This window comes from Lycorma delicatula, chromosome 8 (genome assembly GCF_047948215.1).
Source record: "Lycorma delicatula isolate Av1 chromosome 8, ASM4794821v1, whole genome shotgun sequence".
NCBI lineage: Eukaryota > Metazoa > Arthropoda > Insecta > Hemiptera > Fulgoridae > Lycorma > Lycorma delicatula.
In genome coordinates, this window is record NC_134462.1 from 116590089 (window position 1) to 116662177 (window position 72089).

Consider the following 72089-nt stretch of genomic DNA (forward strand, 5'->3'; position numbering starts at 1 on the left):
ACCGAGTCCCGACTATCTGGCGGGAACTTGTAGGCAACTTTCCGACTCTGGCGGGAAGAGGTAGTTAGAGACTACCGCACTCCTCGGAGCCGAGTTTATGTTTAGTTGCGGATCCGGCTCCGGGGGCCGGGAAAAAGGCGGACAAAAAAAAGAATTAAAAAAAAATCAGCTAGAAAAAAAAATTAAATAAAACTATAATTTTTATCAATTTTTGTGTAAGGGGAGAATTTTGGGGCATACGTCTTTTTTTTAAATTGTATGATAAGCATGCACGCATAGAATGAGCTTAATGTAATGTAGGTTATGTTTCCAAAATTTTGAGAAGATCCACCGCAAGAATATCTATCCCACGCCTGAAGTTCAGACCCTGAATCAACCCTAAAAAGTTTACCAAAAAATTGTCCCATATATATGCACAAGTGTCTACAAAATTTCATCAAAATCGGTCTATCCAGTCAAAAGTTATTAAGTTTCAAGCACGTCAGCACACGTACATATATACTTAACGTAGTATGAATATTACCCCCCACTTTTTTTTTTTTAGATCCCTGTGTCATGAGATATCGAGAAGTGCAAAAAACCCATACACCAATTTTTTACTAATTACTTTCCTTCTTGCAGTGTAGCTCCAGACTTGTGATTTTTTTTTTTTTTGGTTGTTTGTGGGCGAAAAACGCTTGGGCGTTATCATCGCCCGGTAGTTATTATTAAAGGGTTAATATAACTCCAAAATAATAAGTTATACAAGGTGTAAACGTAATATTAATCATATAATAAAAATTTACTAAAACAAGCCAAGAAGACAAAATAAAACCCAAAACTAATATCACAGACAAAGTTGATAAAATATTAAAGATAAAATAATAGAATAAAGAAAGTATAAAAATTTACCTAACTCTGATGGGTTGTGCAAAAATCCCCAACCCGGATAGTAAAATTAAACACAGAACTACAAAATAAAATCGAAAATAAAGGTTAAAATGATTAAAAAACTCTCCTTGCAGAAAAACATATATAAGTATATTAAATCCTTTGCAGTAACCCAGTACTATGCAGAAAGAGAAATATTCGCTCCAAAACCCTGCCATCATTACCCAAGACATCACGAATGCTGCTGGGTATATTAAACTGACGACGCAACTCCGCATAACACACGCAGTCCACGAGAATGTGTTGCACAGTCACGCGGCAGTTGCATCGTGTGCACAGGGGTGGGTTTCCCCCTCACATTAGAAATTCGTGTGTGATCCTCGTATGCCCAAATCGTAACCGGCAGAGGACCACTTCCTCACGACGAGAGTTCCTGCAAGAGGACCCCCATGGCAACACCGAGTCTTTAATCCGTCGAAGTTTACTATCGACGGCAGCCGTCCAGCCACTTTGCCACCTTGCTCGCAGTGATTGTTTTATATGATTAATAAAATCAAAGGTAGTAACTCGGGTGGGGAAACGAGACTGAATACACGCATCTTTCGCAGCAGAATCTGCCCTCTCATTACCAAGAATCCCAACGTGGCTAGGGATCCAGCAAAACCCTATCCCCTTGTTTCGTTTTCCTAACTCAGCGATTTTATCATAAATGCCAACGACGACAGGATGTCAGGAATAAAGGTTTTCCAACGCCTGCAGAGCACTATACGAGTCACTGCAAATAAGAATGTTCCTATATTTAGGGCCAACGATACTTAGACCCCTATCCAGAGCGAGTAGTTCCGCGGTGAACACACTCGTAACACTGGGTAGGCCAATCATATGTCTGTTCATTGAAAACAAAAGCACAACCAACGTCACCGTCATGATTCGACCCATCAGTGTATACCACCACGTCTGGGTTCGACTTGGTGAGGAGAAACTGGAACACCTGCTTGTAAACTATAGGTGGCGTTGATAGTTTATCATACGTTGTAAGATCAAACGTAAAATTTACATGGTTTATTCTCCACGGGAGATTCGAGCACGGACATGATGGAAAGAACGAGGGAGTGCCAACATTCATACGCTGCAGCAGACGTCGTATACGGACACCCACAGGCGCAGTACATCGTGGACGGTCCTCATACTTCCTCAAATTAGGATTATTAAAAACTGGGTCAAAAGCTGGGTGATTCGGCTGTCCGCTGAGACGGGCAAAATAAGATAACAAAAGCTGGTCCCGTCTATCCAAAAGTGATGGCTCGCTACTGTCTACAAGTAAGCTTGCGATAGGGCTGGATCTAAACGCACCCGTGGCAAGCCGAAGAAAAGAATTATGCACACCGTCCACCATCTTAAGTACGGTTTGACGAGCTGAAGAATAGGAATAAGAATAAGAATAACACAACCATAATCCAAACAGGAAAGAACAAGGGAGTAGTAAAAACGTAACATACACGACCGATCGGCCCCCCGATCGGTCGTGTTACCGGTCGATGATGCGGGTCGTGTTACTTAGGACCCGCATGATATCCAAAAGTATGGAACACTTTGTCCTCAAAACCCTCATATGTGTGACCCAAGTAAGACGGCTATCAAAGAGCAAACCCAGAAACCTGACGTAAGTAGAGACAGCAATAAGCTCCCTGTTCAGAAAAACCCGCGGATTAGAAGGGTTCCGTAGCCGAGAAAAGACTACACATTTCGTCTTGTCGGGTGAAAATGTGAAACCAGTAGGCCCTGACCAAGCCTCAAAGCGAAATATAGTGTTTTGCATCAGTCGCTCCGCAGTGAGTAGAGTGGCTCGCAACGTAAATAACAAAATCATCAACGAAAAGACAACAAGAGACAGGAAGCCTGTACACAATTGGTAATGCTGTTTATGGGCACAGAAAACAAGGAGGCTTAATACACTACCTTGCGGTACCCCATTTTCTGAGACGACACTGTCTGAAAGTGAATCGTCTACACGAACACGAAACGTCCGGTAATTCAAGAATCCCCGGATAAAAGCAAGCATGTTGCCAGTGATCCCCACCTCCTAAGGGTGTTAAGAATGCCACATCACCAGGCCGTGTCGTACGCCTTTTTTATATCGAAAAAGATAGCAACGAGGTGTTGGCGGTTCAGGAAGGAGTTTTGTATGGCTGTCGCCATCGACACCAAATGGTCAATGGAAGATCTCCCATGTCGGAAACCACACTGTTCCGAAGAAAGAAAGCCATGTTTCTCTAAGTACCACACAAGCCTGCGGTTCACCATCCTATCCACTAATTTACACAACACGCTTGTTAAAGAAATAGGACGGTAGCTTAAGGGATCGGTTTTCTCTTTGCCAGACTTTAGTACTGGTATAATAAATGCCTCCGACCAGTCGGGCGGAAAGACTTGTCCGGAGAATATACCATTGTAAATACTCAAAAGATGTTGTAGTGCTGAGTCAGGAAGGTGCGAAAGCATACAAAGGCGAACGTTGTCCGGTCCAGGTGAAGTGTCACGTGAGTTCCTAAGTGCGTGCAACAATTCTTTAAGTAAGAATGGAGTGTTCAATTCACCAACCGAAACACCAATATTCAACCCCAATACTTCCATCCGTGCTTTGTACCTCAGAAAGTCGTTACTATATGACGAGGTGAGAGACACCGAACGGAAAGATTTCGCTAAAGTATTTGCTACAGCCGAAGATGACTAAGGAGTTCTCCCTCATCGTCGAGACCGAGAATAGATTGCCCTGGCGATCTGAAAATTGTATGGATTTTTCTCCACACAGTAGACGTGGGAGTAGTACGTGAGATGGAATAGCACACTTGGAATCATCATTCCACCACGGAACGGAAGGACGTTTAGGATTACCCGATGTTTGTGGAACATATCTGCTGGCAGTTTCAAGTATTTTGGACGTAAAAGAGGAAAGTTGCTCAAGGATGTCCGCACCTACGTCACACTGCGATTGGACGGCCATACGATATCCATCCCAATTCGCCTTTTCGACAATCCACCTCCGTGGCCTTCTCCAAACCTCGTGGTACACATCGAAACGAAGAACAATTGGTTTATGGTCGCTGCCATGAAAATCATCACAAACAGACCAATCAAAACGAGGGAGTAAAGCCGGCCAGCACATGGAGAGATCGATATTAGACACAGTACCAGATGATAAAGACATGAATGTATGAGACCCATCATTCAGCAAACAAAGGTCCAAGTCCTGTCTCACATCGTGTACTATATTTCCCCGCGTTGTGCAGAAAGTCGAGCCCGATGAAACATGGTGGGCATTGAAGTCTCCTACTATTAATGATGGAGATGGTATTTGTGCGAGGAGGTCTGAGATATCCAGAGCACTGAATTCAGTGTTCGGCGAGAGATATAGATTGCAGATATGGAACTTGAAGGGGACAGAGATCTTCACTGTAACAGCAGGAAGGAGAGTAGTCAGTCGAATCCTTGTAGCTGATACCTCATCCCTCATGAAAATAGCCACTCCACCACTCTCTCTACCGTCCACTACACAGTCGAATCTCTCACAAAAGTATCCCCTGAGTGCGATTGGGTCATGTCGCAGAAGATGAGTCTCCTGGAAACACATGACAATCGGATCATGCAACTGCGCCAGTACCCCAATATCTGCAATGCGGGATCGTACACCCCGAACATTCCACTGAATAATGTTTATAAAATTAAAATAAAGTAAAAAATATAAATATAATAATAATAAATATAATAAATAATAAATATACTCAGGAAACCATATAGAATTCATTACAAATTAAAAAATTTGTTTGATACAGATCAAACAAATTTTTTAATTATAACACATCGTAAGTGTTTCAATAATTGGATAAAATAATTTCCATAATAACAATTCGACAACGGCCGATATCCATTAAATAAAGACATCCGGCAGTACCTAATAACTTATATATTAAATTACATATATTAAACAAATTCACTGAATTTAAATAAAATCAAAATCCATTTTCTTACTTAAGAGGGAGTGTTAAAGGATGTAGAAAGAAATGGTACTAGTAAAGTTAATAAGCTTTATTAAAAATAATATACCTAGAAATTACGAATTTCATATCGAAAAATGAATGCAGATTAGAAGCGTATTCATGCGACGGGCAGTTATGATTCGCTTAAAAAAAGTCACATTACAGAAAAGAAGAGATATATTTTAAATATATGAACTGAACTTTAGAAGACTGCTACACGAAAAAATCAATACTGTATTTCAAAACAATTTTAATGAAATCAAAAAATTCAATCTGATCAAAGCTGTCATCTATGTTCTTGCAAAATAATATTAATAAAATGGACAGACAGGATAAACGGACAGACGAAGGCAGTTTATTTATGGAGTGTATTTTAGTGCAAAATACAAAATGCTATGTTTGATCGTTCAAAAAAATATAATCTATAAAATCGCTTAAGAACTGTTCGTATTTGCAATATAGAAAAAATCTGACAAAGAAGTTGTAATACGAGTTTTCTAGAAGTTTTTCTAAATCTTCCCCATTTATTAATAATTTAACAAAGCTAATGTACTACAAACAGTTCTGAATTACAATTAATGTACTGAATTACAGTTCTGGGATCTATTTTATCCTATTTCCCAGCTGAAATTTTCTAAGAAGCCACCAATTTTACTCCTTAATTTGGGTCCAAAAAATTACAATAGAGCTTTTTTTTATTAGAAGAACTGAGATCCGGGTAAAATTTTACGCTAGCCGTAACTCTAAAACAAAGCGTTTCCAGACCTATGTTTATGTGATTTTTTTCATTATTTTCATCATTGGAAAGAACATGTCTAGAAATTTTCTCTGTTTCTTCGTGGAACATTCTGTATATAAATATAACACTAAAAAATGACATTTTAACAATTTTTCAACATACTATTATTATAATGTAATATTTAAATAAAATATTTTTAAATTATAATTTTAATTCTTTTTTTTTCTTTTGTTTACTTAAGCGCTTACATTATGGTAAGGAATTGTAATTTGGGCTGGTAATTTATAAATACTGAATAGATAGTTACATATATTATTTATAAAGAATTCTCAGAACTAGAAATTCGAACCCATCAATAAATGGAAAAATAAATACTTACAAGAGTAAACTATACGCTTTTGATGATATATATTTATAAATAAATAAATATATGTTAACCGTAAATGGATTACGATTCTATCCGATTTGTTTCCTTTTATTTTTTTAAATCAATATAACGTCAAATAATACGTGATATTTTTTATAAAAAAAAGTGCATAGAACCTAGGAAACTCAAGTCTTCAAAATTACCACGTACATCATTTTCATTTTACACAATTAAAAATATGATTAAGTTGCGTGCTGCGATTACACATGGTACGGTGAAAATCTTTTTAACAAGAGCCAGTTTTTTCTTAAATTTGTAAACTTCTTTTTGAAACACTGAATGAGTGTATGTCAATGATTAAACTCCATTATTATAGAATATACCATATATTTATATGTTATTGTAATTTATAATTATGTAATAGAATTTAATAAAATATATAGAAAGAATATATGATGTTACGCGATTACTCAAAAGAGAAAATAATTATGTAGAATCAAACATCGATCTGACAATGAACCGTCAAGAATAACTCTTGTTTTATATTTACCAACATTTTTTGTTGGTAACCGAATTGTTAAATTGAACTTTAAGAATGAAGGATAATTTTTTTTATTTTTGCTTCGATAACAATGACAATAGTACGGAGGTTTGGAAATGAAATTAAGTACTAAAGTAAGCATTTTTTTCTGTATAAAATATATACTACCGTTATGCCGATGAATTTCCATTAAAACAAACAGACGCTTAAAAGTTTATCTGAACTATAAATATTATCTGATTTGAGGTCATATGGAGATCAGAAAATGCTTTAAAAGCACCCACCCCGGCGGGTCGCTTAAGACAATAGCAAACGTTGCTCAATTCAAGGGGTAGCACAATAGCACAATAGAGCTTTGCACTTTAAACTCTTGTACACCCCCTTTTACTCTATACAGACCTACGTCTACCCTTAACTAATTCTCAAATCAATTTCTGTCGGTAAAGAGTCGAGTCGAGTCGAGAACACAGAGAAAGCATGTTCTGTAACCGAGATGAGGAGGTTCGGGTGGAACGGTAGATCGGGTCGCAGCACTATAAATCGCCCCTTGACCGCTCAAGGGGGGTTAGAAGCATTTTCCCCTTCTGTTTTATTGATTGTTACTTTCGTACTCGCCGGATCCGTTCGCCTTCCATCCCTTTAAGTCTTTACATTTTGGTTTACCGATACGGAGGGACCTATGGTGATTTCACCACAAAACAAACCGGTCGGACATTAAGATATATTATACAGCATCTTTTAATATTCATTTCCTTGTAAAAATTAAGCCAGCTAAATCAGTTTTTTCTCGGTACACAACCCAAAACCAGAACCGATAAACAATATACGTTTCGTCGTACGCAAAATAATAACACCAAACAAAGCAGTAACTTAAAAATCATAGTTGGAAAATTACAAAATTATAAGCGCATAAAGATGAAAAAACAGGTAGGAAAACAAATCAAACTTTAAGATAAATATTAGTATTTGTAAAATAAACCGTTGATTACCATTGTTTTCTGAAAAATAATAGGTGATTTATTTAATAATCATAAATTTCCATTTTTTAGGCGAATCCGGATTTTCCAGGATTTAAACATTAATTATGCCCAGATTCCTGGATAAGATCGATCAAACGTTTCACTTACATCGCCTTAGAAATATGTTTTCGTCATGAAATAGAATTTTCTGAATGCTTTATAAATCGAACAATACTTACTACTGTAATTTGGAAAGCAAGAATTTCCTTCAAAATTATTAAGTTTAATACCTTATATGAAGATATTATAAACGAATAGAAATAATGTGAAATTTGCGCTGTTCCTAAACTAAACCTTTTCGAAATGGATTAGATGACGTATATCATGTAGTCTGTGATTACGATCTTCTTTTCACATGTTTTTTTTTTTAGAACACAATATAAAAAATAAAGTTTTTCTTAAAAATTCCTGGATTTTCCAACATGAAAAAAAAATAAGCGATAAATATGTAAAAAAAGGTGGGTAAAATAAATAATTAATCAGAAAAAATTCCATTCAAAAACCGTTCACATGAAGTACCCGCATTTATCAGCTAAAACAAGATGGTCATTTCGATTATTAAATAATAATAATCAATGATATCTTAAAATTGTCATGAAATCGTTAGATTAAAATCAGTTAAGGAACTCTAACCGTATAATAAGGCGATCTTTAATATTTAAACGAATATTCTTAGTTGTGGTGTACATTTGAGCTGCACAATGTACCATCATTGATGAATGATATGCTCCCCTCCTGAAAAATTATATCCTGATCTCCCTAGGAAGTTTGTACTCCTTTGAACGGGGATTATTTTTTTTTCAGTTCTTAAATGAGTATATCATTCCTCACACCTTTACTGATCAAACATGTTGCTCTCAGTGATATATATATACAATTAAAATTTTTTAAAGTATAAAATCTTGTTAAACCCCTTTGAACATTCAAAACGGAATTAAATTTCTTTCCGGTTAACTAACTTGGAACAATATATATGTATACGGCCTACGCGGATCGACCGTAAGTTATTTATCGTCGGATGTTATTTATAAAATCTCACTGGAAAAATAATAATAAAAAAATAAATTTTATCCCTTTATTTTCATTTAAAAATGTTCGGTATACTTTTTAAATAAAAACCTTCGAAAATATATTTTCAGTGTTATTACTTTTCCAACAGTTGTTTAGCACACCAGTGGGAAATCAGCTTCCATGAATAGCCAAAGTAGTATAATGGATTCTTTTTCAGCATATAAAAAGAGATTAATAACACTCAGCCTACTGTTTTATCTTTTTAAAATGTACTGTATTACTTTCAATTCGTTTTCTCTTTCTTTGAAGGATGAAAGAGAGCAAAGAGAAAAAAAAATTAAAAGATTTCATTTCTTATTTGATATAAATATCTATAGCTATATTATTTCTTTGATTCGTTTAATACAAAACCGACGGTAAATGAATATTTATTATAATTTATTTTCAGAAAGATTTTTATATAAAAAAAAGAAAATGATTAAGCTTTAGCTATGATTAATTTTTATTGAAGATTTTTTTTTTAATTAATATTATTACTTTTTTTAAATAGAAGAAAAAACTGGAGTATTCTAATCGTGAATATTAGATACAGAATTTTATAAAGATAAAACAATTATTGTTTTAGCATCGCTGAATCCTCGATTTTGTTATATAACATAAAAGAATAGTATCTAATATAATCAGCTACAAATGAATTTTTGTTTTTAACTTACAAGTTATTTTTTAAATAGATTTGATCCAAATGTTTGGTCGCAAAGAATTACTTTTAACTTAGAAGAGAACGTTAATTTTACGGTTATTTATATCATTAATTACTATAACTTTAAGTTAAACTAGATGGAGTAAGCTTTCTTTGGTTTTTGAATAATAATTGAGAAATAAGAAACAGATTGACTGAGAAATGTGAGTGTGTGTGTCTTTGTGAGTGGGTGCGTGTGTATGGTTATTTTCTTAATATAATTTTAAATAAAAATTTAGTTCTTGGAAAGGATACATGAAACGTATTAACTTGTGTAAATATTAATAATACAATCGTATTGTATTTTTTAAATAAAAAATTCTACTTCTCAGTAACATTTATAAAACATACTTCATTACATAAATTGAATTACTATTAATCTTTATTTTTCTAAGTAAGGTTTGTGGTTCACTATTTTTTTCTTTGATTTCGAAGAACAGAACACATCTATAGTTTAGATAGTAATGCACACTTTTACTACATAAAGTCTTCAATAAATACGAAACAATTTTTTAGGATCTATTATTTCAAAATCCCTTATAAAAATAATTTATACAATACCAGTTTTGTAAGAAATTATTTTTTACTGAAACTTGATTCATTTTTAAGAATCTCTGCCTATCTTTTGGTATAAGATTAACATCGATAGATTTTAACTTTGTTCTAATATATTCAACCAACTACTTACAGTGAGATGGCGATGGCGTTCCGATAATACTCATATATATTTAATGAAAATATTATGAATGACAAACAGTAGGAACGTGTTCTCTTTTTAGATTTATCCATCATATATCTTACAAATTACATTAAAGATGGAAAGCAATACAGAATTTGTTGACACAAGTCTTTAGAATTCATGAAAATTTCAATCGCTGCTAATGTACGTTATGTGAATGCGTGTTATACTACTTTTCTTTATCCACAGGCACGTATTTTGCGAATATTTCGTTTAAATATGCTTAGGGAAGAACACAAGGCTAACTACAGATGAAGTTCAAAACTAGGAAAAGGGTTTTTGGTTGATATGATACGGTAGACACTATCCATAGGCGTATAACTGAAATGATGGTTATTGAATTGCAGAATTATTTACGTCTGCGATTAAGGCTTACATGTCTATAATTAATAGGTTATTATGTCTAAATGTCTATAAAATGTTTATGTCTTTATGTATTTAATTAGGAAGGCGCCCTAGATTTAATTATAATTAAGAGGAGAGATGATAGATTAAATGATATTTTCTATTATTGCAGTTATCAAACCAGAAAGTTTTTTGACGCCCTTACTGGATTCATTCAATTTTAAGTATGACTTAAGACATTTTACAAAGAATGAGAAATTACATAATAGATACAGATGAGGTAATAGAGAGTCGATAGTCTATCCTTTCATCCTTTCCGATAGGCGTCTCCCTTTTCCGTGATTTACAGGTAGATTTTTAGGGTTATAAATAGTTGAAAATACCAAAGTGTTACAGTTCAGAAATATAAAATTAGTATGAAGAGTTATGAATGTTACTTTATAACATGAATGATTTTATATTGTTTAAGTAGAATGCATTTTACATTAACCCATTAATAAGGGAACCTTCCAGTACTTGGAATTTAGTTTCACTTAAGTACTAATTTTTTTTTTTTAACATAATAAAACATTTTCCCGACGTTAACACACTTTTTTCTGTTCAGAAACCATGAATACATAAAAAAGTCTTACGTGTGCAATTCTTTCTTTTCAAGGAAGTATTTTTGAAGACTAATAATTAATATTATAAAGATTGCATAAAATAATTGAGAAAACTTCATCTCGAAATAGATCATAGTACTTTGAAATTTTTCGATTGTTGAACATTTTCGTAAATTTTAAATAAAATATTTTAATTTAATCAATGTAAGTAAATATAACATTTTTAGGTATTCTCTATCCTATTTTAGGTATATTTAAGTATTAAGGTGCTGATAATTAATGCATCATACTGATAATTCATAAGTTAATGGATTACCTTTTTTGTTAGACATGAAATGAATAAGCTAAACGTAATATTTGATTAAGGAAGTAGAAAGTATAAATTATTATATATATATATTATAATAAGATCGGTATAACGGAAATGAGTAACGGATTCCTATCAATTAAGAAGAAAATAGTGGAAAATATAATAATGGGAGGGATTCAGAAAGGGGTTAAAAGAAACCCTTTTACCAAAGGCAACAGGTCCGTTTAACAATCGTCTTTCGTAATACTGCCCACTGACACACCTAAACAGATGTTCTTCCGTGAGAAGAATTACTGGACCAAGATTAGGAATGCATGGAAACAAAAGGGCTCGGTCGATCGTTCTGACGCTCAACTGGGGGTCTGGTCCAAAGGTAAAAAAGATAAATACTCCGGGGAAAACCAGAGGAAATCAGTAATGCGAATTGAGTCTAAGCGAGACGTTATGATGTGATCCTGCGAAGAAAGCTCTGCGAGATGTCAGTCAGCGAGAGTATTCTGCGAGGAGGTCAATGAAGAAGCGAATCTCTAGGCGTACACGTTCGACGCGATTAAAGTGACGTCACAAGTAATTCCAGTGTTGACAGTAAATGAAAACGAGATATAGCTCGATGAATTACTAATCGACTATAAGTAAAAGACGTAATCTATAAAATTTCATTCATAAATGATTAGGGTAGTTTTATTTGTGAATAGCAAAGGTATTTGCAGTAAAAGAACTTTATACTTGTCTTACCTATTGTACTATCGTTGTTAATACAAGACTAGTGGTTAAAAGTTTTAAGACTACTGTTCATACTACCGTTCATTAATAATAATGAATAATAATGAATAATAATAATAATAATTCAATAATAATGAACGGTATGAACTACCGTTCATACCGTTCATTATTATTATTATTACTTTTCTTTTTTTTGGAAGTTTTAGGGGCATCGACTGCTGTGACCATTAGCCCCTTCCACACCAAAAATAGAAAAAAAATTATTTTCCTTCCTAAAAAACAGAACACAGATGACATGGGCAAGGACTAGTCTTGTCAAAAAAGAACATCTAAAAAAACTATTTATCAGTGGTTTCTAAAACCCCGAAAATAGAACATAAGAATTGTATCAAGGCTCTTGCTATTTTAAAATCTTTTAAGCCATTTTTTTACGAAATTTGGTTAAAACTCTCAAAACAAAAACTTGTCTATGATGAAAATTAAAACGCAAATTAAAAAGTCTATTTAACAAAGTATGACAAGGGTGTAACGGGGCCCTTGCAATTTAACATCACATAAAACACTTTAAAACTTCAAAAAATACATATCAAATTTTAATATCAATAAAAAAAAAAATTAAAAACATTTAGTTATAGAATTGTTGGCTGAGATGTCTGATATTTCTCTTCTTCAATTATAACGCCTTGGTTTCCCTTTAGGCCATCCTTTTTTGTTCCTCTACTCCATTTTTCTGAAGGTCTGGATGTCAACTTTTGCGGTGTCTCAAACATCCGATACAGATGCTACACTTACTCCAGCGGAAATCGCGGAGGAACTCCTGCTGCCGGCATCAAATGATACCGACTCCATTGGCGCAGTCAGAAATAATCACAGTCGAGACAGTCTGTAAGAACGTGTGGGGCGGTCGAATGTCTCGCCCTCTCAGCTAAAGGCCTCCGTGATTTCAGAGGCTCCATTGTAGTCTTTTCTAAATCTTCCTTTTCCAAAATGTAGATTTCTGGTTTCGCAGCTCCCGAAGTTGGAATTAAGGTGCAAGTTCCTTCTGCTTTTCTGTCTCAATCTGCTTCGCCTTTGAACTGGTCGAAGTCTCATTCCTCGGTGGATTAGGAAATATTGTTTTACATCTCCTCTTTCCTCGACGACTTTGGTGTACTGTCCCCTAATTGTACGATTCCTCAATTTCTTATCGATGATTTGTTCTACCAAGCTTTCTAAGATTGGCGCCAATTCCGTTACCATGTCCTTTGGTGTAAAGGAGGTGGCAGGAGCAGCAGCAACTTGTGCATAAGACGCGGTCCTTGGCGTTCTGCTAAGCACAATTTTCCTTGCGTCAATGTACATGAGTTTGTGTTGTTTTAATATCTTCAACAGCTACTTCCTGTTTGTAAATAGGAAAATTCCCAGACCTTACAGAGTAGTATCCTTGATAGTTGACACAGACAGGAGGATCCCTGCACGGTTCATCCGGTGCAATGGTTCACCACACACACACACATATCTGCTTCCTTGTACAACGAGTTGCTGTATTTCCGAATCTCTGACACCCAAAGCAACGCAAAGGTGTTGTGATGAACGGATGCACATCCAACTTGTGAAAACCACCTTCTTCGGACACTATGGTTTATTAAAAGTTAATTCATGTGATGCAGAGGGTTGAACGGCTCGGTTCCGACGCATATTTAAGCGACGGCACGCAACAAAAACTTGTCCATGTAGTTGCTCCACAATCTCCTCTTCTGTGCAGTTTAAAAAATCCCTGCACAAGACAACGCCCTTTGCGGCGTTCAATGTACTATGGGTAGATACCCGAATGTCCATGACTCCGACCTTTGCTTTTAATAAAAGTCACAAAGATTAAGTGTCGTTAACAGTTTTCATAAAACGTCCAACTGCAGTTCACCAGCAGCTTTTGCGATGTCACGAGCTATCACGAAAGGGCTAGGTTTTAAAAAGTCGCCATCTTTCTTCTTTATAACCAAATATTTTGGCACTGAACCAGTATTCTTCGGTCTAAACTTTTCCAGATCTAAAACTTCTTCTTTATCGCTAAATTCTACGCTCTTCCTTTTCTTCGCCAGCGAAGACTAAACCTCTCCAGGACGAGGGTTTTAACGTAGACCCTCTGCCATGGAACATGTGGATGAAAAATTGTTCATAAACCTATAATAAGCGAGTCATGTCACAAAGTGCGGGCGAAGAGACGGTTGGGCGTGCCCCGGATCATGTATACTGCCTAAGTTCCCCCAGTCAGCTGCCTCCCACAAATTTAACTCGGGCCGGTGAGTCAGGTACTGCCTTACCCACGATACCGACATCACAGGGCTCGCACGTAGCAGTAAGGGCCCTCATACCCTTACCCATGGAACAATCCCTGCCAAGGACCGAAGTGAATGACTCACGCTGGACAATACTTCGGCAGCGTAAGCTCACAGCATCCCACCCTCAACCCGGCTCCACAACCGAGAAAATGAATGGGCACTCCCCGTCCGCATTCCGCCGAGCGTTGGCAAACACATCACGGTCATGCCTCCCACCACCACTGAAAGCAGAAAAACTGAGAATCAAAACCGCAAAAAACTCGGATAGCTCGGGACCACCAATCCCATACTCCATCCCTATGGAGTAACAAGACGTTCCCTAGTTCGTGAACAAGACCATTTCCCCGTTAGCCAACATAAATGCAGGTACCGAAGTATCAAACCCACCGGGTTGATCTAGTGGTGAACGCGTCTGCCCAAATCAGCTGAATTGGAAGTCGAGAGTTCCAGCGTTCAAGTCCTAGTAAAGCCAGTTATTTTTACACGGATTTGAATACTAGATCGTGGATACCGGTGTTCTTTGGTGGTTGGGTTTCAATTAACCACACATCTCAGGAGTGGTCGAACTGAGAATGTACAAGACTACACTTCATATACACTCAAACATATCATCCTCATTCATCGTCTGTAGTATTATCTAAACGGTAGTTACCGGAGGCTAAACAGGAAAAGAAAGAAAGGTACCGAAGTACCATGTCGCTGCCCGCCCCGGATGTGTGCGTAGATTTCGTTGCTAGGTCGGGGAGTTGAATTCATCCAAGTATTATTATTCCACACATCTCAGAAATGTTCGAACTGAGACTGTACAAGGCTGCACTTCATTTACACTCATACATATCATCCTCATTCATCCTCTGAAATAATACCTGAACGATAATTCCCGGAGGCTAAACAAGAAAAAAAGAAAGAAGCATTATTACTGTTATTATTATTCGACTTGTTTTACTTATGTTTTTAAACCAGTAAATTGTAATTATTCAAGCATTTTCAATTGGCAATCTCTCAATATCCTGATCAAGCCGCGAACAAGCGAAAAAAAAAAATATATTCGAAAATTAAAAACACTCTACACAAAGATTTTATTTTACAGATCTTATAATCTTTTCTGTAAGAAATATATATTATCATTATTATTATTATTGTTGTTGTTGTAAAAAATAGCTTTATTTTTTAACTGTAATATTTACTGTATAATGAAGATTAAAAACTTACTTCAAAAAAAAAATTATCTAAATTTGAATATAAATTCATAAAATTGTTAGTATTTATTAAACAGTACTGTTTCGGGGATTACTGGCTTGAGAATAGCCAAAAATAAATACAAAATTAAGTTGTTATAAAGTTGTATAATCTAAAAATAAAACTTATGCCTATATGTTATAATATTTATGGATAAAGAAGATGAAAATGGGTATTAAAGTTAAATCCGGCAATAGTAAATAAAAGTGATTAAATTTAATAACAGATATTCACTGTAACATATTGTTCCTAAGGAAGCATTACGGGTAATTAGGAAAATAGAGTGGTAGAGTGAGGTAGCCGGTTATATTCAGCCGAAAGCAGGACCCAGATGCGAGCGGGTCGTTGCAGTGTAAAGGGATATGACACGGTTGAATTATTGCCCAGACCTATATACTAAGTACTCTAGAAGGCTTTGTACTTCCTTTTAGTAAATAACATAATGTACGGACTATTGCACACAGCTACTACTAACGCTATAGCGCATGCGTATTAAATAAAAGTAGATTGCTCTTGGAATTGTAAAAAAAAAAAAATTCATCATCAAAAACTCAATTCAACCAGTTGTTATTAAGCTTAACAATTCCCACTTTCTCCCTTGCTATATCGTCTATACTTAACAATAATATGAACAACACTCATATAATATATAGTAGTAGTAATATGACATTATACCACGCCGTTCATTCATTTTAAGCGCATCTGTTCTATTCCTTCAGTACGGTACAAATCATCCGTAAGTAACCTGCTCCCATAACACAAAAGCGTACCACAGATCCCTCCCTCACTAGCAATATAATATATATATCGGTATAAATGATTTCCACTATATATATATATATATATATATATATATACATCACCTTTTGATTTATGTTTTCATTAAATTTTATACCATGTCTAGGTGGTGGGAGGGGGTTAATTTATTGTTGTAATACATTTCTGAAAATACAAACATATAAACATTTTTCATCAAATTATTTTTTTTTTTAATAATAAATTAATAATTTAACGTATTACAACATATCAACTGACATTTTCATTGCAATATATTTAATTTTTTAAAACAATAGCAAACATACACAGACTCCTTCATATAAAAGTACCTACTTTTTTATATGTACAAGACACTATCGATTAATAAAAAATCATAATATGTAAATATTCAGAAACTTACAGATATTTAAAAAAAAAACACTCTTTATAAGTAAAGTAAATAATACTGATAACATAATAATAAAAATAATAATAAATAACTAAATAAAAACAACACTTAATAATCACCATAATAAAAAGAATACTACTTATGTATCCTTCTTTTTAAGAAATAATAAAAAAAAATATGAATACTGTTTTGGGAAATTCCAGTTTAAAGGTGAAAGGTAGTTTAAAAACAGAGATAACTACTAAAATTCGGCTTCAGATTGCTACCACAATCGAGAATATACGTCTCTTACATTGGGTTTAATAAAATAAAAATTTAACTTTGAAGGTCCAAGAATGAATAAATTTTTAACGAAATATCCGTTTCTTAAAAAAAAATAAAATAAAATAAAGAAATTTAATAATTATTGGTCCTTAAATAAAATTCAAAAATTTTATCATTATTTATAAAATAAATTTCTCAAAATGTTAAAATTACTTTTCATCACAGATAATGGTTTTCATTTTAAATTTCTAATAACCCAATTATTAGAACAGTTTTTCTGCCAACTCCAGCGTTTTGAGCAATGACCAACAAAGGAAATCAGCCAAAATCAATTTCACAATCAAAATACCCAAATAATAATGTATTTTAATCACTTTTTAAAATGGTTTTCCAATTCTTTTTTTAATTTTCGAATTATATAATTTCTTTCTTTGTATAAAATCTATCTATAGAGCAACAATAAGACTAAAAAAAACAATAACTAGATTATGATAAAAATTCTACCAATGATCTCATCCTGGAAAGAATAATCTAAATAAATAATTATATTGAAATAAAAGGAAGAATAAAATCATACTTATAATTTTCTGACTATAAAATTTTCCTAAGTGTTTCAAACAGACTAAATCATAATCATAATTATTTTTTTTGGCATCTAGATAACACAATTCGCGGAATGAAAGACAATATTTTAGAAGAAGTATACCATATTATTAAAAATTAGAGATTATTTTAATTAAGTAAAATAAATTTAAAATTATGATATAGATTTAATTTAAAATCCAGCAGTTTTCGTTTTTGTTTTACTTTCTACTTGTGCAAATTTCAAACTGTATTTCAAGAATTCATTTTAAATTCTATCCTTTCAAGTTTTTTTAATTATTGTTTTATTCGATAAGATATCCACCACCTCATTTAGTTTTTAAGTACCAGTAAGTTGTGGTAATGAAATTTGAAATATAATTTCTGGTAAGGTGTTTGTTTTCCCTTGTAGGTATTCAATTGTCCTCAAAAAATCTTTAGCTTCTGAAAACGTAGTTTTTCTAGTTCTCTTTCATTAGAGATGAAGTGTACAAGTTTTTCGTGAATTTTAGAATTGTTCATATCTCTTTGTACTCGTGTTGTAATGGTGGATTGATTATATACACGAGGATACTTTAACTGTAATATAAAATAATCATTAAATTTTTTATTATATTTGTAAAGTTTTCATACCAATTTTTAATCAAAATAAAAAATTAGACATCTTTTAATTCACAATCAAATGAACACCAGATGTTTGACTGCCCTGCTCTTGGGGGGGCCAGAGACCGGGCCACCCTGGAACTTAGAGGTCAAGGGGAAAATTGGCAACTTACTAGAGACGAGTCAATCTGGCGAGAGCCACATTGTCGGACCGTGTGGAAGTTTTTTGATGGGGTTGCTGCTACGTTCAACCGACATCAGTAGTTTACTTAAGGGACAGACTTTTAATGCACTGTTGTGGAAAGCTAACCTTGAGATATATGGCTGACCACCAGCCAATTAGGGCTCCAAGCGCTTTAATATGGTGGACAAGTACTTGCTGGCATTCAGACCTAGGCGTGGCAGCGAATTGCTTCTTGACAAAGTAAATTTTAATTTATGGATGTCATATATATGTTTAGTAGTTTACGGGATGCGCCTACCCATTTTAGTAAATATAAGACAAGTGAGCGGTTGGGACACGTAAGCCCGTGTTGTATGGCACCGCGCTTAGTCCGCTCACGATGTTAGGTAAGTTCTAGGAGCTATTTAGGACACTAGTCGCTAAACTGTTTCGAGGCTCAGTATCCGTTTGTGGCATAAACATTCGATCTTGTGCTTTAGAGCGACCGAATGGAGTGGTGGCGGAAGAAATGCCAAGCAAACCAAAATATTTCAACTATTATCATTTAATTTTTAAAAAAATATATATTCTAAAGAAGCAGATAGTTGTGAAAGTGCTTAGAGAAATTAAATTTAAAAAAATCACAGTGATAAAAACCAATAAATTTCTTATACAATAACTGTAATTTTTGCTAGAACGAAATATGCTAAGCCATATAAATAAAAATTGTTTAGAACCACAAGAAAGATTAGGATAAATAATATAAAGTACGCCTAGTCAAAAAAATCTTTATATTTTTTCAGATCCGTGGTTGTATATTTTACGATTAGTTTTTCAATAAATTACGATTATGTATAGAATTATTTTTCCGAAATTCTACTTTAGAGAATTTATTTTACTGTGCTTTACCGGACCTAATGTAATTTTTGTGTGAAAAACATTCAAAATCGTTCACTGTACTGATTTATTATATTTTCAAAACATCATTATCTATTTCGTAACTTGCGCAATTCATAATAATTGTTTATTCCCGTTTTATCAAAATCGGTACAGCCGCTTAGATGATAAGTGAACAAAAACTCTTAGCCTCTTACTCGGGCAAGAAATCATTAAAACTATTTATTTTTTTAAATTATTACAAAAAAAGTTACAAATAAATTAAATAAATCCTTTATATGAAAACATTTTCGTTTTTTTTTAAAGAAAATTTTGAAAAACTTAGGTAATAAATCTGAATTAAGAGATATAAACTCAAATATAACTGCGTTATTTATTGCAGCAGAATATATTTTAGAAACTGCAATGTAATATTAAAAAAAAAAAGGAATAAAAAGTGAAATTTATGTAATACTTTTAGACCATTATATTAATAACAATTTATACACACAATTTCCTTTAACAAATTCAAAAATGCATTAAGTAATATTCCTGACATCCTTTTTTGCGGGTTATTCATTCTTATAGTGTAGGAGATTTCCATAATCTCTATTCCATTATGGTCCATTAAAATATATTTATTTTTCCATTAATATTTAATTTTATTTTTAAAACAGCTAAAACAAACAAAAAAAGTCTCAAAAGCCTTTATTTTTAGTAAAATAAAATTTTTTCATACAATTTTTCAAACATTAATAATATGAATGCAGGGCTAGGTAATTAAACAATCTGTCAAACGTAGTCCTTAAATAAAGAAACTAATTTAAACTTTTTAAATATGTTTAATTTAAAAACACAACGATATGAAATTTATATATTTTATATATCAAAATAAAGTATATTTACGAATTATTTCCCCTCTCCAAAAAAACTAAGCTTGCTTGTACATAATTTAGTATTCATACTCACGCAGCTATGCTGACATGAATGTAACCTCAAACCTTATTTTACGTAAATAAAACAGATAGTCAGGTTAACCAAAATACCAAAATTGTTTGGTTTTACACAAAACTTTATAAATTACAGTAAAACCGATTCAAAATGAAATAGAAATTTTTAACGTCGGTATAAAATTCGCTATTTTTATTAATCTATTACACATGTAAATAAACATAAATTTTAAATAAAAATAAATTTTGATAACATAAAAATACAGAAAAATTACTTACAATCCTTTAAGAATTACAAAGGAAAGTTTTGGTTATGTTTTTTTTAATTTATTTTTTTTTTATTAATTTTCATCATAAAATACCAGGATTTCAGATGTATGTTTTTACTTTCCGTTAATTTCTTGTTTATTAAAATGAATTTTTATACAACTGAAACAATACTACATTCTGTATTACAGATAACAAAGTCGTATTCTTATAACTTAAATCTCATTTTACTAAAAACTAACAATAAAAAAAGGAAGTTATATTGGAAAAATGTTGAACAATTCTTCCGTAAAACCTTTATCGATGAATTTTTCCCTATACTAACGATGTAGTTACGGAAGAATACCGCGAAAAATTATTTCCGGTTGATATTACAATTAATTCAGAATATTAATATTGGATGAATAATTTAAAAACAATTAATAAGAAAAATAACAAAATACATTGGATTTTTTATTTAGTGCAGACTTATAGTTACGCATTTGAGACTCTTAAGCCATTATTTTTATCGGCGTCTAACGGAAAGAAAAGTAAGGACCCCGGTTTTCCTGCAACAGTAATGCTGAAAATTGTAAAAATTATGCAATAATTATACAGATTCTAAAATCCTCAGCGTTTATCTACAAACTTCTGTACCTATAATCGTTTATTTCAAACTACGGAAGAATGTATAAAGATCTTGAAATAATCGAGAGTAAAAAAAGACGACCTGTATTTCAAAAATCCGGTGAACAAAAAGATATAAACAGTTTTACGTTGTTCAGCATAAAAAAAAATGTATTATTTACTTCCCTGATGTGTACGTTGCAATCTGTTCAACTAATGATCAATAATCAAACTCCCACGCCCCTCTGAGATGGGGGTGATACTATGCCATGTAAATGAGGTGTAGTCTTGTACAGACAGGCTCACCGTTTCTAACCCACCGGGTTGGTCTAGTGGTTAACGCGGCTTCCCAAATCAGCTGATTTGGAAGTCGAGAGTTACAGCGTTCAAGTCCTAGTAAAGCCAGATATTTTTACATGGATTTGAATACTAGATCGTGGATACCGGTGTTCTTTGGTGGTTGGGTTTCAATTAACCACACATCTCAGGAACGGTCGAACTGAGAATGTACAAGACTACACTTCATTTACGCTCATACATATCATCCTCATTCATCCTCTGAAGAATTATCTAAACGGTAGTTACCGGAGGCTAAACAGGGAAAAGAAAGAAAGAAAGAAAAGGCTCACCGTTTCTGAGACTTGTGGTTAATTGAACCCCAACTACCAAAGTATACTGGTATCTACGGTGTAGTATTCAAATCCGCATAAAACCAATTAAATTTTAGTGAGATTTGAACCTCAGAACATTCTACTTTGGAAATCTGCTGTTGAACAACTGATTTGTGACTACGAGTTAATCCGCTAGTCCAGCCCGATGGGGTAAAATAAAAATTAACATAATATCTAGTTTTCCTTCAGAATTTAATAAGTAGATAGAGTTCCCAAAAGTATGAAACTTCTATTTTCCCAGGAATTATGTAACATTAAAAATGTCTTATGAACTATCAACCGTTCATGATGTCAGAAAGTATTTAATAACCTGCGGTGGTAAAATTCACTACGACGTTTTTTAGTTGTAGTGATTGAATTTCCATAACTATTAATGGCTGTAGGATCAAGTGGATAGCAAAAAATGTATTTATTTTATAAAATTTCAAGCTTTCTTCAAATAAACATATCTACAGCGTCACTGAGAATTACTTTGATGTTTTTACAAGAAAATTCTTTTTTTTTTAATTTTGTAAAATCACCAAACTTTCAAAATTGGTATTACAAACTAATATATTCTTGTATAAAATAAAAAAAGTGATGCGGACACGACTATTAAATTACATATATTTGTTATTACATTTTTCATTTTTTTTTTTTTAATTGAATTATTTATTGTAAATTTTTTTGCAATCACAGATTAATAATTATTAATAAATCAAAATATTTAAGTTAAAAAAAAGGAAATGAAGTCGCATTCGAACCGATGTGACTTCCTCTTGTAAGATCCAATTAAAAATTTTATTGGGCTATAACTCTGGACCCAATGAAAATAAGTACCACTTATGAATATCGTTGATAAGCTCTCAACGATGGCTTATTACTACAGTTAAGAAAAAGTAAAAAAGTTTTTGGATTTCTGGCTTTTTAAACACTTCTGGTCCAGTCGACTGCAATCAAAAGGGGAAGTGCACAAATATATATTATAACATCCCTAAATCCAAAATTTCAACATTTTACGGCTAATTGTTTTTGAGTAATGCGAGATACATTCATACATACGTACAGACGTCACGCCGAAACTAGTCAAAATGGATTCAGTGATGGTCAAAATACATATTTCCGTTGCAATTTGAAAACCGAAATCTTTCGCGATTACAATACTTCCTTGTAGTACAAGGAAGTAAAACTTCATTGATATTTTATTTCGCTTTTATCACAGTTCCTATTTAAACATTTTATTATATTGTTTTTTTCGAGTGAATTTATTTAAAATTAAACACGAATCGAATGTAGCACCTTAATATTTAATTATATTATTATTTAAGTTTAAACAAAAATTATTATTATTTTTTTTTAATTTAATCGTGAACATTATGACAAAAGGTGTTAATAATTTAAAATTATTAGATATTGAATTAGACGCTTTTTCTTTTTTAACCTCCGCGTCCACCGTTAGGTATTTACTTCAGAGGATGAGATGAATGACAATTTTTTCAGCGTGTGAAAATGCCATGTCTGACCGTTATTCGAACCCGGGACCTCCGGATGAAAGGCCGAAACGCTACCATTCGCGCCACGGAGGCCGGCTAAATTATCACATATAAAAAAACAAACACAGTTGAAATGTGGTTCTAGATGAGAATGTTAAAAATCAGATGGGTGGATAAAGTGACAAATGAAGAGGTATTGCGGCAAATAGATGAAGAAAGAAGCATTTAGAAAAATATAGTTAAAAGAAGAGACAGACTTATAGGCCACATACTAAGGCATCCTGGATAGTCGCTTTAATATTTGAAGGACAGGTAGAAGGAAAAAATTGTGTAGGCAGGCCGCTTTGGAATATGTAAAACAAATTGTTAGGGATGTAGGATGTAGAGGGTATACTGAAATGAAACGACTAGCACCAGATAGGGAATCTTGGAGAGCTGCATCAAACCAGTCAAATGACTGAAGACAAAAAAAAAATTATACTTAAATTGTAATTTATAATATTAATAACTCTCCTAATGTTGGAAGATGTTATTTTTATTTAAATTAATTTTTTTACATTAGCTGTAAAAAAAGTAAATAAACGATAATAATATAAAAAATTTATTATTTTATTTATTTTAAAAGAAACTAATAAAATAATGAGAGCAATGAAAATCATTCTCAAAAGAAAATATAAGTTGAAACACGAAAATAACTGTAAAGATCACAAGGAAAATCCCTACATCATAAATAAATGTGTAATAGAGATTGAAAGCAAAAAACGTTTCTGTCTTTGTCTAAGCAAAAAAAGATTGTGCTAAATTGTAAAAGACATATTTGCACGAAACAATAAAAATAAATTTTCCCTTTATTTTCTCATTCACTCTTTCTCTACCCTCCCTCAATTTCAGTCTCTTCTTCTCTCTCTCTCTCTCTCTCTCTTCAGTTATATATATATAACTATTTAAAAAAGGTTATTTGTTTAAAAAGAATTATAATAGCAACAAAAGTTTTATTTGTTCATTTTTATACAATTTAAAAATATTGCATATATATTACATAGGTGACGAACAATAAGTTGAAAACCACAAAGATAGAAGTATAGAATAGACACTACTAACAAGCATAAAGTTATTTTATTTTTTCTTCCTTTTACGAAGTAAAGAAGTATTGTGATCGTAAAAAATTTCGGTTTTCAGATTTCAATGGAAATATCCAATTTGATTATCCCTGAATCCAGTTTCGGCGTGAAGTCTGTACTTACTTATGTATTATCTCGCATAACTCAAAACCGATTAGCCGTAGAATGTTGAAATTTTGGATTTAGGACTGTTGTAACATCTAGTTGTGCACCTTCCCTTTTGATTGCAATCGACTGAATCAAAAATGCTTTAAAAGCCCAAAATCCAAAAAAATTGGAATTTTGGACTTTTCCTTAACTGCAGTAATAAGCCCTTATTGTGAACTTTTCAACAATATGTCATAAGCGGTACTTATTTTCATTGGTTCCAGAGTTATAGCAAAATAAAATTTTAATTAATGAAATATTTGGATCTAGGGGAAGGCACATAGGTTCGAATCAGACTTCATCTACCTTTTTTTTTTTTTTTTTTTTAATTTAAATATATTGATTTATTAATGATTACCTCTCATTATAAAAAAATTTAAGTTGAATAATAATTCAATAATAACAAAAAAAAATATGAAAAAATATTAGAAGTTTTTAATGAAATCAAATTTTATGTACTTTTCATTATAAAAATATGTGTAAATGTAATCAAACAGCCGTACAAGGAAGTCCGCATCAGATTTTTTATTTTTAATTTTAACTAAATTTCAAATCGCCCGATTGAACATCCTTCAGTAACATACACAAAAGGAATTTATTCTTTTCTTTACTTACTTTTTTTTTACTGTACATGCTTACGTACAACAAAAGCGCTACGTTCTACAAAAATATTTTTTAAGTATATTTTTGAAACTCTTAAATCTCTATTTAATATTAACTTACTTTTTTTGTGGGTATTGTCTTCATGCTGTATCAGTGTGCTACGTATTTTTCCTTACACTATCCGTTCTTTTTAATTTTACTAACTCGATAACAAAATTCTACAATTCTGATACTTTATTTCTTCAATTTAATATTTAATTCTGTATTCTCCTCTTTTCTGCCTTATTTCAATAGCTTTCTTTTGCTCCGACTAATTTTCAAACTTTACTTTGCTTCTAGCTTGAACCGATCATAAAATAGATATTGTTTAGTTTCCTATTAATTTTTATTAATTATTTTATCATTTTGAGGATGACTGTTTAAAAATAAAAAAATAAAAATAAAACTATCCCTATAATTACAAACATTTTTAATTTTATAAAGAAATATGTATTATTGTTTTTTATGTTACTTTTTTATAACATCGTTCTGGAGTAGCCTACATCGAGAAAGAAATAGGAAAAATGAACTATCTTTCAACAAATAAGTAATTTAATTTTTTTTTTTTTTTTGAAAATTTAATCATAGAAATAAACAATTGTTTATTATTTTTTTTTTTTTTATTTATTTATTATTATTATTATTATTATTATTATTAACCTCTTTTCTCCCAATACAGTTTCTTGATATCAGCCAAAATATAAATCAGACTATTAATTAAAACCGTTTCGAGAATTAATAAAAAGCTGACAATAAAGTTGTAATACCTCGCTGGGATTGGTTATTTCTTCTTAAATAGTGGAAAAATAACTATACATAATTTTTGTTTTTTTAGGATTAGGTAATTTATGATGAAGGTTTTTTGTAAAATTATCATTATACGTTTAAATAGATCAAAAAAGGTTTTAAAGATTTTTAAAAAATTCAGTATATTTTTCTGCTCTCACATCTCCAAAATCAACATCTAAGTAATGCTTACGATTTTTTAAATGGAAGAAATTACAAAATCGTCACTAAAACTATATAATCGAGAAATGGTTACAAAGTTTTTTTTTTGAGCATGGAGGATGAATTACTATGAAATTTTTTCGTTGTAATATTATTATTATTATTATTATTATAAGTTTAATGTTATTAATATTAAAAGTTTAAATAAAATAAAATTTTTTTAAAAAAATCGATTTTTTTTTTTTACTTTTACTCCAAAATATTGCCTCCAAAGTAGTTTTTTTGAGTCGTTTGCAATATTACGGTGTTTTTTTTTACGGACCACCGTAAGGTGGTCCCGGAGGCTAAAGAAATAAGGAAGGTGGTCCTCCTTACCGAGGTTTTGTACAAAAGTTCTTCTAAATTGGTTTATCCAGGCAAAAGTTATTAATCGTCAAACACGCCAACAAATGCACGTTAAAACGTGTTCGTACGTATTTTCATACGTACGAACATTCCCCTAATTTCTGGGGGTTCCAGGGTCATGAAACGCGAGAAATGCAAAAACCCGATACCCAATTTTTGACTGGTTACCGTACCTTCCTTAGCTACAGTTTTACCTCCAGATTAGTTATTTAGTCTCGTGGCACTACAGCTCTAGAGCTATAATGCCAGGAAACTAAAATACCATATTTATCCTTCCAGTAATATTAGGAATGGACGTAAACATTTTACCTTTTTGATGGAAAATTCATTATTAATTAAAATATAAAATAAAAAACCTTTGACACTTTTTTTACCAATTTATAATAAATCTATATAAAAATATATTTTTATGTTTAAATTGTGTATAAAATTAGTATATAATAAGCTATTTTCAAGAATTAGACATAATAATAAAAAATAATATAATAAAGTTTAATCTTTCTCATTGATATAAAGTATTTTTTTCGTTAACTTGTAATTTACAAAATATTCAATGAGATATGGATGAAAAGAAGAACGACAATCGATCAGAATTAATAATTAGATATTAAGAAAAGTTGAAATATAAATATCCGATTATTTTTGCTTCAGGATAGGTTGAATAAACTTCAGAAAACGTCGCTCGAAGGCTTGGAGGACATATAAAGAAAGTAAACGACAAGCGTGGTGCAATTACCTTGCTTCGCTTAACAGTCACCCTCCTACGAGTGAGATATGGGACAGGATCAACAAAATCAAAGGAAACTTTATGTTCAATCGTGTACACGATCTGGTTGAGAATGTCCGCGTTATACAAACCCTTACGACACAGCGAACAATCTGGGCGACAGGTTTTCACTGAATTCGAGCGACTCCAAACCTTGACGACAATTTTTTGAGGATTAAGAATAGCCCTGAATTCAGCTTAGAGGATATGCTTCGGCGGGATACTAACATCAAACGGAAGCGTCCAGCATCCGCCCCTCTATCCTTGTGGAATTACGGGATGTACTTTCAAATTTAAAGTCTTCTAGCCTTGGACCTGATTGAGTATTAATGGCTTCATACGGAAGCTCTCAGATGAAGGTCTCCATCAATCACCTCTTATACCTGTTCAACACTATTTAGAGGAAGGAGTGTTTCCAGACGTCTAGAGAAAGGCTGTAGTTATCCCTGTGGTTAAACCAAATCGTGAAATCACTTTAGCAGAAAACTACCGTCCGATTGCTTTAACATGCACCCTTTGCATGGTGATGGAGAAGATAATAAATAAAAATCTGGAATGGCATCTGGAGAGAATTAAATTCTTCTACCAATACCAATACGAGTTCGGAGAAAAGAGATCTACCATTGATCACCTAGTATCTACACAGACGGATGCGTGTAATGTATTTTCTTCTAAGGAGCACCTCCTTGCAGTGACCTTAGATACTGAAAAGGCCTATGGCATGGTTTGAAGAGAGAGAATTATTGTTGTCTTACTGCAAAACGGTGTTAACGAAAATGTGTTGAACTTTGTGGCTAATTTTTGAGAAAACAGACGATCCGTGTATGAGCGAATGCAGTACTTTCGAAAGTCATTGAAATTAAAAATGGAATCTCTCAGGGGTCTGTCCTAAATCCGATGGTCTTCTTGGTGGCTATTAATGAAGTAGCTAATATGACAATTCCACCGGTAAAGAAAAGTACGAGTATCTTCGTTGTCGATATTACTATCACCTGTAGAAGCAAGGAAACTAATACTACTTGGGAAAAAATGCAGTATTCGCTAAACTCATTACAAGGACTGGCACAATGTAGTGGTTTGAAATTGTCGGTAATTAAGTCAAGATTTATTGTTTTCTCTAGACAGCTAAACGGATACAAGAACATAGTGAAATTAAACTTGTCGAAGATGAGATTAAGGAAAAAAACGAGATTAAACTTCTAGGTGTGACTCTTGATGACAAGCTGACTTTCTCGAGCCACATTAGTACACTAAAGCTGAGTTTCTAAGGAGAATTAATTTCCTTAAACTCCAGGCTATCAAGTACGCGATCAGCAAGTCCCATCTCTCCAACAGCTCAAGACAAACGACCAAGTACACGCGCACTCTACTACTCGAGAGAAAGAAGTCCTTACCACAGTTGCCCGACCTCAGACTGCTCCGCTATCTCCGGGAACTAGACCTGCCTGTTTCGAGGATTCTCAGAAAGGAAATGGAATGCGGCGCTCCTTGGTTGCGCGCATCTCTAAAAAATCGAATATTGACCATCTGGAAGTTGTAAACTGGACTCGCGTTACGATTCAGCGAGATGACCAAGTGTAATGGGTACATGTTTTTTTGTTATAATCTCTTTTCTCTTTTTTTTTCTTTTTTTCACACATCTATACAAACGGCTCTGTCTCGGCTGACGGATGCGGCTGTTTAATTATACTCCCGGACACCGAGGTAATATATAAGCTTAGTGCCTATTCCTCTGTGTTTTATTGCGAGAAGTACACAATTTACTCCGCCTTTAGAGTTATAGAGACCCGAACTGACGACTGCATTCTGGTAATTACTGACTTTATGAATATAATTGAGAGCTTGATCTGCAGACGATTTGAATCCATCGGCCAAATAATCTATGAAACCTCTCAGGAATAAATAAGAAGTTGTATCGGTTTGGGTCCCGGGCCATTGCGGCATCCTCGGGAACGAACGGGCTGATGAGGCTACCAAGAGAGCGACAGTAAATGACTTTCGAGTAGAATTGACATGTGAGAGTGACTTCATGAAAACAGTTAAGGATTGGAAACACATGGCTTAACCACGTCTATCTATTTGGCTCTCCTCAGCAGAACTGTAAGGCACGCTATGTAAAATGATCCGTAAACCGCTTGCTCAATGTTCGGATCTATTCGACAAAAATACATATTCAATATATTAAATGCCTATTCGACAAAAATTAGACCTGGGTTCAGATGCGAAGCGTTTACTAAGCCGGAGGGATCACATAAAAAGACTGTTGCCGTTTCTCTCTGACAGTGGGATGAAGAACGTAATCTAGCGGTTTTGCTTACGTGAGATCCCTTACGGAATACAACATGCGTAGTTAGTCAACTACTTAATAGTGGTGATATTTCAATATTTATTATTCTTTTTCTAGATTGCGTTAATTATTTCTTGTTTTTGGTGTTTATTGTTTATTATTTATGCTCATCTAATTAGATGAGCTAATTAGATGACTTCTAATTAGATGATTACAAGTCATCTAATTAGATGACTTGAGTATAATTATACTCAAGTCACTAATGACTATAATTATTGATGCAATTATAAATAAAAGTATAAAAAAAATCTGGAGAACAGAATAAAAAAAATATTATTTCGAAAATTTGGAACATAAATTTACTAATGAATATTGTAAATAATCGGTAAAATATATGCGTTCAGTATTCTTGAATTATTATGCAAGTAACTTTAACCCTTGTTAGTTAAACCAATTTATTATTATGTTTTTAACGCCTTATTTTAATAGTTAGATATATTATTTTTATTAATTATATTTTATCGGTTATTAAAAATTAAAAAAAATAATAAGTGAAACGTAGTTTTTTAAATTAAATGGTAAACAATGTGAAAACAAAACAAGTGTATTAGATGAAGAGTGAGCGAGAAGGAGATTGATAGGGAGTAGCAAGGAAAACATATTTTTGTGAATTAAATTCATTCTTAATTAAACTTCAACCTTATTCTCGTCACGTATAAACCAATTCTTCCTATCCCCTAACACTCATTTCTTATTTCATTTCATAACTACGGGTATTTCCCTTAAGGAAAATTCGGAATTTTTCATTTTAATAAATAAATAACCTATTAAAATTCAACTCTTTCCTTTCGTATTATTTGATGTATGTAAGTGTTTTAACCGTTTATTAGCATTATTTTTGTTCAACGTATACTCTGATACTTATAATTATTAAACTGCACTATACAATTTCGTTAAATATGAGACAGTTTACCTTTAATAAATAGCGAATCAATGAAATGTAAAGTTTTGCTAATACGACTAACTAAAAAATAACGGTTTTATAAATATTAATTAAAACACAAAAATAAACTGTACTCCAAGAATTAATCTGAAGGATAAACGAACACATCGTTTACTGCATAAAGATTAATAAACTCAAAAGATTTTCATTTTTTATAATACTGCCTTGTAAAATTACATACTGCGGAAGTTTAACAGCATAAATTATTTAAGATTACAAAATCTGGAATAGACCAATAAATCTGTAAATTTAAGAAATCAACTTTTTTATTAAAAAAAAAAGCTCAAGCGAAAACAGTTCACAAATTTAAAAAAAATGTTTTACAGAACAAATACAACAAATCTTTGCAAACAAAATACGATCATCTAACTAATGGCCTTAGATTATATAAATTAAACAACGCTCTATTTTGGTGAAACAAAGGTACGTACAATGAATGGTAATCTGTGTAGTAATAATAATAATAATAATGCCATGAGGTAGATAATCCGCACGTCTGAAACATACCTGGCTAACGGAGCACCTAGTGTCTTGCTCGGAAATTTTTAATTTTTTTTTTACCTGACTTCCATCTACAGGTCATTACTATAAGGACTGAACTTTTTTGCCACCTGCAGATAATCTACAATTCAAAACAGGTTTGGAAATGGACTGACACTACCTTTAAGGCTGAAAGCCATAAGCCATTATATGAAAGCCAATATCGATGTGATGGCAGGTGTTTCAGAGACCCTTCTGTTGTCAGCATATCCCCTGCGACGGCAAGAATGTAGTAAAGTGCCTATGTGCGTCGACGCATGGGAGACCTTAAAGTTTAGGTGAATAGAGTCCTGGAGTCAGAGCAGAGATTGCTCATCTGTTCTCTGAAAGGACAAACACCGTAGTACCGGACCGGACCTCTTGGATTGGTACCACTGAAACCGAACAAGAGTGCTGAATTCAACGTGAGGTGAGGAATGTGCAGAGAACGGTCTTTAAGATCCGTTCACTCACACCTAAGTACCTCGTGATCAAGAAGGAAGATGATAATTTCGCAAGGGTAAGCCCTTATCTTATCGCTCGTGAAATCACTAATTGCGCTGGTGGCCCAGTAAAAGAAATACGAAAAACTTTCAATATTTGCCATCAATAAACCGATAGCTATCGCAGGAGAAATCAGCAAAAGTGTCTATATCGATGATCTGGCAATCCTATACGTTAGTAACAACACGGTTATGGTAAAGTTCAAATTGCAACTAGCGATAAATGCCCTCATCAAAATTGCAAAGAATAACGGATTCAAATTTTCACCAGAGAAAACGTGCTGTGTACGCTTCTTTAGAAAAAAGTTATAACAAGTCCTGTTTTGACCATCCTACTCAATACAAAGATAATGTTCGCTTTTTAAGTTTATTATTAGATAAATCCCTTACTTGAGGGCAAACAGGATTTGAGTTTTACATGCAAAAAAATACTTAAATATTATTAATATTTATTTAACATCAATCGGGGTTTAAAAAAAGATACTCCGATTGTATACACCATTGGTTAAATCGAAGCTCGATTACGGGTGTATTGCATATTCGTCTGATAGAAAGTCGCTTCTAAGAAAGTCAGACGTCATACGTAACAACGAAATCAGATATCCCACAGGCGCTATCCTGGTGACTAGTTTAGTTTGAACTAAAGTTTAGTTTAGTTTAGTTTAAACTAGCCTGGTGACTAGTTTAATATCTGAAGCCGGCATAATTCCATTACATTAGAGAAACGAGATCTTACTATTTAGATATGCAGAAAATATATGAGCCTTTCCTTTCAATATAAACTAACTTTCATGAAAACCGCGCTACTGATTCCAGACCAGCCAGAGTACGGTATGTTAAATTAGCAACAAAATACGAAATCGCTTTGCCGGATACATTGGCGATTTCTACTAGAGAAATACCGCAATGGCTTCTGCCATTTGCAAGCACAAGGCCAACTCTCTCTCATCGAAAAACGAAAGAGAAACCAAACGTGATCGTCCAGAAGGAAACTTCGACAATCATCTATAACTGTAAGGGATATATGAAAATATTTTAGCGATGATTCTAAAACTGAAGATGGTATCAGATACTCTACATATCATAAATTGAAAACTCATTTGTGGAAGCTGCCAATTACGGCAAGTGTTTACAAAACAGAGCTATACAAAATATTTCTGAAAATAGAGAGTGCTTATATGTTCCGATTCTTTAAGAGCATCACAGCTATTCGGAACAAGAACGTCGAAGACGTCCTTACCGGAAGCACGCTATCCATTTTATACGTATAAAACCAAACGAGACAGCAATGCGTATTTGTTTGGACTTCAGAGCACACTGGTATCTCAGGAGATCAAAGCTCATACGAAACTGTCAGAATGGTAACAATTTTTGAGAATATGGACGTGATTCCTATTCGAGTAACAGACGTTAAAAATCATCTACTAATGACTAGCTATCAGAAACATGAGTGGAGAAGAATAACCACGAATGTAGAGTCCCAAAAATATCGAAACGAAAATCATTTTTAACCGACTTCTTTTTTAATTGCAGCAATCTTCTTAATCTTCGACATCGAAATTTTAATAATTATACAGATATTCTCAACAAAAATAATAAAAATAAATGAATGAATAATCTCATCAACACTAAATGCAATTTAAATTACTCTAAATAAATGGAAGAGGAACGTAAAACCGACTCGCCGGGAATAAATGGGGATGACCAGACTCAGAATCATTCATACGCGAATAACAAATTCATATCCGTTAACCGGTAAAAAAAGTCCAGCGTTCAGTGTATGTGATAAACAAGTTACTAGAGTATTTACAGGAAGAGTACATACTATGTAAAAGTACTTCACGAAGAAGTACGGACTAAGAAATAATAACGTTGTTGGTTTAGAAAGTGACAAACTAAAAATAGTTGCTATATGCCAATAAATTACTAACGCGTTCATACTATAAGCCTTCGACGAAATCAGTATGCGTTCAGACTGACAGAATTCTCTTTGTGAAGCCGTTTTACATCCGAACATAGACTTCTCAAATTTTCATGTTATTGTCGTAAAATGTTTTTTGTATTTTATTTTTTTTAATTTTTTTTTTTTTTTATATAAATCTAAGTGTCCTTTACAACCTGTATGTGTTATGTCTCAATTGTAAGTATATTATTTTGAGTTTTTATTAAAATTTACATTTTACGATCACTGGTGATTTATTTCTCTTTTTAAAGAATGTGACGAGCGCTATTGACCTTAGATGCCGTGCCCATATAACACGATTAAAAAATAATAATAATAATGATGTTCGCTTTCAAAATCTTGTTTTACATCCAATATATACAATATATAATCTACTTTCAATTTACGTTCCAAAAATAATTACAATACATAACTCAACATGTAATACACAAATATTCTACATCTTAATTTCAAAATCGTCAACTAAAATGTTTGATTATTAGGTTAAGATAAAATAATATTATCAATGAAATAAGATCCCTACTTAATGATGTTAGTTGAATAATAGAGAGATAAAATATAAATGCGAGATTAATACCCTTATTACTGCTAATGGTATCATGTTGTAACTCATGCTGATCTTGGTAGGAAGAAACAATTCTATTTAATACCAAAAGGATCACATTTATTATAAATAATATAATTCAATGTTAAAAATAAAAACTAACGAAATTATGCAAATGTCGATTTAAGTAAAGGTAGATTTTCTTTACAAGATTCATATTTAAAGTAATTCACTCTTAAACAATAGTAATTTAATTTTGTAATGAGTACATAAAATATTGAGAGATTACTTTTGCTTTTGCTTTTCATTTACGATAGACAAATTACATTTATTTTTTAATCGTTCGACGAAAATTAACTACAAAAAATTCAAGTTCATCTACCTTAATTAAAACAACCGGAACTCAGACAGAAAGTAATGTGAAATATCCATATATTAAATCTAAAAAGCTGAAATATTGTTACACCACCACGCATAACATCATAATCATTTTCACTTGAAATTCTTAGCGTTTGATTATTGAAATCTCGAACTAGTTCTCGTCTATAAGGCCACGCATCTTTACAATAGGCTGACGGCTTAACCGTCCTTTCTGCATAAAAACCCTATAAATAAATCACGTGACAGCTCCATTGACCCTAGGCAACGACTCCTTCTCTCGGCGAGGATAGGACCTCGAGCAACAAAATGAAAAACATTCTCTGATCTTCTATATTATATAAGGAACATTGCATAATTGTATCCGTGACCTGCGGCATACGATAAAGATCGATTAGCCCGCACCTTGCTTTCATAATCCATTTAATAGAACAGAATCTATTTACTTGAATAAGATAAATATTTCTTTCCGGATTCACGTCCAGCAATTTAAAATGAGTATGATACAGTGAAACCCTGGCTTTAAAAATCAGATCTCCACTATATTTATCTCTCCTTTTTCTCAACAATCTCTCCGTCTCGCCTCTCAATTTCGCTAAGCTATCCGACGAGTAGACATCAAACTTTAAAGTTAACACGGATCATTTTTTTAAAAACCGTAAGCTACGGCTCTTTTTTATTTAATTTTCTTTTCACAGCAACATAGAGTAAATATTTGGTAACCACCTCGTAATTTAAAATCCACCGATCTTGATATTTTATACATCAAAAAAGGAACACCGTATTTTAATAAAATTGAAAATAATGAAAAATATAAATATATAAGAGCGATACTGAACAGACGCAATTCAAATCATACAACTTTTTGATCACATACTTAATAAATCTGCCTAATTAAAATAAAGAAAAAAAAACAAATGCCAGTAATACCAGCAAACGGCCATGTGAAAACAGCAGGTGCTGCTGTTTTCACATGGCCGTTAGTCATTTTTGACTGGTGCAATCAATGAAGATGGTTGCAAAAACTATTGAAGATATTTTGGACTTATTAAAAATATTATACCGTAAAATTTGACGCGGTTTGCTTTATAAACGGTTTAAAATTTTAATTAATTTCATCGTTAATCATCACCAAGTAGATTTAAAAAAAAAAATATTATTAATAATTAATTAATTATTAATAATTAATTTTCAGGGACTAGTGTGATTTTTTAGTAGCAGTTATTTATTTACTTATATTGTTAAATTTATTTTCGTTTCATTTTTGTTTAAAATACAGAAAGGGAAAAAATACTGCCCGTATGATTGAAATAAATTGGAAAGTATGATCTTATATGATTATAAATATAAGAACTATAAAATAATAAAACGACATAAAAACTATTACTGAATATAAACTAAGGCTAAATTTCATGCGGGCTTACTTCTCTATTTTTTCAATTAATTTACGTGAATTTTTATGTGAAAATACTGAAATTGTATAAGGATTTATACTATAAGGATATCAGTTATGTTATCAAAAAAAAACAAAAACTTGCAACGAAAGCATCAATTCTCCTCTAAAAGAAAAAAAAATTATTGAAACCGAATTCTTTAGTGAAGAGTCAAGCTTCAAGAAAATTGAAATAATCATATAAATTTACTTTATTTTGTTTAGTTATTTAAAAACTATAAAATTTCCATAGTTAATAATTGAACTAAAAGGTACATCATAGGTACATAAATGTTACCGTTAATTTTTTTTTTATACTTACAATTTATTAGAACAAAAAATAAAATTACTTTCACGTCACACCAGCATATATCATAATAGGAGAGAATTTATTATGCATTTTTGTTACATTTTTATAAATTATCTAACCGTCTAAAACAATTTTTTTTTTTTTTATTCAAATAAGTTTAAAAATTAAATGTTAAAACTAAAGTTCCATTTCTATAATTTTCTTGACGATAGTTTTTAAAAGTGTAATGAATTTACAATTCATATCTATGAATTTTTATAAAAAACTATCTCTGAGTGGCACTTGTACTTGAAAAGTAAACTTTGAAATTTATTTTTAAAGATTATTGTTTAGTGCGATTGCGGTTGTATTAATTCAAAATCTCTTTTGTTTATATTAATCCGTTTCCTACAAACATTCTAAACTAAAAGTTTTATTATTCTTTAAAGTTCACGAATGGAAAAAGTACTTTGTATTTAGTTTCTATCTTAGAAAACAGATGTCGTCTTGTATCAAATGTTTATATACCTACTAAGTTAGTCGAGTTTTAGACTGTGTACAAGCTTATTCCTTAGTGACCTATTTGTCTTGTTTAACACAAATTGAATTTGTTGGTTTTGTAACTTTTAAAAGGTTTTTTTTTGGTTAGATTCTTTTTTTTTTTTAAGGTTCATGCAACCTATTTTATATGCTATCAATAAAATTCACTAATTTTTACTTTTCCGGTTTTTATATAAAGCAGAGGTTCCCAAACTTATTTTTCTCATAGACTATTTTAAAAATTTTGCTGGTTCCGGTGGACCTCCTGCAGCTACATTTCTACCATATTTCCAGTAGACGGAAAATGTGAAGATTACATCTAATATGAATATTTGTGTTACGGCTGAGTTCCACGAACTAACAGCTTCAGAAAAAAAAGTGAGAATTGATCGGTTAATTTTTGATCGACTGTGCTGTGAGTGGATGTCAATAAAGTAAAGTTGGCCGATCAAAAAAAATGCTTCCATCCAACTTTACATTTTTGACATCTACTCACAGCACAAGAAAGCAATCGATTTCACTTATTTTATTTAGAAAACTTCCCATTCAGAGTGGTAAAAAGCAAAAGAAAAATAGTATATTTTTTGTGTTGCATTTATTCAAATATGTAATCATTACGCTATTAATTATTATTGTTATCGTATTGCAATGTAATATAATAAAATTGTCGTAATATAATTAAAATTAAACATTAATAACGTAATGCAACTTCTACAATGACAATCACAAAATAGGTGCAATTTTAATGGGAGGAATGTACTTGATGGATTGACAGCAAATTATCAATATTTGGCTTCAGTTTTGTTAGGAATAAGGGCAAATCTCCCCGTTCTGTAATATTGAATCTGCTCCTTTTTTTTGATAAAAGGTTTGTAACGACACTAAAACTTTTTTCGGCAAGATATGACGAGGAAAACGCTATCAAAAGCTTTCTCGCAATTCCCCACGGTCCAGGATATTTTTCTGGTATTTCTGCCTGCAGCCAAAATGTTAGATATCCTCTTTTAAATTTCACCTTCAGCTCCTCATTAGTGCTAAGCTCGAGTAGCTCCTCTTGTAATATTGCATTCTCCATTTCCGTTTCATCAAATGGATTTATGATCCATAGTGGTATTTCCATCGTCAGAATATCTTCAAATCTTTTTGATTTTGGTCATCATGCAGGGCAATTAAATGTTGAACGTATGTCTGAATATTCTCATCAAGGCATTCTACCTGTGAAAACTTTGAAAACTGGAGAAATACGCGCCGACCAATATTTTGCTTCAAAAATTTCAATTAAAAGAAAAGCTGCAATTACACCCTCTGTTTTTATTAAATTGAGACTGTCCCCTTGTAATTGTAAGTTACAGTCGCTGAGCTTCTCAAAACATTATCTGCCTAGATTGATACGCAAAGTCAAGCCAACATTTTAGTTCTTCACTATCGAAACCAGATGAATTTTCGTGGACCCCCGCTTACGAATTGTGAACCCCCATTTTTTTTTTCACGCCAACGTAGACCCCCGTCGAGTCTCCCGTGGACCCCTGGGGGTCCACCTTGACCACTTTGGGAATCAATGTAGTAAAGGGTAAGATTCAAGAAAAATATAGTAAATGTTTGGGTAACTACTACAATTTTTGTGCTTTTTTGTGGTTTTGAGGCTTCTTGAGTACAAAAATTTTTTAAAAACTAGGGGCAATTCTTTCGCGCGCGTGTGTATTATCTGTCTTTATTTTTTAAACGTTATATGTAATCATGAAAACTGTTATGATGAACTTGTGTTTACAGGACATTAATGTAAGCAATTTCCGGAAAAATCACAACGAATCTCTTTGGAACAGCTGAACCAATATTAACCAAAGATTAGATGATGATTAAGATAACATGAATCTTTTTAACTTTAAAATTCCAACTGTATATTTTTTATATTATAAATATTAATATTGTATGTATGAGGGTGTAATATGATGCTGTCTATTTTTCTGAATACCTCCGAAATTCGATAGAGTGATTCATGTATATGGAGCGTTAATGTTGTTAAACATTTATAAATATTTGTGTAATATTAACATTTTGATTATAATTAAATATATAGACATATGTTTTTCAACCACATTGCCAAATTTTTTACGTTGAAAGCCACGATTATTGTAAGTAGTATGAAATTTCTCACAAACTGAAAACGATATTTCCTTTCACAGTAGTTACAGATAATCGAGGTAATGGATATTTTCTATTGCACGAATTTTATTTACTACATGTTTTTGAAGTAGTCATTATAGTAAAAATCAAGTAAGCTGAAAATAAGGAGAAAAAAGAAAGACTGATCACATTACAGCATGTAAAATATATTCCTAACAGTTCAGCGTAACAAATCGAATTAAATAAGTATGTTTTAATATTTGTACACGCGCGTGCGTGCGTGTATTATATATTACGGAATACGCTAAACAAAGGATGTCGAAAGGAGACCCTTTAATGGTAAGCCAAGCGACTAATCGAGGCTATATCGTGTGTTTGTCGTTACATAATTTCAGTTTAAGTAGCCTTTAGTAGGAAACTGCCAATAATAAGAAATGATTTTTAATCAAAGCTCATCAGATTTCTATCGGTTTATAAATCATGTTTTTCTCAAACGTCATTAAAAATGTTTTTACGCATAAATTAAATCTAGTCAATATCGTTAATATCTTCAATAAGTTAAGTTAATTTTACAATCGTTTCATGCTGATGTGTAACAACAATAAAAAGTATTTTTTTTCTTCGGCTATCTATTTTCTCTTCTTTTATTACTTCGAAAATTCTCTGCTAGGAAACATACTGTTAAGATCATTTCCGATCATTTTTTTTTCGATTTACTGCAAAATGTTTTTACAGTTATTTTTCTTTCAACAAAAACTAAAATTTTTTCTTACTTTCAAATTTTCTTCAACACTTACTCAAACTAAACTAGAGGTAATAGAAATTACATCTAAAGAAATAAAAATTAGAGAAAATCCATTATCTAATCTTTCAAATAACCGATCAAAAAAAAAAAAAAAAAAAAATTCAGTACGATTTAAGTTGGATTACGCTTAGGGGTTATTGTTCAAATGATTTACTGACCGATCTTGTATAGACAACTTCACTGGTCTCCACATTTATAACTTCATGAGAGTATATAGGGGAAGAACGTATTTCCTAGTATTTCCACCCTCATAACCATTAATATATGTTGTTAACAACTTCCTTAGAAACCAAAAACGTTTGTTACTGGATCGCTAGGGTAGAAAATTTTTATTTAAAGTTGAAAGTAAATTCAGTTGTTCAAAAACAACTGAAAAAATTTTCAGTAATTTCTCCTCCAATTCTTTGTTATTGAAATCGATAAAAAGAAATTATATATATATATATATATATATATATATATATATATATATATAAATTAATAGAAAATCGTAGAATATTCTGATTTTTTAATTAAATTTAATTACTATAGATATTTTATCACGAAGTATTGGAATGCTATGATGATTAAGCGTCAGCCTTTCCATATGAATGGTTTGACAGATCGAAGCCTAGGTTTTTACTTAAATTTTAATTCTATCAGGTCATGACTTCAGTATCCCAGGCATCATTTATCGCTAGGTCTTAGCCCGGTAACAAAACTACACGAACACTGTCAGTTCTTGAATAAGTGACACAGCCGTGTACGCATTCCGAATAAATAAAACCGCATCAGATATGCCGTGGAGATATCTTCCTACTAAAGTACCGAAATAAAGGACGTACCATAAAAAAATGCATATCATTATCGTAGTATTGATTTTAATTATTTGTATGAAATATTTGTTTAAAATTTATCAACGTTATCTTACAATTCCTTAATATCAGTAAAAGTTTAAAAGGCTAAATGAAATATCTTTGAATAGCAAAATATACTAAATGCATAAAGAAGCTGCTGATTCTATTGAGATTTAACTCGGTTTGGAACGAAAAAGAATTTTACAGTCGCTGGTTGCTTGCACTCGCTTTCTTGCTTGTGCTAGCTGGCTTACTTTACTTGCTTGCTTTGCAAGCAAACCGTACAGACGAATGTCTGTCTGCTACTAGTAGTATTACTCGGGTCTAATTTGATCGACCAAACCCTCACTTCTGATTCTATCTATCCTGATGTAATGAATGACTGATTGAGTCAAAGTTAGCAAATATCAAGCGGCTAAATTGGATGAGGATCGCTGCCGCCTACCAGACACCGTTCCGCCTCCACCCCCACAAATTTCTCTCACACCATCGGTACCTACATCCTTCTCCGTAAATTTCACCCGTCTATCCTCCCCCGTGCACTTCAATCTCTCTTGCATTCATTCAGTAATCTCGTAGCCTTATTCCATCTCTCTTGATTCTGCATGCTTATCCCTCTTACCACCCTTTCGTACTTATTCCAATCACCCTTTAACTGTGTTCTCCCTAGCCTTTATAATTGTCCCTACCCTTTACTTCCACATCTATCTATACACATGCGTTCACTTTTTTTCAGTACATATTTCCTAGAATTACATTCTATTGTTCTCTAGTTTTATCTCACCAATAATGATCTCATTTCATCGGATGTATTAAATACATACATATATATATATATATATATATATATATATATATATATATATATAAATGTATAACAGTACATATAAAAAAGTATCATTTTATAAAACTGGTTATTTAGATTATTATCTTGTATTTATGTCTTATTTTATTATGATTTTTATTTTTTAGTGCACGTGTGTGTATACCCTTTTGTATATATATAAATAAGTATTTCTTTCTTTTTGTAAAATATTATAAAAGGGTGAATAATGTGACAGATAATTAACGTAAAAAGACATAACCGATTTTATCAATATTGTTTAGGTTGTAAATAATACTTTAACCGGTAGTAACATTGATTCAAGTTATGAAATTAAATACTGTTTTTTTTTATTTATACAAAAAAAGCTTCGGAATTATACCCAAGTACAGTAACACGATTTACGTTTTGCATCATTACCTTTTGCATCATTACCATTAACAGCGAAAGGGCCTTTGTAAGACGTATTGTGGTGTTAGGAATGGATCACAGATCACAATTTTTTTTTTTTAATTTTAATAATTTCATTGTATAGCTAATATTTTGAACCTTATTACATTTTTTTATTTAATTCAATTTTAATTGCAAACAAGTAACAAAACAATAGAAAAAAATATAAATATATTGTTTCTTGATATGATTCTAGGAAAGGCGACTCGTTTCCTGATTTATAATTCTTGGCTTGTCTGTGTTTATTTTCACAATAAGTAAAAGATTATAAACTATGTATGTTAACTCTTTTTTTTTTTTGTCTTCAGTCATTTGATTGGTTTGATGCAGCTCTCCAAGGTTTCCTATCTAGTTTATGTTTACCTCATAAATTAATAATTTAGCGTTTGTGAGTTGTTATGTAATTACAATATTTATTAACAATAGGTTTACACTTTTATAACATTTAAAAATATATCATAACATTTCTTTTTTGGGCAAAATGCTTAATTATTAAAGTAAAAACAACAGAATTAGAAAATATTTAAAAGTAATCCATAATACCACCCAGTAAATTAAAATAATAAATCGTATTTACAAGAAAGCCGTTTGTTTCTTGGTGAAAACTAAACTGCATGTTTTCAGTTTGGATAACAGGGAGCGTACTAGCCGTCATAGTCCAAGCTTCAAGATTTATATTTTACAACATTTATATTTTTAATTTAGCATTTGCATATTACACAAAAATGAAACGACCCTGCAATGAGAGTGGAACTTTCCCTGCATTTGGGTAGGTTTTAAAATTTAACTTTCCATCTGTTGATAAAGTTAACTGACATTTTGTTTATTGTTAATAACAAAATGCACTAAAATAAAAAAACACTAAATTCGGTACAAAAAAACATTATGTTTTCTTAAAACATTAAGAAATAGAGTTTTGTTGAATTCACTTAAAGTTAAAAATAATTAATATAATTTTAGAAATTTATTAAACAAATACAGTAACAGCTTATTTTGGCTTCACTAGTAAGCAGTACAGGACCGTAGTCCCGGTGGGGATCCCTTCAAGGGTTTCCAATATGAGGCAAGGCAACGTAAAGACCGGAGTCCCGGTGAGGGTACCCCTCGGGGGTCTCCTTATTTGAGGCATAGTTTTTTTTTACTTCCTTTATAAAACAAAATACAAAAACAAAATACATATAGGTAAAGAGCAAGTGTACCAGTAGTATATAAATTCAATAGTAAATACTATTGGTTAAATCAAAAAAAGAGACGGTACTTACAAAAAGATAAGAAGCCCTAGCTCACATCCACGTAAGTTCATCAACGGCGAACTACTCAAGCCTAATTGATCGTTTAAAAGTTTATTAATTTCCAACGACTCTAAAAAGTTTAGTCTGAAACCTTTGTTCTCAACATGAAGTACTTTGAAATTACCATTAAAAATAATTTTCATCGATTACCATCGACCGGCATAATTAAAGATCCTTTTATTATCAGAAAAAAAATATATTGTGGTCCCTTATACATCTGTGTAAAAATTATACCGATCTGTAAAATATAAAATTTTTCATAAGAACCACATTCATGTTTGCCAACTCCTGAAATTTTAGTCAATCAACTTTACTTCCGTTATTCTTTTTCCGATCTTTTAAACCGGCATACGCCTCCTGACCAGAAAATATAGCAATGAATCATTTGAAAATGCAATATCTGCAAACGACAAAAAATACAAATTATACCTTATCGATTATATATCTATGTAAACTATGAATCGGTTTCAAAAACCCGGTGTCCAAATGAGAAACCCATTCTCAATAAATTTAAATGCAAAAGTGAATTTAAAATAAAAAATGAATACTTACAAACATTAAAAACCTTCTACTAATTGTAGAGTAAGGTTCTTTAGAACGGATAAATATATATTTCTTTAAACAAGTTTTTCCAATTATTGTTCTTAAATTGTTTCAAATTAATATTTTGTACGACAAAATTTATCACGGTATAATAAATTACGACTTTAACAACCCGATAATAAACAATTATGATGACAAAAAGAAAAAAGAAAAATATATTCAAATCTTTGTAGTAATTCAATTTTTGGTTAAAAAAAAATTAATTTTTAATTTTTGAAACGAAAGTGAAACAAAAATGAATGAAATCGGTCAATTTTCGAAGGAATATGGTTTAAATTTATAGATTTTTTAAATTTAAAAAGCATACAAATTCGTATTCAGAACCTTTCTTTAAAAGATACATAATAATCTATTAATTTGTAGCCTTTATAATAAAACAAAATTAAATATATAAACATTAACGAACTATATTTTTCGATACGGACAGATTTTGCTTTAAAAAATAACTTTTTTCTGTTTTACACTAAAAATTAAAGCGAACCTATAATTACAAATTTTTAACAGATATTTATGTAGCTACTACCAGACCGGTTTTGCAATTAACAAAGTTTACTGTAAAACTGAATTGAAGTAAAAAAAAAGAAGCACGAGTACAAATAAAAGTACAGCAGCAACGTTTGTACAGAAGTCTTAATACGGTTTTATTATAAAATATCTGTATATAGCCTACTTTTCTCGCGGTCAGTAATATAAAACAACGTTAAGTTAGTTTAACAATTCTACTGTTTAATTAACACTTTTGTTTATTTTTAATTATTTAAAAACGCGTATACTTTTCAAGGACTTGGAAATCCAAGATGGCTACTGTTACGAATTCTTGAATTTATTACGTAACCCTTTTTCTCTTATTATTACAGTAGAAATAAAAATAATTTTAACGTGCTTTTTTAACATATCCAAAAAAGGAAGATAAAAAAAAAACAGAAAAAGAGATTACATAAACTTTGTATGTCTTCCCGCGGGGGATTTTCATTTGTTCTCCAACATTTAAATTATAAAATATTTAGTTATACTTTTTTTTATACGGCGAATAATAATTGAAACAAATTTAGAATTATATTCTTTAACTTTATATATGCTTTGATAACATCAGTTACTGATAAACGTATTGATTTCATCGCTGATATAATTTATTAGAGGTCGTAAATGTAAAAAAAACATAAATTTTTTGATAAGTATGTATAAAAATATAAAATTATAAATATAAGCAATTAATGGGAACTAAATAAAAATTCACGAATTTTTATTAATTAATAATTCTAAGTTTACCGTTTAAAGCTTTTTATATAAGCTCTAGATTTCACACGATTACAATAAAGTAGAAAATATCAATTTTTTTTAAAAATGTTTTTCTTGTCATCATTTTTCCACTATTTAAGAATAAAAATAACCAATGCCATGAAAAATTAACAATTTTGTTGTCGGCTTGGTTTTTTTATTTATATTAATTCCCATTAATTATAACTTCTCAGGAGAGCTGTTTAAAACTCGAAATGCGTGTTTAGTATTAGATTTTAACATCTTATAAACGTTCCTTAAGCGTTTCTCTGTTATTTTATTTTTAAAAAGGTTCAGTAAAATTCAGTTCTTTATATTTAACGTAAAACATGTAAATTAAAGAGCGGGGAACGAGAATGTTTTCATCGTACAAAACCTCCATTTAGTTAAGTAACAGAAACTTCACTCGTAGTTAGTTTTAGTTTCTTTGAACGCTAAGTAATATTTAAAATCAATGTAAACCAACATTAACAAAAGTTGTATATAGTAAAGTTTTATCAGTATTTTACATGAAATACCACTCGATATATATTATTTTTATGTTATAGTGAACCGCACAACCGATAAACAAAACTTGAATATATCTGCTCGCTGTAAAGAAATTTCTAAATTCGAGCATATTTTGTCGGACGAATTTATAACTTAGTACATTAAGGTAAAGCAGTGCAATAAGTAGAAATTTTGGCTATACGGTTTTTCACGTTTCTCAACATCTTGAAGTCCTGTGTCAATAAAGTAAAATATAATCAGGGCGCAATAAAATTATGATATGGATGGATCTTGTTTAATATCTCATCCCGTAATACCTTGAATGAATGTAGAACCAGGAAATTTGGTAGCGAGAACGTGCGTACGGGGTAGAAGAAACTGTCAAATTTGTTGAATGCCTGAGAAGGTTTTGTGGTTTTCGCGATCGAGCTGTTAGCTTTTCTGAACCAAAACTAAAATCTAAGCTTTGAGTTTGAATAAGACATTTACAAAAATCTCAGTCGTATCCTAAGATAAATTGTGTTTCTTAAAGTTTATTATATATTTAAAAAAAAAAAAACAAAGAAGAAAAAAGTTTTGGATAAGTTTTTTAAAATACATTTCATGATTTTTTAACTTACATGCAGCTCTCTCATTATTAAACAATAATCTTTATTTACAATTTAAATGCTCAAGAAAAACTTTTAATAATCGTTCTAATAAGATTAAAATTTAATGCTTATCCGATAAAAATTTTGCCCAAGGACCTCATACCCAAAAAAAGAAAATTTTCTGATATTTATATATTTGATTCTTTCTCTCCAAGCTTCCTCCTCAGCTCTAGAAAATTTATATCGACATAATAAAAATTCGCAACAACGTTGCTAAATATTCTTATAAAAAGACCCAAAATACGTATCCAGACGTTTGACCCTTCTTTCTTCCTATCATCTTCCTATTCATCCGTAAAACACGAGAGCTGGCATAAACAAAAAAAAAGTTTATCCTATTTTTTTTTTATTTCTCGACGCCTTTGTTATAATCCCATTTTCCCCATAAAAAAATGTACAGGGAAGGAAATTTTTAGCTCGATTAAAAATTCGTTTTCCATTGATATTATTTTGCTGATAAAGAAGTGAAATCACTAAAAATCAAATTAATATGGGATTTTAAAGTTGTACGTCTGATTTAATAATACTCAAATGAAAAATGCAGGGTAATTCAGTAATTTTAATTTTATATGAAATGAATGTAGAACAAATTAAAAACAAAAATAGATAATGTTATAAAAATCTGGATATTAAATTTCCTTACAGTGAATACACGTTTTTAATGAAACAATGTAAAGGAATTTAATAACGAGAACATTATTTTGCTGTTCTTATTAAAAATTCTTTTTATTCACTGGAAATTTTGTTTTTTACCGAATTTATCAATAGATTTTTCTATCATTATTTTATAAAATAAGAATGATTCATGCATAAAAATTAATAGGTACCTAAATAAACTCACAAAAGGTTTTATTCACAAAAAACACGTTTAGCATATATTGAAATTAATAATTTCATATTTTGTCTGCATATTTGCATGCTTGTAGCAAATTACACAAGACGTAAGTTTTTTAAATAAGATTAAAAAAGGGGAAAGAAATTCCCTAATAACGATCACCTTACGAAAAACGTATTAATGAAAGTAAGTTGTAAAGTCGTTTTCCTATGACTTTGGTAATTACATGATAAACCCTATAAAAGGATCATAATATTCAATCTACAAGCAATATCTACCTTGGTTCACCGCGGATTGATTACGTAGTGAATATCAATAGTCTCAACAAAAGCAACACATTAATGCAAGCGGTACCGTAAACGCTTTATCTTATTCAACGTTTTATCCATAATTAATACTGGGACAGATAAGATAAAATAAGGAATTTATGTTCTTCTTCCTTTTTGGTAAAACGATCTAATACGTACAGTAATATTCCATAACTTATTAAAAAAATACTTATGGTAAAATAATGAAAACTCGATTTGAATTATATAACAAGCAAAACGAAAATAAGGATGAATTAAAAATTGACGGTATTCTATATATTGGAAAGGAAATATTAGAAGAATGCGACGAATGAGGCCAGCAAGAGCTATAAAACTTATCGATACTGAAAGCAAAAGAAACTAAGATGAAAGAATGTCATAAACTATATAATAGAAATGAGCGATCGAAATTATCACTGTAAGATTAAAGTCAGAAGATAATGAATGGGAAAATAAAACTGACACCGATATCGGTCAGTAAATAAAATCGGTCAAAGTGATACACTAAAAAACGTATCCTACGAAGTTAAACGTCTTTAGTTGAGTGAAGATAGTGTAACAAGACCGGTATAACGGACCTGAGCGACAGATTTCTGCCAATTAAGAAGAAAGTAGTACAAAATATAATAATAGGAGGAACCCAGACAGAGGCTAAGAGAAACCCTTTTATTAAAGGCAACAGGTCCGCTTAACAATCGTTTTTTGTAATATTATCTACTGACACACTAAACACATGTTGTTTCGTGAGAAGAGTTACCGGAACAGGGTAGAAAATTCATGGGTACGTGTGCGGGCGGACGATCATTCTCACGCTTGGAGTTGCGTCCGGTCCGGTAAGTAAAGAGGATAGGAGTATAAATATTCCGGGGAAGACCAGTTGAGATGAGTTCTGCAAAATCAGTTGAGACGAGACGTTATGATGTCAGTCTGCGAGATGTGAGTTCTGCTAGGAGAGTCTGCGACGTCAGTCTGTTAGATGTGTATTCTGCGAGGTCAGTGAAAGAGCGAATTTAGAGTGCAGGTTCGATGCAACTAAGGTGACATAACAAGTAATCTCGGTACACGAAAACAAGAAACGGTTCGGTGAGTTACTGTGAGACTATAAGTGAAAGAAATAATGTATAAAATTTAATTCGTAAACTTTTAGGGTAGTTTTATTTATGAACAGCAAAGGTATTTGAGTGAAGGAATTTTATACTCGTCTTAATTGTACTATTGTTGTTAATACAAGACTAGCGGTTAAAAATGTTAAGACTAGCGGTCATGTCAAATTCTTTTGTCAATAGGACTGAATTCTGCTTTCCATTTTATTTATCTACCTATGAATAAATTCTGACGAGTACTTTAAATTCTGTTTTGTATATATTCTCTGTTTTTTATTATTATTGACATTTCTTCAACATTTTTTTTTTTGCTCGCCTTCATTTACTCCATCCCGCGAAGCCGGAACAGCATCTAAGCATAACTCAGCTCTGTTCGCCTCAACCTACCTTGGCAGAACACATGGCCCCACCCAGGTAACCAGGACCTCGGTCTTGCAGTACATGCCACGCCACTAATGAGAGGTCCTCAAAGGGATCCCCCCCTCACCGGGACTCCGGTCTTAATGTTCTGCTTCTAATGCGGAACGCCCAAGGGGATGCCCCACCGGGACTACAGTCTTACATTCCCTCCTCCAGAGGTGCTGCGAAAGAGTCCCTGTCCAATCGTTAATGGTGGGACGCCGGAGCATCCCATCCTTCCTGGACGGGACTGTTTCCCACAGATACCCATCAGAACTGAGCAGGCACCGCATCTTCATGTCGCAAGTGAAGCCTTGTATCTCCTCCCCCTGGGTGCATGTCTATGCAACCGACAAGAGGACACCGAGCCTCTCGCCGGCAGTCCTCTTCTGTTGATGACCGACCTCACCACAGGTGAAACAGAGGCCACTCTGATCTGGCCCGGTACACGTATTGGCTCCGTGGCCTGGCTTCCAGCATCTCAATTCCCCCTCCGAGGGGAGAAGATCCCGCCTCGTAGCGTGTCAGGTTGCTACACCACCCCCCTCCGTTCATTGCCAGTAATGGCTTTAACGGAGGACCTGGCTTCCAGCAGCAAAAAAAAAAGATCACCAAATGAACATCCCATAACCCTACGTCTTATAACCCTCATTACGGATACGTCCATAAGCCAATAATTTATCCGTAAGGATTGGCGGCAAAGCCACAGTGACTATCTGCGTCACACTATAAGCCAGTCGCATATACGTAACTTCGATCGATACTGACTCCCCCGTGAATTTCCAAAACTCCGTAACGAACTCATCCTGAATGGTGATTATTGTTCAGTTTCATATCCTCCTTTCTTATGATATACAATCTATGTAACTCCTTTCTTCTTTCTTATTAAACTGTACAAATATGCTTCTCCAAGTTGAGTTCAACACCTGTTATAATATATTATATACTTGTAAAATGCTGTTGTTAAGTACTTTCTTGTATTTTTAAATACGTTACTGATCAGTTAAAAGATATAATTCATTACCTAAAAAGATGTTTAAATTAAAATATATTAAAAGGTTATTTCAATTTCTAATAAATGTAACTTAAAACAGTGAAACTAGTATAATAGTATACGCATAATAATAATATGAAAAGGTTACAAATAATATAAATATATCAATGTATCTAAATCTATATGAATTATGCGTAATAAAATACGATTTAACACAGTAAAGTATTTATTGAATCCAGCGGAAAATGCGTTGAATACTGAAAAGTACATAGGGCACGTGTCCGCACAAGTACATCCACATCCTTAATAAGGTGTGAACCCTCCTACAACCCCTTCCTGTCAGAGCCATCGCGGTGCCCTAGACCTTCTCAGAAATATCTTTACTTATCCGTTCAGCAGCCCCACTAAGTTATTTTTATTGACCTTTAATATTACTATTGTTTACTGATGTCATTATTCTAATCGTTATTGTGAGATGTTGTTTTATTGTCTTTTATTATTACTTTATACTGATTATTGTTATGATTGTGATTACTATACTTTTTTTAATTATTTGTTTTATGATTGTCGTTTACTATTATTATTACCATTGTCATTATTATTGATTTGTCTTGTTTTATATATGTTTTTTAAACCAATAAATTGTAATTATATAAATATTTTCAATGGTCAATATCTCAACATCCTGATCGAGCCGCGAACACACAAAAATACTTTACATATATACAGATCGATTTCACACAGATAACAAAATTATCTACGAACACATCATTTAATTGATATTTGGTGTTTTGTCGCAGAATTTTTTAGCTCTGTTTGTATATGAAGAGTGTGATTACAAAGAGGAGCTGAACGTATATTATTTAAAGGTTTATTATTATCAGTAGACCGTTGAAATCTCACTTATATGCGATAATATATCACATAACTGATGTGAAATAACTTATAACATTACCAGTGCAAGGATTGTGTCTGCTGTGGTTGTTTATTCACCCAGTGGTAGAGGATTTTTAGAGAAAACTGTTTATATATAACCGTGGAAGGTCGCATGCAGTAAGGAACGAAATTCAATGTTGGAGAAGCATTCAAAATTAGAGGTACTTTCATACGTCAAGTTTACGAAACGATAGGGGTTACCTGGAAGCACAAACTGAACAAACGTTTGTTGCCGAATCGATCAAGCGATTATCCTTTCTAATTATTTAATTAAAAAGAAGATTGGAGGTAATTTTAATTACCAGGAGAGGACGATTAATTCTTTCTATTGTAAATATCAATTACAAGTTTCGCTGATGCCTTACTGCATGCATTCCTGTTCATTCTAACTTACGGCAGATGTATATATTGTTACTGGTCGAAGGACAGATCTATAACCAGCTTTTACAGCTTAACGTTGGAAGAAAAAAGTTTCACGTATTAAAGTGACTACAGTTCTAACTAAAATGCTATATAACAGTAGAAGTGTTTGTAATACACCGGTTATGAATAGACTTCAGTTCGGAAAGTTATCTTTATCTGTTCGTATTATTATTATTATTATTTATTTACAATTATAATAAAACTTTATTCGACATACAACAATGATGCCAGGATTAGTCTATATTATCAGAAACAAGATATTTCAATGTAAAATAAATTTCTTTAAAAAAATTTAATTTTTAATGATCACCAATTTGTTCCTACGAAAAAAAAGTTGACTTTATTAATCATCGAAAATTTTAGCCAAATTAACAGTTAAATAAAATATTTATAGTCATTCAAATTCATTAACCGCTTCGTAAAAAAAAACACTGCATATTTAAAATTCCTTTTTCATTACAGTATACGATTATATTCTTTTTGTTTATTACTTCATAATTTTTCTAGAAAAATATTATTTTTAAAACAAGACCTCATTTACTGAACATACATTTTCTGAATTAATGATTAAAAGAGAATCGATGACAACGGTTGAAGAACATGGGAAGAATACAGCCAAAAAAAAAATCTAAGGTGCTTATGTTTATTGTTACTCAAAGAATTTATAATTTACCTTTTACGTCAAACAAAAATAATTAAGTATGTATAGTTGATATACGAGTACTTTTCTTGAAATTAAGTTTAATTGATAGATACTATCTATATATATATATATATATTTGTTATTAATTTAATTTAATATATTTTCTTTCGCTAATATGTTGGATATTTACAATATTAACAAACCAAATCCACGAACCATCTAGCATCAGAACCTACCACCCAAAAACGCTTTATTTTCAGGTGCCTGGTTATTGGTTTTACACTGTTGTGGTGTTATTAGACCTCAATTTTTTACACACGTAAATTAAAATATTTTTATTTTATTTATGTTACACACGTATTTTAGTGGATGTAAATTTGACTTTAAAATGTACAGATATTCTTCAGTAGTGTCTTTAAAAGTAACATCGTTACAATTTTGGCCAGTATAAGAAGTGTGATAAAAAATAAGGAACTCTTTAGACTTTAAATACTTTTTCGAATGAACTTACTCTTTTTTTTTTGTAATAGCAGTACTAGCTACAATACACATCAGTATTTTAAGCCTTATTAGACGGGTAGTTAAAATTCGGCAGCCGAGTAATTAGGACGAATTTTATTACGTATTGCGATTTATTTCTTTTGAAAATAAACAATCAAAGGAGTTACATTAAATTTCGCGTTAAAAACGGCATAAAATGCATCGAAGTGTTGAAGATGAAGGTTTGTGCGAGGATGTTAATCGACACCAAAGAGTTTATGAGAAGGTAATATCAGATTCCAGAAGCCCGTGAAGACTTTGATGACGAAAAATTATTGAAAATATTAACACATCAACAACCGACAAAAATATCGGCAAAGTAAAAGACATTAAAAAATAAATATAATATAGACATAATAAATAATATAATTTAAATCTTATACACAATCATATATCTAAACAAAAAAGTTACCGATTATATTATCTTCAAGCTATATTAATTTATTTAAAAATTAACTTACGGTGAATTATTAAATTATTCAATTAATATAAAATAACTGACCAAAACGGATCGAAATCATTTTTTAACCGTCATAAAGACAAGTAAGAAATTAAGTTGTACATTATGAAATTCATATGTAGAATAGAATACAAAATATTATTTTTAGAATTACGCTTGTTTGTAGGTTATACTGAATAATAACGCACGACATTTTGGTCGCATTTTTGTGCTCTATCAAATTCATCAATCTATTAATAAACTAATTCCTAACGTGTACGCGGTTATCTGTTCAACTATTGGACAATAAGCAACTCATTCGCAGCCAACGAGTTGAGGATGATATACGATACATAAATGAGGTGTAATCTAGTACAGACTCATACCGACCATTCTTGAGACGTGTAGTTAATTGAACTCTAACTACCGAATTACACCGGTACCCACTGTTTAGTATCCAAATCTGGATAAAAGCAACTGACGTTTACTACGATTCAATCTTCAGAACCTTCGACTTCGAAAGACAGCTCGTGTCCACCCAACTAGTCTAGCGGCAAACTCGTCGTCCCAAGAGCGCTTGTTAAGTAGCTGATTTTCGAAGTCGAAGGTTGTGAGATTCGAATCCTAATAAACTTTATTTTCTTTTATACCGATTTGGGTGCTAAACAGTGAACACCGTTGTACATTGGTGGTTGGAGTTCAATTACCCGAACAACTCAGGAATGCTTGGCCTGAATCTGTACAAGTCTACACGTCATACATATCATCGAGTCACGGTGGGTTGCTCGTTGTTCACTACTTGAATAGACTGCAACGTACACGTTAGGAATAAAGAATGACTTGTTAATGTCGGTGTGGGAATGGGATAAGAAAGGGATGATTAATACGATACACTAAAAAAATTATAAAAAAATAATGCGATATCATCATCACTCTCTATAAAAAAGGATGGTTTGTGGGTGTGTTGTTGCATGTACTGACATTTTTATTTTAACTTCTATTGGCGCAGAGCGGACCTGTGATTTTGCGCCGGGCGGCTGCGCACAGGGCACGGGTGATTCATTCGTTCGAACGATTTATACTTGATACGAAAGATTTATCGAAAATGATATTTGTGTCAGGGATAAAAAAGGAAAACATTGCGGGTAGAGTCTTGGCAAAAGATCACAACTCAAGCAACGGCTAAAAATATTCAGAATTTTATTAGTATGCTAAATTCATGAACGTTATTTAGTTCAAATCGCAAAAACATTTAATATCACGTGTAATGAAACATAAACCACGTAACGTTTTTGTGGCGAGCCGTAGGTCCGCCTTTTTTCAGTGTAATGTAATTCAGTAAAGTTAATGTATGTTTTTAGTTATTTAGTTGTTTATTTTTACATAAAATAAATACCGGTATCCAAAAATTTGCGGGAACTCCGCAATTTTTAATTAAATTTATTTTATTATATTACTATTACAAATGTGTATTTTTTATTACATCAAATAATAATAAAACATCAAATATATATATTTTTTTCAATTAATTATAAATTTTTTAGGTTGTACAGAATAATAACAAGCTTAACAACAAAGTTTTGCTCAAAGTTTTATGCTGCATTAAATTCACCAGTCTATTCATATTGGCATGAGAATGACGTATTTATGTGTTAATTAACATGATATAATTAAAAGATTAAAAAAAAAAATCAGAATGTATTGGGATATGTGATGTAATTTACTAAATTTAATCTGGTTAGTTGTTTTTTTTTTGTAAAATAAATAAAATTTTAAAAATAGTAATATATTATTTTATTGTTTGTAATTGAATATATTGTATTAGCGAATATATGTATTTAATCGTATCATTAAAAATATTAGTTGATTTTATTATTTCTTAGATAATAATCTGTATATATTACGTTACTACTGGAATTCTAACTAGATATACACAAACACGTATAAAATAAACTAAAACGATTATAAAAGAATTCACATAAACAAAAGTTAATTAGGTTTGCAAAGTATATACTTCTTCCCTTTTGGTATATTTTACCTAAGGTACTCTCAATTTACAATAAAACGTTTCTTTCACAAATTCAATACGAATTAAACAATATTTAAAGGCAACCTGGTTAATTTTTTTTCTTTTTAAATAAGAACGAAACAATAAACGTGAAGTCATCCAAAATAGTAGTGATGACAAGTCTGCAGAATGTCACATCAAATATAAAAATACGTAAAACAGGAAAAGAAAAACGGCTGGATTTACTCACTGACAAGACAAAGAAATAACTTTGTGTTTTAAATACCATATAGACCAACAAGTACCTAGATTATTTCTGGACAAAAGTTTAACGCACTCAAAATATTCATTCACCGGGTATAAAAACCAGAAGGTATTTTTAGTTTAATGTATACAATACAATAAGTTTACGACACACAAATACAAGAGATTCACAGTTACCATCAATCGACAGCTTATAATATTTCTTCGTTGAATCCTCAAATATTTATACCATTACAATGAATAAACAAATTAAATTAGAAAGAACAGGAATGTAAATGGTGTAAGAACATTAAATAACTGTAAATAATTTTTTACTCTCCAACTTTGTTTTCTTTTAAATAATTTGACGCACCATAAATTTCATAACGGTTAACATTAACTGATGTACGATTATTTCAAACGATAATATTATATTTTCAAAACCTAAAAGCACACAAAAATTATTGTTCATTTAAAGCATTAAACGATTTGAAAAAGACGTATGCATAAAATTAAGTGCGAATTCAGTTAGTAATTATACCCAGCCAGAGCTTAGAAAATGATAGAGTGAGAAATTAAATAATCGTTTCATTTAATGATTATCTGAACTGATGGTGTTTCTCCAATAAAAAAGTAATTTTCCATTTTCAGGAAATAATGTAAACTTGGAAAATTCGGAAAAACGTTTGTAATAAAAATTATATCAAATAATACTAGCATAAAATTTAAAAATTCAACTTGAAAATGTAAATTACAAAAAAAAAATTTTAATAAAGACAAAGCTTCGAATTAAACTTTCAAAATTTATTTCAAACGAAAGTTGTTAAAACAGAAATCTTTTAATAATTAAAAACATTTTTCTTTCTTTTGTAAAGTGCATACTAAAGATGAAATTTAAAAAGCAACTGTTAATAATTATATGAATGTTTTAAACTTCAAACGTAATAATGGTTTTACAGCGAACGGAAAAAGTTAATAAACATACGGACGATGAGCCAGCTCAATACGTATTATTTATTCTAAAGGACGATAAACAAACTACTGTAGAACAACTGTAAGAATCCAAAAACGGCATAAATATTACTCAAATAAAAATAACCGATCTGTGATGTAGAAATGACGTGATTCTCAAATGCCTTCATTTAAAAATACCATTAGCCATCAACATTCTAAATCTACCAAAATTCAGGTGATAATCTGTTCTATATACTCTATTCACCAAGAAATTGGATATAAAATAAATATTATTTTCAGAGAAGCCAACTCTAATTAATCTCACTTGCAGATGATCAAATAAAACGTGTTGCCGGTCCGGATATGCACAAGAGATCGAGTAATATTAGTCTGGTCGGACTCAATAGGATAATGACTAAACTGCTCTGTTCCTCTACACATTACTAGCCTTCCGCATTATTCAAAATGAGGAGAAATTTCCTTTCTGATGATATTACTAAATGAAGAAGATATTATCCTCTCCTATTATAGGTAGCCTACTTCACATACGACACTCGTAAAAATCCATAGAAAGGATGAGATGTGAGACACACAGTGAAAAGAAACTAAATATTACACTTCTTTGTATCGATTAAAATTAATCGTATAAAAATTACGAAACGTTATCTCTAAAGTAAAGACCGTTTCATTGGAAAACAAATTTACTCTGAAAACTTTATAAATATTTTTTTTATTTCTTTTAAACTACACATACCTTATACTACTTCTTTATATAATTGCCACGTGAATTAAGACATTTATCGTAGCGTTACACCAGCTTCAATTTATCCCCGTCGTAGTCTATTGCCGCCAGTCCATTTAGCCGCTGGTTAACAACATTTTTAAGTTCCTCGTTACCCGCGAATTGCTTACCTATAAAAAATTCTTTCAATTTCCCAAACAAATGGTAATCAGAAGGAGATAAATCCGGATTACATCGTATTGGGTGAGCGTAAATTTCCCATCCAAATGTTCTGAGTAAATCACCTGTCGGACCGGCAACATGTGGACGTACAATGTCGTGCAGCAGGACGACGCCGTGGGTCAGCCGTCCACATCGCCGATTTTGAACGGCACGCCGTAACTTACGTAGAGTTTTGCAGTAGGCTTCTGCATTTATAGTCGTTCCACGTGGCATGAAATCGAGCAGCAGTATGCCAAACCGATCCCTGAAGACTATGGCCATCAGTTTGCGTCCAAACGGCTGTGGCTTGACCTTTGTCAGTCTGGTTGGTGATTTAGGCTGATGACATTCACATGACTGTCGTTTTCTCTCTGGTGTGCAGTAAGAAATCTATGTTTAATCGCCCGTAACAACTGAATTAAGGAACTCATCACCTTTTTCTGTGTAGCGCATCAAAAATTCCAAAGAAGATCCCGTTCAGATTTCTTTGTGACTTTCGGATAAGACGTGCGGCACCCAACGGTCACAAACCTTTCTGAAGCTTTGAATGGTAATGAACAATGCGACCGATAACATTTCCTGAAACATCAGAAAGAAGAAGGGCCAGGTCGGCCCTAAAAAATCGTTGAGCGACGATCTTTTTTTATCTCATCACCGACGCGTTTTAACAAGTCCTCGGTGATTACCAAGGGCCTCCCCAAACGTTTTTCATCGTGCACATTAATTCTGTTATTTCTAAAATTTCACACCATTTTTTGACGTTTCTTTTCTTCATTATATTAACGCCGTACACAGAAACCAACTGCCTATGAATTTCAGCCGGCAACGTGTAGATAGTTTAAAAAGGTTTTCACAGACAGCAGCGGCAACATCGATTTGCCTATTCATTTTATAACGTAATAACTCACACGTAATCAAAGATACTACAACCCGACAACTTACAGACAACAGTGCAGTAAGTACATTCTAGAGTATCCATGAACGACAGAGGTTCGCCAACCTTAAGGAGAGAAATTTCTCTGCGGTCTTTACTTTAGAGATATCCAACGTAGTTGGAAATATAATGGATTTTATTGGAAGGAAAGAATGGGTATATTTAATGCAGCTAAATTTTTTTTTTCTTTTATATTCCAAGGATTGGGGATAGAAAAAAACTTTTACATCAAAAGATAATATTAACGGAAATAAAAGTGAATTCCTATTAATAGATTAGGTTTCTATTGAAAATAATTTACCAGAATTTATATTAATGTAAAGAAACTTAAAAAATTACAATATATAATTGCGATAAAAAAGTTAAGAACTACGGTTGAAAATTTAGAAAAAAGTTGGATAATTAATCGTTAGTCAAATTTAGTGAATTATAAAAACTACTATTAATAATTTAGTTTAAGCTAATTAACTAATATTTGTAATCTAGTTTGAGGTATTAACTAATAAACATTTACTCGGATTATAAATAAATTACGTTTAACTTATACTGATGAATGATACAGCTCACATAATATGAGAGAAGACAAGGTATTAATATTAATACGTACATTAATAATGTGACTCTGTACAGTGTAAGTACAGTCAGTATCAATTAATATGTAATATATCATTGGAGGAGTTAAATTCACCTGAGCATTATAATAGCTTAAACATATATATGGCGTATGTGGATATTATTGTATAGAAATTTTATTTATTATCATCTATTATTCATAGAAAACGGTGTAATTTTCTGTTTTCTATCAAACAACATGAGGCATAGAAAGTAAAGGAAACTGATTTTGTTTAGGTGTTATGAAATCAACGGATAAACTTCTAAAATAGATAGATTATTTTTAAAGTTGATAAAATTATTGAGATATTAAAACTTACTTAAAGTTAAAATATAAAAAACTTAAGCTACAACTAGCATACAATGATATAAAAAAAAAATTAAATTCATCTTCAGTTTACTTTTAAGACTGTACACTAAGAAAATTGTTTGCATAATCACCTTACTATTAAATAGAGAACGGATAATATAATCTCATCTCTACTCGTTTACTAAAACAAAATAATTGATGGGTAAGAAGACGAGGTTAGTGCAACTTTCGTTGCTAGGACTATATTATAACCAGAAATAAGATGCGATAGAGCTAACATCAGACAACATTAACTGGTGAAAATAGTCACGGTGAGAAGTAGGAAGCAACGCACTTCAGGCTTACTCAGGTAACTGAAAAGTGTAGTATTTCATCGTTTCTTAGTTTTTCATCGAGCCGGATATAAAGTTTAACATTAGTATATCACCACCAAAATTCAGAGGAAGTTATGTCCTACAGTTAACATTATCACACCGATGCGGCTCAACTCTGTATCTTGTAGCTTAGATAGCTAAGACACACATACACCCATAACACCCTCAGGAGAAACTAGAATAGATAATACGTATAAAAAAGACCAATCAATATATCCTTTTCTGAGGGAAACAATGCATTATCATTCATAATAAACCGAGTTGCTTCCTTCTGAGAAAGAAATATAATGTACGTATGTGTGCACGCGCGCGCGCGTGTGCTTGTGTGTGTCTGAGATTTAATTCCTTTTACGAAGTAAAGGAAGTATTGCGATCGCGAAAAATTTCGGTTTTCAGATTTTAACGGAAATATCCATTTTGACCATCCCTGAATCCATTTTGGCAAGTTTCGGACGACTGTACGTACGTATATGTACCTCGCATAACTCAAAAAACGATTAGCCGTAGAATGTTGAAATTTTGGATTTAGAACTGTTGTAACATCTAGTTGAGCACCTCCCCTTTTTATTGCAAATGACTGTACCAAAAGTGTCCAAAATCCAAAAAAACAATTGGATTTTGGCCATTTTCTTAACTGCAGTAATAAACCTCTATTGAGAGATCTTTAACGATATACCACAGTTGGTACTTACACAATACTTACAATTACAATTACAATACTTACAATTGGTACCACAATTGGTTCCAGAGTTATAGCGAAATAAAACTCCAATTAATGAAATATTTCGATCTTATAAGAGGAAGGCACATCGGTTCGAATGCAACTTCATCTTTTTTTAATTTTTTTTTTTAATTGAGATATATTGGATTTATTAAAAACTATTAACCTCTGATTGTAATAAAAAATATTACAATAAATCAATAATAGTAATAAAAAAAGAAGATATGAAATAAATCAGAATTTATTAGTGAAATAAAAGTTTATGTACTTTTAAAAATGTGAATATGTTATTTAACAGGCGTAGAAGGAAGTCATGTGGTGGCTCCATCAGATTTGGGGAAACATCTGATTATTAAATATTAATTGAAAATTATAATTTCGTATTATTTTTTTTTTTAATTAATCGTATTTTTTATTTATCCATTTGTTTCAGTCTTCTTGATAATAAATATTACTATAAAATTTAGTAACCTTCTCCTGTTTCGTTTTTGTCTTCATTTTTTTGATGGTTACATCATAACAATTTAGATATAAGACTCTCGTTTATTTAAATAGTAATAAAGGAACTTTTACTCTATCCTAATATTCCATGTAAGATTGTTGAATTAATAATTGTATAAATAAATATTTGATGTTAATAAAAATTAATATTTCAACAATTGTGTAACTGTCCAGTTTATTAAAGAATTGGAGGATCATATCTCATTTTCAAATGAAACAAGTTTAAATGATGGGCAGCGAAAATGTGTATATGTAATTTAATTATCTATACATTAAGTGCCCGTGTCAGATTTATTTATATATAAACAAATTGCAAAATATATTTTTTTTTACAGTTTTTAATTTGATATGGTGTATGAAATTCTTCCACGTGAAAAATTCCAAAACCGGTCTTGATTTGTACGCGGAATCAGCAAAAAATCTGAAATTTACTCATCAACGGGAATCAGTAGAATATTTCTATTAAATTATTCACATATATCTTTATTCAATCTACTTCATCAATAGTTAGTTTTAACTTCAGTTTAAACGATTTTTTCTTAATTTATTTTATTATTATTTTTCGTTACTGGTTTTACGTATTTTTGGCAACAACAAAACATTTAAATGCTATTTTTACTGTTTTAATTAATAAGTAAAATACATTGATTGGCAATTTGCATTTCAAATTATTTAATAAAGTTTATTTTTTTGCTTTTCTTTTCTTTCTTCCCTTCTGTATTTACGAATTTATTTTAATTAATTTCTTTACGAATAGCTTATTATTTTCATTATTTAAAATTATTAAAATTCATTATATTCTCCTAAAATATCTTTTTTTTTAAATTGAAAACAAAATTCCATTTAATTCTCAATCTATAATTATATCGCAGAAATAATAATTATAATAGTTATAAAAGGGGTAAAGACCGCTAATAGTAATGATGGAAATTTTATGCGATCACGTTGCGCGTTGTTATATTTGTTACTTCACGATGGCGGTTGAAAGCTATCTTGCATATCAATGTAAGAGTACAACCCTTTAAAGTCAGGACCCGAATAAATCACGATAAAAAAAGAACACTGTAAATAAATCATGAAGGAAGGATGAGGAAAGAACGGGGATGGAAGTATTGCTGAAAAGAGATAGAAAATATTCCGATAAAAACCTTTCTGTGACGCAAATACATAAACAGGTTGTTCTATTTATTTTTCTGTATAGAATATATAAGCTATATTGCATACAGAACCGTATACATCTTAAAATGTATTAAAAGTTATCGACGAAAAAAATAATACATATACATTTTTTTTGGCAATTCCCTAACTGCCTTACATTTATACGACCTTTTTCTCGACTTCATAAAATAAAGATCGCATCAGAAAAAATAATTTAAAATATTGCAGGGAGTAACTCCTTAAACGACATTTGTAAAAGTTAAATACAACATTGAAACGATCGTTATGATAAAAGAATGTTTCCAAACAAACCAATTAGAGTATGACAGATGTAATAAAATTAAAGGTTTACTGAAATTCATAGAGGATTGACAACTTTCTAAGCCTTTCATCCAGAAAAATCCCACGTTTTATTTGGGACTGAAAACGGGTGTTTTTCATACAGTATAAAATTTCAACTAACAAAAACCAGCCCGCAAGCACTCTCACACTCACGCACGCATGAAAACAACACACTTTTGCCACGCACATTGCATCAACTACATATTAAAAATGTTCGTAAAATAATTATAGAAAATTTAGCGTTAAATCGAACGCTTTTTTATTCTTAGATCAAAAGGGTTTTATAAATATTGAGAACATATAATCGTATTAACAAGTACAAAGTACTTCATTTCATAATTAATATTAAGCGACAGTTGTGTATGCGTACGCACGCATATCTTTTTATGAATTTCACTAAGAGTGAATAGAACAAAAGCCTCCAAAAGTAGGTAGGTAATATTGTGGCCTTAGAAGCGTTAAAAGATTCAAGAGGCACTGAATTAGAGTAAGGAGGCGGCTGAACGTAATAAAGGGGTGATGATTGTTTTGTAAATGATCCTATCTGAAAAAAAAAAATATTTAAAATCGGTAGTTTTTATTTCTTGATAAATTTCAAGTGAAAAAATGCTTTTGTCTAAAACATAAGCGAGTAAATTTATCAGTTATGAAATGAAAAAGCACCAGTTAGTGTTTGTCTCTTCCTACACGTCCGGTAATATTTTAAGAAGGATAAATCGATATTGGGGCATAAAATTTTGTTTACATAATAACAATATGCTATTAGCTAATTATTAAATTTAAAAAGAAAGGATAGGGGGGCACTGCATACAAATCTTTACGTCAATATGTCATTCGTAATCTGCATATTGTCTAGTTGTACAAAAAATTTAATATTATGAATTAATTTTGTATAAAATTAAAATAAAAATTAACGATCTCAGGCAATTATTTTAAACCTACAGTAGAATACGTTGTAAAGCTACAACGAATCAAAAACTATTAAAAAAGAATTTTTTCTACGTAGATCTCTAGTAAACTAATTCAGTCAATCTTTTCTTACTAAAGTCTACTACTTTCATAGGAGTTAGAAAATTTTAATCAATTTCTTTCTTATCGTTTCTTTTCAACTAGATTTTTTTAATTTTCTAAAAATTTTAACATTCATCCAGAATTCTGTAAATTACTTTTTCGTATAATTTTATACAACGAATGCGCAGTTATAATATTTCAGTTGATGGTACATAAGAAACTGATGGAAAATAATACAAAAACTTAACGCTTAGAAGCATTTCTGTTACGGTTTTATTTTCCTGATTGTTATGATACAGAATACAAATTCAATATTTTATTCAGCACAGAAGGTAATATTTTAATAACATGTATGTAAATCGATGTGTGTACGTGGTACTTTGATTATAGAACATCTATGCCGATTTTCGCACAATAGAAATCTCAATATAATTTTTATTAAACCGGATATACTTTAATAAAAACTTCAAAAAATGGAGTTGTAATTTTTTCAAATGACAAAAACGAAATAGTTTAAAATTATTATTTACGATAATAAATATAAGTACTTGAAAAGTGGAATTGAAAGCTTAATCCGATTAAAACTAGTTCGACTAAATAGTTCTACAAAACTCTCATAAATGAGGAATACAAAAAAAAATTTAATAAATTTAAACAAATACTTACGTGTCATTTTATCAAAATAATTATGAAAATAATAGGAAAAATATTATAAAATTCAACTGAAAATCGTTTAATAAATAAAAGAATATTTTGACGTAATTTAAAATAAATTTAAATAAATCAACTGCGGCCCGGGGGAAAAGGGGAAAAAAGAGAATAAAAAAATAAATAAATCAACCGGAAAGATTTTTTAGAAGAAAACTTCAAAACTGATTCAGAAAAGGAAGAAAAAGAAAAATAGCATGATGTGATAAATTATTAAAATTATAAATAAAACATGGTTTAAGAGAATATTGATTTTAAAAGAAAAAAATTTTAAATATTGAATTTTCATGAATAATGTATAAACTCTTTATCCTAATCCTGGCAATGACACTGGGTATATGCCAATTTTAAAATAAAAGAATATCACTCTGTATTTCTGTAGCTCCTGCAACCTACCATTTTAGATTTATAAACAAACGTAAATAAAAGTATATACACGAATTAAAGTAAAAAAATCCTATATATTTTAAAGTAAATTACAAATGAAAATTAGGAAAAAATAATTCAACTGTACGAATATTGTGTATTACTTTTGAAATCCCTTAAACATTAATTCATGACGTATTAATTCATAGACTAACACCAATCACTATTTTCATTATATAAATTTATAAATATTCTACCCTCTTTTTACAGTCATAATTGTAAGTATAATAAAGACTTATTTATTTATCGATTTAAGTATGTTACAAGTTTTTAATCCCGATTAATATCACCGATAAAATATGACGTTTACAGTACCTGAAAAATACCAAGCCTGACCGGTATTCGATTTCAGAACCTTACAGATGGAAGGCAATGATGCTACCTCTCTGCACTGAAGATAGTTTTGTTAAAGGTTATAAATAATTTGATGTCTTCCATAGGTGTTTTCTTCTGTGTATTTTTCAGTATCCTTCTTGTATTAGATGAAACTCCAAATTAAATTTCCATAGCTATTCTTTTCTTTTTTTTTCAAATGAAGACTTATTTTCAACATTTAACGGTAAATTAAGTTATAAAAGATTACTTGATTAAAAAACATACCTTCTATCAAAGTTAGAAGTTATTAAAGAGTTATTTTCTTTATTAATTTTTGACAGTTTAATAATCTTACGTGGGAAACTTTCAACATTAATTATATTAGCTTCAATTCAGTTACGTAAAAATTAAATTACTAACACTAATTATACATAATTCATTTATCTATTTATTCATTAATAAAATGAGCAATGTTACTCTATTGACAATAAAGTTTAGCATTTGAAAGTTTTAATAATATTCCTATAAAGATTATATATATATATATATATATATACATATATATATACGTATAATACTTTATTACTTTTTTTAAGTATAAACTGGTGCTGATACAAACGGAATGGCGTTATGTATATTCTTAAAGTTAGAAACTGTAATTTAATTCTTAGTTATCCTTCTGCAGAGTAACTTGTTCCAAAGAGCGGTCTAAAAGATAAATCGTTCTGAATTTTACTTTTCTTATTCAAACAAAATTTAGCTTTTAGGAAATCCCCTTTGCTCTTAATGAAAAGGAATGATTACTGTACAAATATTTCTGTTTGTAAAAGAGGAAGGAATTCAAGACTTTAATAAACAGTAACTTTAGATATCTATTTCAAAGTAAACCTAAGTATTTGTTTTATGTACTGTGACAGTTCTTGCGAAAACCATAACGAACGTTATAGTCATATTTTCATGTTAATTGTAAATAAAGAGTTAAGGAATACTTCTAAAAACTCTCTAAAATGTTCGTAATTTTATTATTTTCCACCCTCATTAATAAAGAGAAAACTTTAAAAAATGAAGTTTAAGATTAAAATAATACATCGATTTCAAAAAACTATACAACAAGATAAAAAGAAATATTTTTTCAATTCTCCTTTGGGTCTTTACTTTTTTAATAAAACCATATTAATAATTGTTTGCTTGTTCTTATATCGACTCCTGGCATCGAAAATAGTAGTTTAAAAAAAAGGAAAGGTTTTTAAACTGTTTCATGCAGAAGATTCTTGAATTAGGTTTATTTTTATTTATTCTATTTCAATACATTTATTTTCATTATATTTAAAATATTGATGGATTCAAAAATATCTTACACAAAATTAAAAACTGAATCTCGCATTTTTATGAAACTAATAAGGAAAAATATTTCAGAAAAATAACTGATACGGAGGTTCTTCGAAGTGTGAGAACATGTATGTAAAAAATCCTACGCATACGTAAAGCTATAATGATATCAATAAAAACTATCTTCAAATAATCTACCTGTAAAATATTACTTTTCGTTAAAAAATATTCAACTTAATACTTCTGGAAAAACTTGCTAAATGATCACCAGAAAAGTTGCTTCACGAAATAAATCATCAAAATCAATCCATTTAAGCAAGAGTAATAATTGAAAATACACCCGAAAAATTAACAAACAAACAAAAATAAATACGGGTCGAATATTAAATCTTCTTTTTTTGAAATCAATAAAGAAGGGTGATTAAAATTTAATTTTAATCCAAATTTAATATACGAGTCTCTCTCCCACTAACTACGTCCGTGGACTGCCGGATAAGAATGTGTTAATTGGAACCCTACATAAAAGTATAATCAGGTGGCAGTACCAAGTAGCGATTTAATATAATTGGAACCATCGGCCTTCGGTGTGACAGCCATTCGTAACAGAAGAAAAATGCTAACTCTTTCAGCTAACCTTCAAAAATGGTTAAATCTATCACAATTATTATATTATTAACCGACTATTAAATATATTTTATCTGAAAAACAACCGTTACTATTTATTTTACTAGATTAAAAAACTTTAAAATATAAAATTATTATTAAGTAAATCATAAAATAATTTTCTTTTTAATAGTAAGACGAGTAAAAGTGAAAGGTAAAAGAAATTATAAATTTGTTTAAAAAAAAAAATATTTTTAACAGCAATTTTTTTAATTTTATAAATCCTTTATTTTCCCAGTTTCTATAATATTTTTTTATTTATTTTATTTTATATCCCGGCAAATTTAAAACAAGGTGATGTGATTTATCGTAGAATTTAAATCTTAAAGAAACAAAAATGAGTGCGATTTTAAACAATTTAGAATTTTCCAAAAATATTAAACATATTCAGCTCTCTTCCATATAAAAATATATCAGCATAATTTTATTTTTACGTATTCATTTATATCAAGGAATTTAGTGTATATATTCACAAAATTTTAACTTTTTAAGCCTTTGGGAAGTTTGAAGTTTGTTTCAGTTATAAATTGTTTATATTTTGTTTTAAATAAAATAAAACACGGTATATTTAATTTTTGTGTGTTGTTTAAGATTGAAAGAAATAATTATTTAACGATGTATAAAACGAATTTAAAATAAATTAAAATTTTTTTTAAAGTAATGTCAGAAAAAATAAGTTATCTAAAATTTAAATCTAATTTACGTACTTCCCAGATTTGAAAACAATTATCGCTAAAAATAACTTAAAATAAAACATTTTTACATATTTACATCATAAACTCTTATTTATTTAACATAGAACAGTAGAAGCCGTGATATACCGGGTTAATATTTACAAAAGAAATTGACAAACAATGTATATAAAGCTGCCATACAAAGATATTTCATAAATATTCACTAAAATGCAGTACATTACAGAAATTATTATTATGAAATTTTCAATAAACGTATTTGTTATTTTAATCTTTGTAAACTCAGGAAATTTCCTGAGTTTAGATTTAAATTCCTTGCTATCAGCCCTAAAAAATCAATTACCGCAAAATTTAGTCACCATTGTCTCTGTTAATGAGCGAGACAATTGTAAACGAGATGTAGGAAACGTACAAAAAATCTTATACACCTCTTCTAGGAACTCGAAACTCTCTTACAAAGACCGAAACCACCTATATCATCATTACTTGTATATGTTCGATCACTATTCTAGGCAGAAGTAGGGCATTCCAGATGACATAGATGGAGACACGAATTAAAAAATTATTGTTATTATAACCACAAAAAGTAGTAGAAAAAATAAAATTAAATGTCATTTTGGGCACACTGATTCATATATAAAATTATTGTATCACAATTAAAATTAAAAAATAAAAGTATAAAAAACCCACGTCTCACTGTATTCGAATGCCGATCACGTATTTTTATATTTTTCATACGCTTGAAAATTCAATTTCATTTTCCCTCCTAAAAGCTTTAAGTTTACAAATGTATGTGGTATATCAATCTAAAATCACGAATCGGTCAAAAAGAAGACAAAAATAAACAATTTAGAATATCCTAATAGAGATTATTAACAGTAAATATATATAATATATCAAATAAATTTTTTAGAAAATAAAATAAAGAAAAGGGAAAATGAATCAAATAAGCCAAGAGAAATAAAAAGCCTAATCAGTTAATCTTCAATAATCCATTTTTAAATATATTGCTGAATTTAATTACAACTTTTCAAACTAACTAGAACGAAACTTAAACGAAAATTCATAATAAGAAAAAAAATTAATTTATCCTATTTTATATGTTGAACAGAAATATAACTTTAATTTCTCGAGAAAAAAGTGAGTTAACTCTATTATTACTGAAAATACTTGTTCACCAAACTTAATTAAAATTGTAACTTTACAAAAAAAATATATTTCAACTTTACTTATATTGAACTATCATACGGAAATAACTTTTCCTGATAATAAAAAATGAAAATTACAATTACTATTTTCTGATTTTTTTTTCCGATCAAAAAATAAACAATCAGAAAACTGAAAAAATATGCAACCGTTACTTTAATCATCGATACTAAAAAAAAAAAGTAAAAAAGCAGCTGTTTGTTAGCATAATATAAAAATTATTCTTAACCTGCTGATAATTTCTCATGATAATAGATATTGATTAAGAAATAGCATTCTCAAATAAAAATAGATTGATGAGAAAAAAAATTTCACGTTTTTCATAGATAACGGATGTTATAAAAAAAATAAAAGAAATCCATTGAAAAAAATTTCCCTGCACGCTTTTGACATTCATTACCGGCTAATATTATACGAGTTTATCACTTAAAATAGTTAACATTACGTGTGATAAAACGTAGATGCTATCTTTGATTCGAAATCCAAAAATAAAAATTAAAGCGTAGTGTGATATTTTTTGAAATAATTATTTTTTTTTAATTTGTGTATTTTATTAAGTACTAAACAATAATTGTACGGAAATTTGTTTAAAATAAAAAATAGTATAACGATAAGAAAAAATAATAATTAGCCAGTTTTTTTATTTTATTTAATGTATCAATTTAAACTGCTGCACTGCTCACCTTTTTCACGGTGAAACTATTGTGCAGAATATTTATTATAAAGTAAATTAGTTTAAAAAGTAATATTTTAAGAAATGTAAATCAATAAATTATATTAAGAATATCTAAAACTCTGCTGCCAGCCACATTGTACAACAAAGTTTCAAATTTAATACCACCTACTTTTTTCATTAAATAACATTCAAATATACTGATAATGGAAAAAAACATTCAAATATTTGTAAGACTTTTTTCATTCCTGTATCTAACTAATTTTTTATAAACAAATGATAAAGATATTTGGCAGTCTCTTTGTAGAAGTAGAAGTAACATTACCTTTAATTGGGAAGATTACGGGTTCAAATTTTGATAACATTTAAAGTTATCCTAAGCAACAAATCTGTATATTACGTATCTAGTAAGCTGACATCAGGAAAAACAATCGTTTGCAAATAAAGCTAGATAAATCTTCCGCTTGGTAGCGTCTCGGCTTTCATCCGGAGGTCCCGGGTTTGAATCCCGGTCAGGGATGGCGTTTTTACATGCTACAACTAATCCTCTGAAGCAATACCTAACCGTGGTCCCGGAAGTTAAAGAAAAAACTACTGCTTAAACATAGATATAAAAATCGGGCAAAATTTTTATAAAAGTAAACAATAATCCAGCATTAGGGATCACTAATATTTTATATAAAGAAAATAATATTGGTCATTCCGTATAAAAAGTTTTTTTTTTGTTTTTTAATATAATAGTGTACGGTATAATATTAATTCATATTTACTAATAAAAAAATATATATAAAACAAAAAATTATGAATAGTTCCTAATGAAAGGACTAATATATATTAAATATTAATACAAGTTTATTTATTTTTTTTTAATATGACTTCAAAATAATTAATACTGTTATAAAATTAGAAAGAATTAGATAGACGTAGAGAGATAAAATAAACACCAAAGAGAGTAAATCTATTATGAATTTACGATTATTATCAGAAAATACGTAATACTATTCAAATATTATTAATACGGAATTTTAAAAATATAAAGAGCCATTTATCGACAAAAAGACATTTCAGCAGGCTGAAATTAAAATTACTGTCTTGCTTAGTAAAAGTCAAATGTGAAGTATTATTATTATTATACTACGATTTATTTTTAATAATTTTATATATAATTTAGAAATTAAAGTGATTAATCCTTATTAATGCCAAATAAAAATAATTAATAAAAAGTTTTCGTACTGATTATAAAAATTTACTGATAAAACCAAGTACTGATTTCAGTTGAAGAGTACAGATTTAATAGAGGAGAAGCCTGAACAAGATAAAATAATAATAATGTAAAAAAGTAACTTTAGATTGTTTACAGGTTTTTTTTCATTATTAGTTGTTTTTCTTTAGGATTACCAACCCAACTTTGAAACAAGTTTATTTTTCAATATTTTTGGTGAGGCGAGTAAAAATAGTAAAGCGAACTAAGAAGTTTCAATACGAAACTTTTTTTAAGATTCACGTGGTTTTAAAATTCAATCGCTAACTTATACTTTATTGAATTTTAAAATTACATTCTAATATTTTAATAATAAGATTTGTCTTTTTTACTCGTTTAACATAATTTTATTTTAATAATAATCATTACATATTTTTTAAAAGTTAAAAAACATTTATACATGAACATTAATGATAAACACTGACAATATTTTTATAAAAAAAATAACGGAAGAAAATAATAAAAAAATCACCTTTATATAAATTTATTTTATTTAATAAAATTAAATTACATAATTTTTCATTACGTTCCTTCAAAAACACTTTAAACAAATATACTACACAAAATTAAAGTAACAGTTTTTCTTTAACAAATAATAAAAACGGATTAGTTGTAAGCATATACATAAATATTTAAAAAGTATATTATATGTGTACGAATAAAAAAATAAATAACTACACGAAAAATAACATTTTTTTTTTCTAAAACTAATTTTATAAACTGACCTTTTTTTTGAAAAGTAGTAATTATTCCAGTAGAATGATCCAAAATAATAAAAATTAAAAAAAAATTCTATATTATCAGTTAATAATCAGAACGAAATGATTTTGGCGATAACTCGGTAACGTCAAAGAGTCCGCACTGATACCAGTTGTAGGGAACGACACTCGCACACGCGCCGGTACGTTCGCAGTCCGTGAGATCAAACTGAACCGCCTGTAGACCAAAGTCCCCACCCCTGTCACACCACCAGCTTAAATTTTACCTCCGCTTCCCACAACCTCTCTTTACTCGTAACTCTAAATTCAATTTTCTGCTTCTCGACCTCAAAATTCAGTTTTAATAATTTCATAATTTATAATAATTCCCTTCACTATTTATAAACTATTTACATCATATACGAAACTACTCAACAGTTTTAATTTTTTTAAATTTAACCTTAAAAATAAAAATAAATGTTTATTTTTATTTTTAAGAATATTTTTTTATTTTTAAGTTATATACATTGTACATCGATTAAGTTATTTTTTAAATAAGTTTTTATTACGTAATTTAAAAAATAAAATTTATTTTAAAAGCACCAACTGAACAATTTTATTTTTTTGTTTATATTAGCAAATCCTATAAGAGCGATCAAATTTATTTATAAATTTAAAAAACTTACTTATGAAATTTTTAATAGGAATTTTTGCATTTAATTCGAGTTTAATAAAACAATTAGTTTTTTATACCAAACTAAAATCTTGTTCACTAAATCTTATGAAATAAAAAATGAATACTTCATAATAAAAAATAAAAATAGAAAAATAAATATATTAATTTAAAAAAAAACAAATTGTATAAAATTTTTTTTAAAAATTCATAGTTAAATAGAATATTGTAAAAGGATATTTTTAGCCGATAATTGTTAAGGTAAAATTAATAATATTAAAAAAAAATACTTAACGAAACAAAATAATATACTTGATTATTTACAAAATAAAGAAAAAAGGAAAGGGTAAATGAACTAAACGGAGGGAAATGATAAAAGATTTCTTCCCGTTTTTAGAGCAATAATTCCCCGAGACTGGCTGCAATGGCCGTAGCAGCATCCGTGTGGTCCAGAGCGCTGCTTTGGCTCCATCTAGTGGCGGGTTCTTCCACCACGCATTACTGTATATCGATCAGAAGGTGCTACATGACGTCACTTACTGGGGACCGCCCCTACCCGTGTTTACCTGGTACTAATTAATATTTTATATTTAATAGCAAAATTATACATGCGAATAAAATAATTTTTTTTTTTTATAATTAAAAATAATTAATAATTA